Here is a 67,554-nt window from a genome sequence, read left to right as displayed (position 1 = left end):
GACAGCAAATTTCCAAGCTGAATTTGACAGGACAAAGGGGAATGGCCTCAAACTGACAGAGGGCAGGGGTAGATGGGGTATTAGGAAGAAGTTTTTTTCCTGTGAGGGTGGGGTGAAAAGCTGTGGGTGCCCCTCGGTCTGTGAAAGTGCCCAAGGCCAGGCTGGATGGGATTTGGACCAACCTGGGACAGTGGAAGGTGTCCCTGCCCATGGCAGGGTGGCACTGGATGAGCTTTAGGTCCCTTCCAACCCAAACCATTCGGAATCTGTGAAGAGGAGGTGGAAATACCTGTGTGAAGGAGCCTCTCCTGCAGGGCTCACCCCATTCCCTGTCTCTATGGATTATTTCAGCTTTTCCCTCAGCTCCATCCCTGTGCTCAGCTGCAGTGGGAAGGAATCAGGGAGCAGTGGGACGCAGCCACATCCTCAGCACTGCTGCAGTGGCCCCACAAATGCTCATTTGTGCCTCCACTCCTCCACCTGCACAGGCAGCAGAGCCCCAGGGGAGTGACCAAGGGCAGCACCTGAACCCAAATCCTGGGATGCAGCTCAGTGCTGTGCCATTAATTATCATTAATGGTAGGAATGACCTGCAGAGCTCCATTCCAAGGCTGACTCTGGGGTAAGATTAAATAGGGAAATCAGCTTTTAATTTCTAACTGGAGAAAAAGATTCTCTGGCACTGCTTTGAGAATGATCAAAACCCTGCAGTGTTCATTTGCACACCCCCTTCCCTCGAGGTGAGTTCAGTGAGAGGGGCTTAATGATCCTTCCTCAAAGTGCAGGAATTTATCTTACACATCCCATGGAGCTGGAAGGCAGAGGAGCTCACACTGTGGGGGCTCAAAGGGGCTGGGAGACAAGCTGGGGAGGGACAGCCCTTCCAATCTGTTCCAGCTCTTGGGAATGTGGGATCTCCTGGAGCCCAGAGTGTCAGAGTGGCTCTAAATGAGCAATTCTGCAACTGCAAATATTCAGTGGTGAGAAGCAGCTGGTGAACTCACAGCCCTGCTCCCCACGGCCCAGGGGAGGCTGGGCAGGACAGAACGTTCATTTATTGGCACAGCCCCGCTGTTTGCCTTTCATTCCATCCCACTTTCACAAGCAGCTCTGTCTGTGGGTCACTGGGGGTGCCACATGCCCCTAAAATGCCACCACACTTCATTAAAACCTGAGTGGAAGAGGGAGAAGCCAGCTGCCAACTCCCTTGGGGTGAGAGGGCTCTCGTTTGCACGGAGCCAAATGCTCTCAATTTGCACAGAGTGAAAATTCAATATTGGGCTCTTGGGATCGTTTATTTTGTGGCTTGGGAGGTGCCAATAAAGTCTCCTGCTTTCAGCAAGGGATGTCAGGGGACAGAGAGATGAAGGAGGTGCAGTGCTCTGACCCTGGCTCTCTTGGGGTAGCACATTCTCCCTCTGGGAATAAAGCTGGGCTCCCAAATTCAATACCAGCAGAGAAATAAAGCTTAATTTCACAAGAAGAGGTGCAAATAGGCACACGTGAAGCTGTGCTCTGCTGGGGTTACGTCCAGGCACTGCACAGCAGGACTCTGCACTTCTGGGCTTGGCTCTGGTGTTAATTTGCCACTAATCAGCAGCTCCTGCCCATTTCCCAGCAGCAGCAAAATAACAGCCCAGAGCACTGAGAGCTTCTTTGTTGAGTTACAGGCTTTTCTGGGATGCAGTTTTATTGCCTGTTTATCCCAGAATGATGGAATGACCCGGGTTGGAAGGGATCCCCCAGTGCCACCTCCCACTGTCCCAGCCTGGCCTTGGGCACTGCCAGGGATCCAGGGGCAGCTGTGGGGAAGGGATGGAAAGGAACCCAAAGGCAAGCCTGGAATGCTGCCAAGGTGTTTCAGGGTATTCTAAGGAGGATTTTCTTCCCAGAAGGGTTTCCAGGGAAGGGAACCCATCCTGCAAACCACTCTGGCAGGAATCTGCTCAGTTTCACTGTCAGGACCCAGCACATCCCTCTGGCTGTCCTGAGCAGCCAAGATCCCTGCCAGGGGGCTCAGAGACCCTGGCACAGAGCCCAGGATGCCCCTGTGGCTTTGATTATGACCCATGGAGCAAGTTACCAACCTTAGATGAAGATCTGCAAGCCACGACAAATTAAGTAGAATGATGGTGAATTTATCACAAGGTGAAAAAGTAGATTTTAGGGTTTTTAGAATGGGGGTTCAAGGGGCAAGATGGAGGAATCTGAGTGTGTCCAGCCTTTCTCCTTCTGCTTCCTGGCCTCCATCTCCTGCTGTGATGGTGGCACTTTTGGATTGGTTTAGAGTAGAAGCTCAGTGTCTAACATAGGTGATAGGTGTTGGGCAGTAATTGTAAATATTGCACAGGTGGTTTTTAGTATAAAAAGATAACCCTGCCCTGGGGCAGGCAGAGTGCCTCTGTCTGTCCTGCTGAGTGGACCTGGGCTGGACAGGAGAAAGAATTTTATAGATAAGGAACAATAAACAACCTTGAGACCAAGAAATGGAGAGCTCTGACTCCTTCTTTGAGTACCAGGCTGGGAAAAGAGACTTTGTGACACATCTTGGGTCACTGTGAGCAGCAGAGATGCTGACATTTCACCAGCCCAGCCCATCTGTAACCACCCCTGCACTGACAAGTGTATTTATCCCACAAATTCCCTGTAAAATAAACATTCCAGAGCCTGGGCTGTGCAGGGAGTCACTGATGTCCCCAAACCCAGCTCAGCCTGGCACAGAGGGGTCCCCCCTTGTCCTCTGTCCTTGTTTCTGCAGGAGGATCACTGGGAACGCTCTAAGAGCTCCAACTGCACAGCAGGAAAAACCCCAGAGAGAGGAGGAGGAGGAGGAAGGAACAGAGAGAGCCCATCAGTGGAGAGCACAGAGAGGACAATGCTGACCAGATAAATAAAATCATTTCCAGCTCATTTCAAGAAGCAGCAAAGAGGGAGAAATTACAGGAGGGGTTGGGAGGTTTCCACCTCTGTCCTGCAGGGAATGAGGAGAGGATAAACAGAGGATAAACCTGACCCCTCATCACAGTTATCTGCAGGAGAAGGTGAGATCAGGTCCATAATGGGATGGGTGCCCTCTGAAGCTTTGCATTTCTGCCATGTCCAGGAGGTTCCTGACCCCAATCCCTGAGAATTTATTGAATTGCCATAATAAAAATCCCTTCTCTGCTGAAAACACTGAGAGGAACTGAATAAACCTCTTGACTGAAGGGGATTTATTGAGTCAGGGGATCCAGAGGAACCTTCACTCCTCCTTTATCCTTTTTCCTTTTTCCTTTTTCCTTCCCATTTTTTCCTGGCAGAGCTGCCCCATCCCAGACCCCTGGAGGGACCAAGGCTGGGAACCAGCCCTTGCTGATGCTTTTGAATCTTTTTTTTTTTGCCCTTTTGGAAGGAACTTTCTGATGGTTGAATTTTTTCCCCCAACAATTTCTGAGCCTCTCATCAGCCACGTGGCCCTGGCAGGTTTGGTATCCTGGGAGCTCCTGGCAGTTATTGACAGAAAATGCTGCTCCAGCAGAGGCTGCTGATAAAGCACAGATGGGAGCAGGTAGAAGCTGTCTGTAAACAATTATTGGGTGAAAAGCCTGTGATTACAGCACAATCTGAGACTGAGGCAGCTGAGAATTGTGAAAGATTTAGGAACTGCAAGAGGATGCTGTGGGAATTGTTTCTCAGGAATCCACTTCTCCCAAAAAGGCTGAATTCTTCAAATCCTTCTACTCACTCAAGTTGAGGTAGGGAAAAAAAAAAAAGCATTTTGATAAGGTCAAACCTCACATTGTTTCAATATTTTTAAAAGCAGATAGTCTGTTTAGGAGCTAAAACCAAAGCAATTTTAAATTTGATATGGTAAATTTTAAATATTTAAATATAATTTGTTTTTGCAGTCGACCTGTTCTTTAAAAAATACAAAGCAAAATCAGAGTTTGTATTTTTTTTTAAAAAGAGATTTGAAGGTGTTAAATCATCCAAAATTTGAAATCAGGTCTATAATGGGATGGGTGCCCTCTGAAGCTTTGCATTTCTGCCATGTCCAGGAGGTTCCCAACCCCAATCCCTGAGAATTTATTGAATTGCCATAATAAAAATCCCTTCTCTGCTGAAAACACTGAAAGGAACTGAACAAACCTCTTAACTGAAGGGGATTTATTGAGTCAGGGGATCCAGAGGAAGGTGTTTGAAGGTGTTAAATGATCAAAATTTGAAGGTGTTAAATGATCAAAATTTGAAGGTGTCAAATTATCCAAAACTGAAGCACAATGAGAGGTTTTGAGCTGAACTAGAACAATCCTCTTCTTCAAGCTGAGCCCCTGGAGCTGTTTGGACCATTCCTGGGTGGGGTTTGGCCAGCTCTTCTCCATGGCCCCAGAATGGTTTGGGCTTTGGGGTTTGGGGTTTGGGTTTGGGTTGGCAGGGCCTTTAAAGCTCATCCCATTCCCCTCCTGCTGTGTCAGGGCCCCTTCCCCAGCCCAGGTGCCTCAGGCTCCATCCAAGCCTGCTGGATCTTGGCCTCTTTTCTGCCTCTGTCAAGGTCAGGATTGAAGCACCAGAGATGGTATTTCATGTTCAGGCTCAAATGTTTATTATTTCTTATCCAGATTACAGTTTTACAAGTCATGAGTTCTGCAGCATTCTACTAACAAGCTACAAAATGTCCAATTATCTTCTCTACAAAGTCTTTTAAACTATCCAATTAAGAAATGACACCCAGATTCTTTTTACTTTTAACTCAATAATTAATCTCTCATGTCCCAAAATTCTGTCCAACTACACAACACCAGCCAAACCCATGAAGAAGAAGGTGAAGAAGAGCAACCAGCACCACCCTCAAACCTCCATCTTGCCCCATATTTATTGCTATGTTCTAAAACATTAAACTCTCTTTTTTTTTTTGCCTCAGGTCAAATGCAGTGTTCTCCTGTGGGTTTGTGCCTTTCAGCACAGAAAGTTGAACATTCTCAAAGTGGAAAATTCTCAACATCCAGGGCTCCAACATCAGCACGTGCAGGAGATGGAGCCCAGCCTGACAGCCCCAGGGTGCTGGACACAAACCCAGACCCCTCCTTGGCCTGAAATCAGCCCTGAGCTCTCCACAGCTTGGATAAGGAGCTTTTTTTCTTTTTTTTTTTTTAACTTTTAACCCAATAATTAATTACTCATATCCCACAGTTCTGTCCAATTACAAAACACCACCCAAACCCATGAAGAAGAAGGTGAAGAAGAACAACCAGCACCGCCCTCAAACCTCCATCTTGCCCCATACTGGGAATACTGGGGACATCCTGAGCTGGCTTTGGGGGCTTTGGCTCTGCTGGGGATTGGGTTTTTCTCAACATCTCTCCCTAGAAATATCCCAGGACCTCAATTCCCCAGAAAATCAATTTTTTTGTGGCTTCTTGAGCAGCAGGGCTGGGCTCAGGAGGAATCTTGGTCAGGATCTCCCAGGCTGAGCTATTCCCTCCCCACTGTCAGCCTGCAGACCTGGAGAGACTCATGGCTGTGTGCTGTGGGCTCCCTGCACTCCCTGCCCTGGGATGCTCCATCCCCAGCAAAGCTGAGCTTTTCCCACTCTGGGAGCTGCAGGATGGAGCTCTGCTCCCTGGGAAACCACATGGATTTAATGGGTGAAAATAAAATTGGATGACTGGGACAGGACCCACTTTGGGCTCTTCGCTTTCATCCCCTCAGCCAAACCCTAGGGCAGAAATCTGCTTTTCTTGTAGCTTTTTTGGGGGTTTTTTTGCAATTGTTTTCCCTGGCCACTAAGCCAGGCAAGGGAAATGCTCTGCAGGCTGACACAAAGTCACTCCCTCCTGCTTTTAAACACAATGTCAGCAGTGAATAAACAGGAAAAAAGCTCTCCTGCTCGGCAGAGCCCTTCCCAGGGAACGTCTCCTCTGGAGCTGCTCTTGGGAGCTTGGAAACTCTTAAGGTGTAAAAATAGCACCTGCAGAGTCAGCAGCCAGCCCTGCTCCTGCAGGGGTTCTATGATTTTTTTTCTGGGCTTTGTTTATTTTCCAAAACCTGTTCCAAACTCTCTGGAAGGAAGTGGGGGCTCTCCCTGGCCACCTCAGCCTGGGAGATCCTGAATAAGATTCCACCTGAGCCAGCCCTGCTGCTCAAGAACCCACAAAAAAATTGATTTTCTGGGGAATTGTGGTCCTGGGATATTTCTAGGGAGAGATGTTGAGAAAAACCCAATCCTCAGCAGAGCCAAAGCCCCCAAAGCCAGCTCAGGATGTCCCCAAAATCCCCTCCCATCCCTGCTCTGCCTGGAATGCTCCAAAGTTACCCCATTCTCTTTTTTAGGTTTCTTTTCTTGAAAAATTTTCTTGAAAAAATTTCTGAAAATTCTCAGAAACAGAGGTGGAAAGGAGGATTTTGCCCTCATGGAAAACACATCCAGGTTTCCCAGTGATCCTTTTTGCTCCCTGCAGGGCACTGAGGAAAATGAAGAGAGTGCTGGGCAGCAGGGAAGGCTAAAATCCAATTTGGGATGGATTAAATCAGCAAATCCCTCAGAGAATCCTGTCCCTGGGCATTCCCAGCTCCAAACCTGAGGTTTAACAATGCTTCTGGGAATCTCTTGGGAACTTCTCCCACAAAAAGTTCTGTCTGAGTAAATGGACCTGTTCTGGCATAGAAAATAGTGATATTGCTGAGGAATTTCCAAAAATTCTGTGTTATCTCTGGCTCTGACATCCTGAGGGCCCCCAGGACATTGTCCTGTGTTATGTCTCCGGATTCACTTGGGAATTTCTTGCCCAGCTCTGCCTCAAACACATCAGGGGGGATTTTTCCTACTGCAGCAGAGGGAAAGGAGTGGAGAGTCCTTTCCTGCTCTCCAGGCCTTCAACCAGAACACCATGAGGACAAAATGGCATTTTTGGCTGTTCTCTAGGAGTTGTTGGTGGATAACCAAGCCCAAAGGCCATTCCTTATGAAGCTGCTCCATCCCTCTGCTCACCTTGGCTGGGTTTTTCCCCCTGGCATAGCTGGTATGATATTAGAGAGCTCCCTAGCCACAGAAAATCACCTTGGAATTGAAAAGGGACACCAGCTGGATGTGCCAGCTCCTGTTTTCCTGGGGCACAGAGCAGGAACACAAAGGGGAGCAGGCACAGAGATCACCCAGGGCATCCTGAGTGTAGCCATGATATTTTCTGAACAATCCCTTTGCCAGGATTTTTTCTCCTGAGAAGCTGAGAGGCCTCAGAAATGAAATGTAAACAATGATTATCTGCTGCTGTGGAATGGAACAGGTGCATCTGGGATTGGTCTCATGTGGTTGTTTCTAATTAGTGGCCAATCACAGCCCAGCTGTCTCGGACTCTCTGGTCAGTCACAAGATTTTATTATCATTCCATTCCTTTCCTTTCCTTTCAAGCCTTCTGATGGAATCCTTTCTTCTATTATTTTAGTATAGTTTTAATATATCATTTTCTTTTAATATAACATATATGATAAAATAATAAACCAACCTTCTGAAGCATGGAGTCAAGATTCTCATCTCTCCCCTTTGAACCCCACCACACTGAGCACTTCCTCCAGGCTGATTTGGGGCTCAGCACTGCAAATTCCCTGCTGCTGTCAGAGAGGGGCCATGCCTGGGATGAGCTCCCATTGCCATCCAACACCCCCAGCAGCACACAGGCCATTCCCTCTCCTGGCCAGGTTTTAGCAGTGCCTTGCTAAGCCCTGGGGTTGGTTCTGGGGACAGCCAGCGCTCCTGAAGAGTGGGGGAGGCTGGAATCTGGGACACAAAGACACAAAGACACAAAGACAGGCTGAAACAAGCCCAGCTGAAGTGGCACAGTCTGTCAGTCCCTTATCTAAGGCAGCCCTTCTATTTTTGGCTCTTTGCTGTACCATGTTTAGTCTGTGCCTATTGTACTTTTTGGCTGCAGTTTCCCAGCACCAACTCCAGCTCCTTTCCTAAAGATGCTGGAGCAGATGACATCCCCCATCTCTGCCACCTGGCTGGATTGGGTGCTCCCAAATCCAGCAATAACATGCTGAGAGGACGGAATGCAAAGCCCTGTGCTCAGGAGGGGAGGCAGTGGCGAGTTTTGAAGCCTCAATTCGAGTTTTGAAGCCTCAATTCAAGTTTTGAAGCCTCAGTTCTCTGCCACAAGGTCTGGAGCAGGCAGTGCCACAAAGTGCTCAGAAAATAAGACAAAATCTGACCAGAACATGCTCAGAAAATCAGACAAAAATCTGTCCTGGTATCCCCATCATGTCCATCAACTCCTCTCCTGAAGATACTGGAGCAGAACACATTCCCCATCCCTGCCACCTGGGCAGGCTGGGTGCTCCTAAATCCAGGAATAACGTGCTGAGAGGATGGAATGCAAAGTCCTGTGCTCAGTGGTGAGTTTTGGCATCTCAGTTCTCCTCCACAAGGAGACTCTTTCAGTTTGAATCCATTCCCCCTGGTCCTGGCACTCCATCCCTTGTCAAGCCTCTCCCCATCTTTCCTGCAGCTCCTTCTCCTCCTCCTCAATTCTCCTCTGGCACAGGCAGCACCAGAACAGGCTCAGAAAACCAGACAAAATCTGTCCTTGCATCCCTTCTTCCCAGAGCCATCCCTTCCTGGTGACACAGGGATCTGCAAGGGCTCCCACAGCCCCAGACATGAGGAGAGAATCATTATTCCTGTTTAAACCAACGTGGTTTTACCATAGCAACTCCCCAAGAAGGAATCAACAGCTTCTGAGCAAACAAACACTGATTAAAGCACCCTTCTGAAATATTTATGCTTTGTTCCACAAAGCCCACTAAGTGCAGGGCCCTGCCTGGCTCCAGGAGTGGCAGGAGAGCCTTTTTTCCGCTGCCTGGCAAAGTGGAAAAACCATTCTTCAGCAGAGTGTTTGTCAGGGACAGAGGCAGCTCCTCAGTGTGGCTGCAAGGAGCTGCAGGAGAGGGAATAGCGTGGCCTGGGGCCTTCCCCAGCAGGGCAGAAATGCAGGAGCTTGTGGGGGGCTCGGGAGAGGAAACACAAATTTACACAGGGTTAGGAAGGCCAGTGTGGTTGTTGGGTTTTGCTGTTATAGATTGGCTTTTTATATATATATATATATATATATATATATATATAATTAATATTATTAATATTAATATATATAAATGATAATTTTGGCAAATTATTATTAATCACAACAATGTTAATGTCATATAGATATAGAAATATTAATATAATAGAAATATTAACATAAAATTAATATAATAAAGAAATAATGTAAATATCTATAAATAGTATAAATAAAATAATATATAAATAATATAAATCATATATAAATAATATATAAATAATATATAAATAATATATAAATAATATAAAATAATATAAAAATAATATATTAATATTATAAAAATATAAAAATAAAATACTATACAGATATAACTATAATATAAAAATAAAAATACTATATAAATATTATAAATAATATATCAAAATAATATAAATAAATCATAAGTAATATAACCTAATAAATAATAAATATAAAAATATAATAAAATAAATAATAATCGAATAAATTAAAAGTAAATTAAATAATATAAATATAAAGTTTATAATCACTTTTTAACTGTTTTTAATATAGTATATATAGTATATATTGTATATATTGTATATATATACTATATATAGTATACTGTGTAGTATATATAGTATATAGTATACATATATTGTATATTATATTTGATATAGTATATTTTGATATCATTTTCTGGGCTTGGAAGAGCATGAAGAGGGAGAAACCTGGGAATGTTTAATGGCTGTGTGAGCCCCAGAGCCCTGTTTGTTTATGTGCTGATGCTGCACACAAATATTTGCCAGGCTGGTTTCAGACGGTTTCAGGAAGTTTTTCCTTAAACAAGGGAGCCCCACTGCTCTGTGCCACGTTTTTGCTGCAAACACTCAGAGATTTTCTGCTCTGAGAGTCTCTGCAGATCACCGGGATGGAAAAGTGAGGAGGAACTGGCACTGGTGTGCTTCATTTTGTTTTAAAGACTTTGGAAATCGTTTCCTTCCACTCCCTGCCATGGCAGGGACACCTCCCACTGTCCCAGTGTCCAGCCTGGCCGTGGGCACTGCCAGGGATCAGGGGCAGCCCCAGCTGCTCTGGGCACCTGTGCCAGGGCCTCACACCCTCCCAGGGGGGGATTTATTCCCAATATCCCATCTAAACCCACTCTCTGCCAGTTTGAAGCCATTCCCCCTTGTCCTGTCCCTCCATCCCTTGTAAATCCTCTCTCTCTCCATTTTCCTGCAGCTCCTGCAGGCACTGTGAGGCCACAGCTGTGTCACCCCAAAGCTTCTCCTGTCCAGGTGAACAATCCCAGCTCTGCCAGCAGAGCTGCTCCAGCCCTCTGATCACATTTTGGTTTTTTGGGTTTTTTCGGTGCTTTTTTTTGGTGGGGGGGGGATTTTTCTCCCCCTGGCATAGCTAATATGATATTAGAGAGCTCCCTAACTACAGAAAATCACCTTGGAAAAAAAAAGAAATAAAATATTGTAATAATAATTATAAATAAATAAATAAATAAATAAATAAATAAAAATTTATATAAATAAATAAATAAATAAAAATTTAGCTCCTTGAGAGCCCCAGGACAAGAACTGGGTGATGCTGGAACCTCAGAAGGGCAGAATTCCCAAAGCATTTACAGGCTCCAGCACAGATGGATCCAGATTTCCAAGGCAGAGAAGCCACCCTTGACCTGTTGGGTGGAGCATCTCAGCCCTGAGCCCCCAGGCAGGAGCTCTGAGCACAAATTTGGATCCAAATTTTGATTGATTTGCTCTGAATCTCCTGATCTGAGCTGTGGCTCCCATTTCAGGCTGCACAAGTGAGCATTGACTTTAGTCTGGCTCTCTCTAGTGGTCTGAAGCTTAATGAGATGGAAGCCCTGCTCTGTAATTACTTTGAGTGATTTAAGTATGAACAAAAAGACATCCAGTCACTTTTGGGCCGTTAAATTAAAAGCAAACTGGATTGAGCTACCTGGGGTGTGTTTCCAGGTGATAAATGCTTTCTCACAAATCTCATAAACCTTCCTTTTTCTGCTGCACTGAACTGGGATTTTTATGGATCTTTTTAATAGTGCCTCAAATAATTTCATCAGCATAAAGTCTCCTCCTGGATGGAAATTTAATAAAAAGCTGAATTGTTCAGAAAGGGATGAGCTCGATCTCATCTTGCCCTTGTAAATGTATTCCTGACAGGGTGGCAGTTAATAATTAATAAATGAAATAAACTACTTGGAAATTGCAAGCTGACACGGGGTTCTCCCCTCCTGCCTGCCCAGTGATAATTCACACTTTGTTTTTTTCAGTCAGTTGCTCTGTGATCCAGATTAAGCACCCAAATTAAGATGTGGAGCATCCCAGCTCAGGGTTCAGAGTCAGCATCTCTCATTTCACATTTCAGTGTGTTTGCTGGGTTCAAACCAGCAAAAGTGAGCCCAAATAAAGATTCAGGGAATTCCTGCTCTTTTTTGAAGGTTGTGGCTTCAAGCAGGAATTATCCCCTGAACCAGTGGGTCCCCAGCCCAGCTCTGTGCTTGGATTCTCCAGCTCCTTCTCCAAGTCCCACCTGTGAGCTCCAAGCTGCCAGAAATCCTTGGCTGCAGCTCCAAATCCTTCTGTGGCTCCCAGGCATCCCCTTGATGCCTTGGGCAGGCTGAGATGGAGCAGAGACCAGACAGAGTCACAGAATAAAGCAGGGATTTATTCAAACCATCTCCTCTATGGACCCACCTTGGGCAGCACCAGAGCCCAGCCAGGGCTGCACCCAAGATGAACCAAAATGGCCCCAAAATGCACGGCCAGGCACGGGCTCTGTCCCTTGGATCAGTTCTGCTCCATTTGCACCTTGCAGTTCATTGTCCCATTCCAGCTTTAGCCCCTGCAGTCCCACCCTGCTTGTTTTTCTCTCTCCAGCCCACGGGGTTTGTGCTCTGGGGCTGAGATTTGGATCATTTGTCCTTGGTGCCCAGCTGGAGCGGGAATTGTTTTGTCTCCCTGCTCTGTGCACAGAGCTCACCATGCCCTGATGTGAGCCCAGACCCACACACTAAAGCAGCACAGAATGTGAAAAATAGAAAAGCCAAACCCTGAGGCATCACCCTCAGGCCAGTTTGGGTCCATAACCAACATCTCAGGGAGCTTCTGGAGCCCCCTGTCCCCTCAGCAGCCAGACAAGGGTGGTTTGGAGCTCAGAGGAGCACCAGGAAATCATCCCTGTCCCAGAGACCATTCCTGCAAAACCCCAGCCCCGTTTTCCCTGCAGATCTGTGGGAGAGGCACCGTTCCTGTGATGTGGAGGCCAAGATTTCCCAGCTCCTTGCATGGGCACTCTCTGGTCTTTGTGTGGGCTCTGTTTTGGAGAAAATCTGCTTTGTTCCATCGTTTTCCCTCACCTGGTGCTAGAAAGGAGCTGAAGCCAGGCTGGAATACACCCATGGAAATGTGTGGGTGTCCTGAAATCAGCAGAGCTGATGGAATTCATCCCAGAGCACTTGGGGACCATCCAAGGGGATTTCTGAGGCATTAGTGAGCATCTCTGAGAAGGTGGTGGCAGGAGGGATAAACAGGATAAACACTGCCCTGGCTTTGAAAAAGGAGGAAAAGAAACCCCAGGAGTGATCCCTCAGCCTGCCCAACTCCAATTCTTCAAAAGATCCTGGGACAAATGATGAAATAATCAATACAAACACCTAGAAGGTAATAAAATTACAGGGGAAATAAAAATAAAATAACCAGCATGGATTTCTCAGGAGCAAATCACATCAAATCAGTCTGATTTCCTCCCCTGACAGAGTAACAGCATGATGGACAGGGGAGAAGCAGATGTGAGATATCCTGACTGTAAAAATCTGTGTACTCAGGATTGCCTGGCAGCCTCATAAGCAAATCAGGGCCATGGGAGCAAAATAGAAACATGAAAAAAGCTCTGTAATTTCAGTGCCTGGGCAGGAGAAAATGCAGCTCCCAATTCAGGTGGGGCCAGAGCTGCTTGTTCTGTTCATGCCCATTAATAAGTGATTTGTCTGATAGCAGAGATAATGCAGCTTTATGAGCTGGGAGGTGTTGGAACAAGACAGAGAGCAGCTCCTGAATTCAGATTGATCTGGATAATGGGATGAGATCCGTGGGCTGAAACTCGCCGAGGACAAAGGCAGAATCCCAGGCTCAGGCAGGAAAAATCAAATGTACAGATGCAAAAGGAGAGATAAGGAACAAAGGCTCGCTGGGAGGATGGGGACACAAATGACTTCATCTCCTCTGCCTGAGCTCAGAGGGTTTCTTTTCTGATTTCAACGTGTGCAGATACTTTTGACATTGACAGATGGTGGAAGTCCTGAGATTATTTCTTCCCATTATTATTTTTGACAAAGAACATGTATTTTTCCAGGGTTTATGCATTAAGAAGTAATGTTTTGGGTAGAGGTGGAGTGGTGAGGTCACACCTTGAGTGCTGTGTCCAGTTCTGGGCCCCCAGGGCAAGATGGGCATGGAGGGGCTGGAGCATGCCCAGGGAAGGGAATGGAGCTGGGAAGGGGCTGGAGAATCCCTGAGAGAGCTGGGAAGGGGCTCAGCCAGGAGAAAAGGAGGCTCAGGGGGGCCCTTGTGGCTCTGCACAACTCCTGACAGGAGGGGACAGCCAGGTGGGCATCCAGGATGAGAGGGAACGGCCTCAGGCTGGGCCAGGGCAGGCTCAGGGTGGGCACCAGCAGGAATTTCCCCATGGAAAGGGGGCTCAGGGCAGGCTCAGGGTGGGCACAGCAGGAATTTCCCCATGGAAAGGGGGCTCAGGCACTGGCACTGCCCAGGGAGGGTTGGATCCCCATCCCTGGAGGTGGCACTGGGGGCTCTGGGCTGGGGACAGGGTGGGGATGGGGCACGGAGGGGACTCAGTGCTCTGGGAGAAGTTTTCCAGCCTCAGTGATGCTGGGATCCTGTGACACCAGCCAGGCTCAGGACATGGCATGGAACCCTGGTGACACCAAATGATAAAGGACACCTCAGAAATGGCCACTCACAGCTCCCATCCCCAAAAATTGGGGTGTTTTAGAGCCAGCAGCAAGGGCTGAAGCAGTGATTTAAGAAGTCTTTAATTTTTCCATAGGCAGGACTAGGATGCCCTCATGTTATAGATGCCAATATTTAAACCATTTTCCCATCTCTTCAGGTGTTTCCTGCCATGGGTTTCTCTGACCAGCTCATTGCAGGTGGGATGGGAGCTGTCCCAAATCCAGGCTTCCTTGGCAATCACAGAGGGGAATTTTCCTGTAGGAGCACTGGAGATCCCTCCTTAGCACCACTTCTGAACTATCTCCCTTTGGGGTTCCCAGCCCTGCAGAATCACTCCAATCCCTGCACCCCTTCAGTTTAGATTGCTGGGGGTATTTTGCAGAGTGTTAAAACTGAAATTCAAGCGCTGTTTATGCTGTGAATCCCTGGATTCCCAGACTTGGCTCTGTCCCCCTCCCACGCCCTGGAGGTCACGTCCCCAGCAGGGCTGGCCCAGGAGGATCCCTCACACCAAGCTCTGTCTCTCACAGATTTTATTTTCCTCCCCTCACACAAAGACCATCTAATCAGGCACGGGGAGAATCTGCCTCTTTGTTTATTGGGAACACAACAATAGGATCCTATTCCACACCCCAGGGACAAACAATGCTGCTCACAGCCAGGATCTCTCCTTGTCATTATTGGTTTTGATGTTTAATATCACAATCCAAAGTTCCAAAGAGATTTTGATCCAAGTTTAGCATCCCTGATGCAATTCCACCACTCAGTAGAGGCACAGCCCACGTGAGATGAGCTCCTCAGAGACAACAGTGATAAGAAGAGATAAGATTTTGATGTCCAGCCAGGTGAAATCACCCAACAGCTCCATGTGAATGTGTCCTGCCATGCTGGGGGTTGTTCAGGTTGGGATTTTGGGGTGTTTCCCCCATTTCCATGCAAAGCTCAGTCCTATAAAAGTGAATCATTCACAAAATAATTCAGCTCTGAGCACTGCCTGTCAGGGTTAGGAACTAAGAGCTGAGAAGAATTCCTGGTTTTCTCTTTCTAGGTGGAAAGGAGCTGCTGCAGGGACAGTGTGGCAGGTCCTGGTCCCTGACAGTGCCTCTGCTTGGGAGTCCCACAAATGCAGGGAGCAGGGAGCACCTGGGAGTGACAGTGGCCCTGCCCTGCCTGTGCAGCCAGACCTTGCTCCTTTCCCTGCCTCCATATCCATTTCTGTTCCTTTCCCTGGCTCCATTTCTGATCCTGCTCCTTTCCCTGGCTCCATTTCCATTTCTGTTCCTTTCTCATTTCCATTTCTGTTCCTTTCCCTGCCTCCATTTTCCTTCCTGCTCCTTTTCCCATCTCCATTTCAGTTCCTGCACCTTTTCCCGTCTCCATTTCCCTTCCTGGTCCTTTTCCCTATCTCCATTTCTATCCCTGTTCCTTTCCCTGTCCCTGCTCCTTTTCCCATCTCCATTTCTGTTCCTGCTCCTTTTCCCATCTCCGTTTCCCTTCCTGCTCTTTTTCCCTGTCCCCATTTCTGTCCCTGATCCTTTCCCTGTCTCTGTTTCCCTTCCTGTTCCTTTCCCTATCTCCATTTCTGTTCCTGCTCCTTTTCCCATCTCCATTTCCCTTCCTGCTCCTTTTCCCACCTCCATTTCCCTTCCTAGTCCTTTCCCATCTCCATTTCCCTTCCTGCTCCTTTTCCCATCTCCATTTCCCTTCCTGCTCCTTTTCCCATCTCCATTTCCCTTCCTGCTCCTTTTCCTATCTCCGTTTCCCCTCTGGCTGAGCCCCTGCCCTCAGCACCCAGCAGGGAGCCCAGAGGAGCTCATCCAGCTGGGGACAGAGGGAAGGGATGAATATCCCACCAAAGCACAACTGCTGTCCAGGCAAACCCTTCCTGAGCACAGGAATCTCCTGCCAGCTCCCCAGCCTGGGAGAATGCTCAAGATCCAAAGCTAAAATATTTGGAATATTAGCATCTATCAGTTTCACACGTCTCTTAAAGCAGCATATTCCTTGCCTGATTGATCCTGCCATATGGGAACATTAGCCTGTACCATCACCATCTGCTGCAGCTTTAATTTTATCAAAACCATTATGACAGGAGGGAGAATGTTTCTTTTTCCACCCTTCCTTCTCCTCCCGCCAAAACCTGGCTGATTTCTCCTCAGATGAACCCAATTTCCAGTCCTGAGTGAGAAGGCTGTCTGGATACTCTGTCTAGGAATAGCTCTTTGATTTCAAACACTTCACTTTTGGGAAGCCGAGCTAAAAATCCAGGAGCGAGGCAACTCACAAACTTCTCTCCCTGAGAAATTTTTGGTATTCATGAGCTCAAAGATGAAATAGAAGCGTGGCTTGGGTGTTGCACATTTCTACCACTCTCTGCTCAGAATCCCAGAATTATTCAGGCTGGAAAAGCCCTCCCAGGTCATGGAGTCCAACCTGATCCCCACCTTGTCCCCAGCCCAGAGCACCCAGTGCCACCTCCAGGGATGGGGATCCAACCCTCCCTGGGCAGTGCCAGTGCCTGAGCCCCCTTTCCATGGGGAAATTCCTGCTGTGCCCACCCTGAGCCTGCCCTGAGCCCCCTTTCCATGGGGAAATTCCTGCTGATGTCCACCCTGAGCCTGCCCTGAGCCCCCTTTCCATGGGGAAATTCCTGCTGTGCCCACCCTGAGCCTGCCCTGAGCCCCCTTTCCATGGGGAAATTCCTGCTGTGCCCACCCTGAGCCTGCCCTGAGCCCCCTTTCCATGGGGAAATTCCTGCTGTGCCCACCCTGAGCCTGCCCTGGCCCAGCCTGAGGCTGTTCCCTCTCCTTCTGTTTTTGGTTGTCTCAGAGAATAAAAATTATTGTACTTTAATCATCCCTGACTTATGTTGTCACCACTGATTGTGCATCCTTTCATAAGGGGATAAAAAGGAATTCCAAATCTCTTGCCTTATTTCTTCTCCCTTATTCATGACCACAGATATTTTTAAGATGTCCCTGCTGTGTTCCTTCCCTACAGCAAACCATAAACTAAACACAAACTTCAGTATCGTAGAAACAGAGAATGGTTTGGGTTGGAAAGGACCTTAAGGATCATCCAACTCCAGCCCCCTGCCATGAGCAGGGACAGCTTCCACTACCTCAGCTTGCTCAGAGCTCCATCCAGCCTGGCCTTGGGCACCCCAGGTGGAGATGTGAGCTCCCAAATGAGCCTCCAGACATTGATAAAATATTTATACCACACAGAATGAATACAATAATAGAAGGAAAAGCAGAAATGGCATCACTGCAGGCCAGGTGTGGCCGTGCCCTGTGCTGGCTCAGTGACCCAGCTCCAGGTGGAGATGTGAGCTCCCAGATGAGCCTCCAGACATTAATAAAATATTCATACAACACAAAAGGAATACAGGAAAGGCAGAAATGGCATCCCCACAGGCCAGGTGTGCTGTGCCCTGTGCTGCCTCAGTGACCCAGCTCTAAAGCAGCTCCTGCTGCGATGGGAACGTGCAAAGGCACAAGGGGAGCCCCGTGCTCGTGTGCTCCCCTTGTGCCACTCGGCCCCTGCATTATTTAGAGACACAGAACACTCCTGCAGCCAGCCAGGCAGAGAATCCACTCCCAGGCAGCTGAAAGGGGAGAACGTGGCCGCAAAGAGCAGCTCAGGAGGGGAGGAGGCTCCCAGGGCTCCCAGCCTGGCTGAGCAGCAGGGGCTGGGCTGGGTGTTGGAAATGCCAGCCCGGGGCTGTGACAGTGACAGCGGGGTGTGAGCGACTGCCTGGCTGCAAGTGCATCAGAATAATGACGATAATTTTTTAAAAATCACGTTAAAAGCGCCGTTTCTTGCAGCGTCTCGCTGTGCAATCAGGGAGGTCACCACAGGAGGGAAGCAGCGTTTCACTTTTGTTGCTTTAGCAGCCAAGGTTCTTTTTTTTTAATTTTTTTTTTTTAATGTACATTTTGATTAGCAAAACCTGCCTGATGCGACAAAGCAATAGATCATAGAATCATGGGATGGTTTGGGTGGGAAGGGACCTTAAAGATCACCTCATTCCACCCCCTGCCATGGGCAGGGACACCTTCCACTAGCCCAGGTCGCTCCAAGCCCCATCCAGCCTGGCTCTTGCAGTGGAATCCACCCCTTCCAGAGATTCCTACCACTATTGCTGATGCTGCACATTAAAAGTGATTTTTAGCCTTTTCAGTGACCCCTTTTCTCCAGCAATTGAAATCAGAACTTCAGAGCTTTGCAGAAGCATTTAAAGCCAATGGAATCATGACTTTTCCTTGTTATTGGCAGAGAGATAAAGAACCCAAGCAGTCCCCAGGAGTGGGTGTGGGGCTTTGCAGAGATCAGGAGAGAAACTCAACATTGCTCTTCACAGGGATAATCTGAGGGTGGAAATTCCCTCAGAGGCTCCAGATTCCCATCCTGGCATCCCTGCAGCAGAGGCGTGTGCCAGGGCTCCAGGAGTGGGGTTTGTGCTCCTGCAGGACACCCAGAGCCCTCACTCTGTTCATTCCTGGCCAGTTTGGGATGTTCTGGTGTCTGGTGGGGCTCCTCAGCCACAGGAATTGCTCAGTGCAGTTTTCTCTCCTTGGCCATCCCAGGGAAACAAACCCTGCCTGGTTTCACATCATTTTGACTCAGCTTTGCTGCCTCTGGGTGGTGGAGGTTGCTACCAGCCCCTTTGGGAAGGGATGGATTAGATGGGGTTGGAATCAGCCTAAAGAGCTGCTGGTGGAAAGTTTGGCATGGGAGCCAGCATTCCTAAAAACCACATCTGAACAGAAATGCTGTGCAAGGAAAGCTCCAGCCTGTGGAAATGAGGCTACAGCCTCAGCAGCTTCCAGGAAGAGCCATGGGGAAATCAATCTGAAAATAGCAAATTGCTGAATCTCTTTAGAGCCCCTGAGGAGGAAGATGAGCAGTTGGACCCCACGGTTCTTTCCTGCTCCTGCTTCCTGTGGGACCTTTGGTTGATAAACTCATCAGCCCCGTCTCCCCTTCCCATCTGTCAAGAGCAGGATGGCAGAAATCTGGGAAGACTTTCACTTACAATGTGGAGACTTTGATAGTGCTGTCCTGAGCAACGCTGCTAAAAATCAAACTGTGGATGCCTGAGAGAGAAGTTTCAGTGCTGATGCAATTTGTCAGCATCTCATCCTTGCTCCCACACAGAGCTGAATCATCAGAGCACAGGGATTTGTCACTCTGGATCATCATGTGATGGCAAAGCCCACCACCACCACCACCAGCACTGAGAGCAAACAGAGAGAGCCCAGCTGGGAGAAAAACTGGCCAAGTGCAGAAAATATTTCATTATTGAGGGTTATACAGGATTACAGAGTGTTATATAGGGAATAACCTGACAATCACAGAGCCATGGATGGCCTGGGTTGGAAGGGACTTTAAAGCTCATCCAGTTCCAATCCCTTGGCCATGGCAGGGACACCTCCCACTGTCCCAGGTGCTCCAAGTCCTGTCCAGCCTGGCCTTGGGCACTTCCAGGGATCCAGGGGCAGCCCCAGCTGCTCTGGGCACCTGTGCCAGGGCCTGCCCACCCTCCAATTTCTTCCCAATATCCCATCCATCTCTGCCCTCTGTCAGTTTGAAGCCATTGCCCCCTGTCCTGTCCCTCCATCCCTTGTAAAATTCTCTCTCCATCTTTCCTGCAGCCCCTTCAGGCACTGGGAGGCCACAATTGTACCACCCCAAAGCTTCTCCTGTCCAGGTGAGCAGCCCCAGCTCTCCCAGCAGAGCTGCTCCATCCCTCTGCTCCAACACAGGACATGTGGAGATCTCCTCAGGGACTTCTACACAAATCCCCTCCCTCTGGTGCTCCCAGGACAGCACAGTCCAGCAGGATTTGTGCCACAATAAAATCCTCCAGCTGTTGGCACTGTAGGGTTTGTGACCTCCCAGATAATCCCAACCACACAGGGCAGTGGTACCTCCATGGCACAGTGCATCTGTGACACCCTTTAACAGTGAAAAGTCACTTTTGATGTTCAAAGTTTTACATCCTACGCATTGCAGGCAGTTGGGAAGTCATAAAGAGCAAGAATTAATTAATCCTGGCCATACCCCCAAGAGATGTGCAGGCAAACACAGCAGCCAAGGTTACTGACTTCCCCAAGCCACAGTGGGTGTTGGAGCAGAGCTGAGATTGAGGTGCAGAAACTGATGGCAAAGCTCAGAGAAACTGATTTCGAGGAGGAATAACTTTCAAAAGAAACAAACATTTAGAAAAATGTTTGGTTTTAATTCAGTGCTTTGTTGGTACAATGCAAGTACATCTTGATCTGTGGGGTCAGGCTGTAAATATTCGCTTTGGCCCATCCTGAGGGTTTGGGTGCACACAAAAATGTATATATGTGCTCCATACCCTGTGGGAGAGAACAACGAGGTGTCCAGTGAAAGGGATCAGTCCCAAACAGGCAGAATAACAAGCTCTGCTGTGTTTTTCCAAGGCTTCCCCAGCAGACTTTCCCACGCCAGCCCACAGCCACCCTGGTCTGGAACAGGGTCACGTTGGGCTCCACCAGCTTTGGGACTTCACTGGGCAGCAGATACCCAGATACCCTCCCAAGGGAGTGTGCATCCCAAGGGCCTCCCCACAACCCATGATTTCCTGCAGAGTTGTGTGTTCTGATGAAAAATACTCGCAGCAACACCTACTTCTAGGGAAATTTGCAACTGCCTTCCAAGTTTCTTACAGTTTTGAATTAATAATATTGAATTCCTCCCCCTCAGCTTGGCATATCTCAGGAATGGGATGCTCAGGGAGATTTGGAGTGCCCATCCCTGGAGGTGGCACCTGGGGGTGGCACTCAGTGCTCTGGGCTGGGGACAAGGTGGGCATCAGGCAGAGGTGGCACTCTGAGGTCCTGGAGCTCTTTTCCAACCTAAGTGATTTTGTGGTTCTGCAATATCTCTGATCATACAGTGGATATATGGGCAAACTCCCTCGTGGCCCTCAGATAAAATCTGAAAGTAAAACAACCGAGCTCTGTGGGGCTCCTTGATCTGGTTTAAATGTCTGCACAGACAAGGAGTTTTTGCTTTTGTTGTAATTAGTGGGCATGTGCTCAGACTCTAATCATTGTTCTTTAGGCTTTCTTACCAGGCCTGACCTTCCCATTTGGACCCAATAAAGCAGATGAGCTCTGTGCCTTTTTGTTCTCAGATGACAAAGTGCTCGGCATTTGGCACTCAGCTTATCTCATCCGTTTGGGATTTTAATTATCAACACAAGAGCCTTCCCAAAGGCTGGCTGGGCTTTGGGCACGAAGATTATGTAGGGAAACTAATGGCAGAAAAACGCCTTTGTCCATCAGTTCTTTTCACTGTGGCGACTAGAAACTCTACAAACAGCTATGCTATTTTAATTCCAAAAAACACATTTGCAATGTCATCTCTATGGAGGAAAAATATGCTCAGCTTGAGTTTTGTTTTGTGCTGCTCCGTGTACAAGAACATGGAGCTGCCGTGTTTGCAGAGCGTGTGGGGAACCCAGAGCACAGTCTGTTACCAGGCTTTATTTTTTGCACTGTCTGCTCCCATTTTTTCAGTGTTCTGACTTATTGCTGATTACTCCAAGGCGCTCCAGTGCATCTGATAGTGCAGGAACTGTGACTCCTCAATCCCAGGCTGGGATGGCTGCTGAAATGAGATAACCCAGCCAGGCATTGAGAGCATAAGTGTTGAACTTTTCTTCTCAGAGAACTGAAGCCTGCTTGGTCAGATTGACCAAAAAGCACTGAGTTTGCTTAGTTTTTATTTCAAACTGGCAGTGTGATAACACAGGGGTGGGTGGCTGGGTGGTGGGGCAGGGATTTATCTGAGTGTGGCCTTTCTCTTCATGTGCAAAGAAAAATCACGGAACCACAGAACGGTTTGGGTTGGGAGGGACCTTGTGGATCCTCTCGTTCCCTGGGCAGAGCCACCTTTCACTACCGGGATGCTCAGAGCTCCATCCTTGAACACCTCGGGGATGGGGCAGAGCTCAGCAGGGCAGGCAGAACAGTGAGAGGGGAATAAACACCGCGAGAGGGGAATAAACACAGCGAGAGGGGAATAAACACAGCCCGGCACCCGGGGCCGCGGGACCCGCCCGGGCTGGGGTCTCGGGGCTGGCCCCGCATCCCGGTGCCGGTGCCGGTGCTGGGCTGGTCCCAGGGGCAGGGTCGGGGCGGTCCCGATGTCGGTATCGGGGTGGTCCCGATCCTGGTACGAGGGTCGGTGTTGGTGCTGGGGCAGTCCCACGGGCCGCAGGCGGGCCCGGTGCCGGTCCCTGTGCCGGTGTTGGTACCGGGACAGTCTCGCGGGCCGCAGGTGGTCCCGGTGCCGGTGCCGGTCCCTGTGCCGGTATTGGGGCGGTCCCGCGGGTCAGAGGCGGTGCCGGTGCCGGTGCGGTGCCGGTGCGGTCCCGGTGCCGGTGTCGGTGCAGGTCTCGGTCCCATGCCGGTGCCGGGCGGTCCCGCGGGCGATGCCGGTCTCGGTCCTAGTCCCGGTCTCATGCTGGTGTCGGTGTCGGTCCCAGTCCTGGTGCCGGTCCATGCCGGTGCCGGTACTGGTATCGGAGCCGGTCCCAGACCCGGTGCCGGTGCCGGGGCGGTCCCGGGGCGGTGCCGATGTCGGTGCCGGTGCCAGTCCCAGTCCCGGTGCCGGTGCCAGTCCCAGTGCCAGTCCCAGTCCCGGTGCGGTGCCGGTGCCGGGGCGGTGCCGGTGCCAGTCCCAGTCCCAGTCCCGGTGCGGTGCCAGTGCCAGTGCCGGTGCCAGTCCCGGTCCCAGTCCCGGTGCCGGGGCGGTCCCGGGGCGGTGCCAGGGCCGGGCGCAGGCCGCGCCCCGGGGGCGGCGTTGCGGAGCGGGGAGGCGGCTCCGGAGCCATCGCGCCTGCCCGGCCGGCGGCGGAGCTCGGTGCAGGGGAGGGGGGCGGGGGGCGGCTCGGCGCGGGTCTGCGGGCCCCATGGGCGGGTGTGTGGGCTCCCACCACGACTCCTCGGGCAGCCTCAACGAGAACTCGGACGGCACCGGAGGTGAGCGCTGCGGGCCGGGCCGGGGGGCCCGCGGGGGGACCCCGGGGCGGGCGCTGCGGGCCGGGGCCTGCGGCGGGCGGGGGAGCCGCGTCCGGCCGCCGGCCCGGATCGTGCCCGGGGCCATCCCCCGGCTTCTCTCCCTCGTTCGCCCGAAGTTTGCCGGGGCGGCGGGGCCGGCGGCGCTCGGCGGGCGCTGCCCCAAGGCGCAGCCCCCGCCCCGCTCCGCGGCCCCGGCGTGCGGGGCTGTACCGGGGGATGGCCCGGGCTGTGCCCACCGGGGCCGCACCGGGGCCGCACCGGGGCTGTACCGGGCTGTGTCCACCGGGGGCTGTGCGGGGGCTCCGTGGCCGGGCCGTACCGGGAGCGGTGTCGGGGCTGTCTCGCCGGGCAGTGCCGGAGGGCTCGGGGACGCGGCCCCTGCTGAAATAAAGCCCGGCTGGGGAAAGGGCCTGCCCGGGGCTCCCGAAGTTTGTTTTCCTCGGGCTCCGCTCCTTGCGGTGTGCGGGCAATGATTCCTCGGCTCGCTGAGATCCTGGCGCTGCTGCGGGGCCCGGGTTTATTTTCCAGCCGGGAGAGGTGCCTGGCTCCAGCCTTAGCCGCCCGTGGGACCGGAGCGGTCGGCGGCGGCTGGAGATGCTGCATGGATGGATGGATGGATGGACGGATGGATGGAGCAGCGTGGTCCCTGCGAGCGCAGCCCGACCTGGGGAGCAAAGCCAGCGTGCAAACGCTGCTGCAGTGTCAGCAGCCTTTCACCGGCGGGTTCCTCTCCAGCTAAATGCCTGAATGATTGCTTTTTCAACCCTCTCAGGTTCGTGGACCCCTGATGTTCTCCAGCCGAGCTGTGTGTGTTTTATAGTCATTTAAAGTCAGCCTGCCAACAGGACACTTGACTTATAGGTAGTCCTCACACATGCAGGGTCCACAGATTTCAGGAGGAGAATTGCTGATCTAGGTCTGTGTTTTACCTGTGTTTTACAGAATGTTATTTATCAGTCTGGTTTTTATTTCGGATGTCCCAGCTGATGGGTGTTCTTTCCATCAGTGGCTTTGCTGTCATTCCATAATGTAAAAATATGCAGCACTTGGAGTTGTATCTGAACCAACCATCTGCTGGTTCATGCCAGATACAGAGTTCATGGAAACACCAGAATTCCAGCTGCTGAGAGCTGTGTGGGATTTCACAGAATCCCAGAATAATTGGGGTTGAGGACTCCTGTAGTTGGGGAGTGACCTCTGGAGATCATCCAGTCCAGCCTCCCTACTGAGGCAGGGTCATCCAGAGCAGGTGACACAGGGACACATCCAGGTGGGTTTGGAATGTCTGCAGAGAGGGAGGCTCCACAACCTCCTGTGGATTTAATCACATTAGTGTCATTGAAAGGAATTTTATAGCTTTGAGTATTGTGAGTCTTCCTTACTCTGTTAGTAAAAAGGGAAGGAGTGGGTTACCTGAAATGCATCTGTACTAAGCAGATTTACCAGCCAGTAAAACCCTGCAGGTGTGCTGAGCAGAATGGACCAGTCAAAGGAAAAGAACAGCAGGAATCATCTCATACCCTGAAATCTTGACCAAAAAATAGCATTAAAAGCTCCACTGGTGCTTGTCCTGAGATGTGCTTTGGTATTATGAGGTGAGATCATGTCACAGAAATAGGCTGGGTTTAATTTCCTTGCTCTTATCTCACCTGTGATATCGAATGAATGAGATAGGAGGAGAACACGATCGGGTTTTGGGTGATATTGCAGAACAGATTCCACGCCCCAGAGCAGCGTGTGAGGTGGGCAGGCTCCATCCAGGCTCTCTGTGTCCCTGCCTGGTGCTCCCAGGGCATGGCACTCTGCTGCTCGGGGGTTAAATAACCCATTGTGCCTGCTGCATTACAACAGCAGCTGGGCTTTCAAGATGTAAGAGATGTGAAATTCGTGTCAGCTGGCTCGTGTTGATTCATGCTCTCAGGGTAATGTTCCTTAAGGTTGTCTCGCCGAAGTGAGAAGCGCTGAAATTTCACTTGAATTATGAGCTTCTTAGGACTGTCTTAAACAATCAGCTCCAGTGTGCAATAGCTTGTTTTGTAATGCTACAGATCTGTTCCTGCCTCTCCACAAGGAGGAAAGGGGGGGTAGGTTGAGCTGGGGGAAGCTCTGAGTATGTCCCCTAAATGTGACTCCCCAGGTGCCAAAGTCCAGCCCGCGCCGATTCCGAGCTTTACCAATTCTCCTAACGTGCCCTTAGCAAGCCTCAAACCCAGCTTGCTCTCTCGAGGGAGCTTCTGTCTGGAGGCATCAGCCAGAGAACCAGCTGAAGCAGAAGTGAACACGGTTTGGAGCTGAGACCTGTGCAGAGAGATGACTTTTTCCTGTTCCCCAAGTGAGGCTCATTTCCTCCAGCTCCGGGGTTGTGACCTCACCCGCTGCATTCGCTCTCGGATCACTGTCGGTGAGCGGGGCCAGAACGTTTCGAAATGCTGGGAAGGTGTTTTGGAACATGATGATTCTAACTTGCCAGTGATGGGCTTGTTTTGGAGAGGCTTTGTCTTTTCCCCAGAATGGAAAAGTTTCCTGGAGAATTGTGAGCGCCCGAGAGCTTGCTCAGCCAGCAGTGGCTGTGTGCGATGCTGGGTGAGAGCAGAGCCAGCTCTCGAGTCTGATTCATCCCAGTTTCAATTTATTCCAGGGCAGTGGGGAGTGGCAAAATCGTGCTCAATTGTGTTATTGGAGTTGAGAGGAGGATTTGTCACATCCCTGTATTCTCCTCAGTGTTTTTGTCCATGGCCAGCACTTCCCGTTGCTCGTGTGCAGCTTGGCAGAGCTGACGGCATGTCCTGGCCACGTGTGCTGCTTTTGTCTCTTACTGTGGGCATTTTTCAAGGTCAGGATGCCTGTGTGTGTGTCAGGAGAGCTGGTGTGGATCCTCAGGTGTGCCTGCATGTGTGAGATGGAGCTAATCAAAAGCCCAGCTTATTGCACAGCTCTGTTTGCAGTGACCGGAGCAGGAGGAGGCTGCTCCTCACCAAGAATTTAACAGATGCTGCTCTGCCCATCGGGCTGGAAATGAAATGGGCTCTGCAGATTGGTACCAGCTGTTTCATTAGCACTGCTCTTTTTAGCAAGTTCTCATTTCACCAGGACATTGGCATAGACAGGAAAAGTTCCTGCCTCGATGCTGGGTGTGTTGTAGCCCAGCAGCACCGAACTGTGGTGGGTGTCCTGGGTGGATTTACTGGGGAGTCATTAAAGGACATCATGAATTGGGTTATAGACACAGGTTGTGCCCAGTTCATCCCTTTAGCTCAGCTGTCTCCCACCTAACAGCCCAAGGTGGTTTCAGGAGCTGAGCACTGCATCCCTTCCAGCTGTGCCCTGCCTAAGGTGCCCGAGTTCCTGCAGGATGGTGAGAGCAGGGGAGGAATTCCTGTTCTGCAGCCACTCCCCAGGCTGTGTGACCTCTTCACTTGTGCTTCTGGCGTTGCTTTGGGCTTGGAATGCACTGCTGGAAAACTCTGTCCTTGTGCCTGTCCATCAGGTATGTTCAGTTGAGCAAAACCAGCAGAGCTGTGCCAGCTGCCATCCGCACGGGCAAGTCCTTCCTGGAGGGCTCCTCAATTTCTCTTTGAGAAGGAAAAGGAGGAACCTGTTCATTGCCTCGTGGCAGCTCTCACCCCTCTCAGAAGCTGCACGTGGTGAAGTTCAGTGAGACAGTTACTTGTGTGGGGTGAGGGAAAAGCAGGGAATCCAGTGGCTGGAAGCAGGAGTCATTCCAGATTAGGGGTTTTGGCTGCAGCTGTCTGATTGCTGCTGAGCTCTCCTTGACATGATGCTCTCCTGCCTGCTGCAGTTCTTGTCACCCTTCCTTGGGAGCAAAGATGCTGATTCTGTTTGAAATTTGTCTTCTTTCCTGCTGCCCCCATCACCCAGCAATGAGAACAGGGCCAAGTGGAAATAAGGCTGCCAGAATGGGAGATTATTCAAACCCTCCATTCCTCCCGTGGAGTTTGATGCAGTGCTGGAGCTTCATTAACTCACAGAAAGGCAAATATTGTGCTCCACCTCTGCTCTCAGCAACTGGACAACAGTTTCTTAAATATTTTCCTTGAGTGCTGTGCAGGGCTGCGTATCACATGGCTAATTGGAAGTCACAATAACTGCTTTCATGGTGCTTCTCTGCAAGACTGACCAGGGGAATTTGCATGTTAAGCAGTGAGATTTGTGGCTCACAATTGCACTAACACAGCCAGGCTCTGCTTGGCTGGCACGGGGGGGTTAAACAAGCAGCTCATGACTGCTTGGAGAGCATTTGGTGCCTCCCTTTTGTGCTGGAGCACACAAAGAGTCTCCCAGAGGGATTTTTCAGTGGGTTGGAGCTGTTGGGTGCAGGCTGGGATGGTTTTTCACTGCCACCTGAAAGAGGCACCTCTGGATTTCAGGTAGTTCCTGCTGGTCTGGAATACAGGGCTGGCAAAAAATAGTCAGAAATCAGAGCTGGCTTTTGCTGTTAGGTCCTGCTGGGGGGTGTTTTGTACGGTTTGTTTTCATTTTGGAGGGGTTTTTTTAATGGAATAACGAAAAAAGCTTAGCATGGCTGAAATTTGCTCCAAATCCTTCCTGCTCCATGCCTGGGTGTGTTTAAAGGATGTGTAGATGGAGCACTTGGGGATGTGGTTCAGAGGTGGCAGTGATGGGTTGATGATGACCCTAAAGGTCTTTTCCAACCTCAACGAGTCTCTGATTTTCCAAGGGGTTTTATCATGGCTTTGGAATGGAAGTAGCCTTTAATAAATTGTATTTCCCAAGGGCTGGGCACCCTCAGCCTCCTGCAGGTTATTGGGATGTGGGAATGGGTGCTGCCAACTCCTGATAATTCAGTCCCAAGGGTTCCTCTCGTGGCTGTCACTCTGCTGCTGTGACACCTTTCCTTTGTAAAATACAGGACTCGGTTCTGTTTTCCAGGTGATAACAAGGAGCTCTCAGAAACCCAAATAAAGTGTTATTTTTGCTGTTAATAAGGGCTGGCAAACAAAGCTGTTTGGTTTCCTTTTTGGCTGGTTCCCCCATGTAATTGTTTGTTTGGCTTCTAGATGAAGTGATTTATTTTAATTTCTCTGTTTGGGATTGCAGTGTTGAAAACGACAACATCCTCCTTCACTGAATGTTAAATACAATAAATTGAACAGTCATTGTGCTTTGGAGACTTTTGATAAATGGAAAATATTATTAGTTGCCAGTTTGAATAAACTCTACAAAGCAGCCATGCGCTCTCATTGCAGCAAGTAATGTGATAGCTATTATTTTTCATGTGAATGTTGAATAATATAATTTATGAGTCACAAATTATAATACAGTTGAAGCCTGAAATACAGATTTGCCTCGTGGTGAAGTTGTAAATTCCTGTGAGTCTTCTTGCAGGTACAAGGAAGGGTCAAGTTGGCCTTAATTGCTTTGGTTACCTCTTAAAAAAAAAGAATATAAAGATCTGGAAATTCATGCAAATTACCATGAGAACTGAATATAACTCCTCCTTGTAATTTAGAGTGTGATGTTTAACAATCTTCATCCTCTTTTCTAGGCAGACACGGTGTATAAATGTGTGATACATTTTTAAACAAATTATGCTGTTCTGTGGAGGAATAACAGAGCTGGAATCAGTACCTGACTGTAGAATAAAACACTTTTCTTGCACTCTGAGGTTTTTAGTTAGTTTCATCTGCTGCTTCTGTGTTGTCTGGCAGTTTAGAGTTGACAGAACAGAAATGTGCAACTACTTAGGAAATAAATGAACTTGTCAGTTTTGTTAGGGATTTTTTTAAAATTTGGTTTGTTTTCTTGTTTTTTTTAAGGAAACAAAGAAGTTTCCCCTCACGTGGGGGTCGTGTCTGCAGTGTAATTCAGTGTTTCAGACTGAGTTTTCCGTAGCAGAGAGGGGATGGATCCAGAGCCTCCTCCTGCATCCCAAAGCAGCAGGAATGCTGGTAGAGCTGGGTGTGGAAAACACCTCCAGCAGCACAGGATGTCAGCTGGCACTGCTCTGTTTGACCTGTGTGCAGGGAAAGCTCCTCTTGTGCTTTATTTAAGGCTCAGCTGGAGCCTGAATTTTACATTTGCTGCCTTGTGCTGGCCCTGGCACTCTCAGATTTAATGTGAGTGAGAGCTGGACAAAAGATGGGGCACAGCAAACTGCAGGAGGTGCTTTTGTTCTGGTGCCCATTGTAGGAGTAAATTAAAAACTGTCTCAAATGCTGAATGAGGCTTTCTTAGACTACCTTAAATATTTAAAATGCCATCAGTCTCATCCTGAGGCTCCCCAGCACTGGGAAATGCAAGGGCACTGCAGGTTCTGCAGGTAACAAATGCAGGAGCAATTATTGGATGCTATCAATTTGCAGGAGCTGCTCCACATCCACTTGACCTCTCAGGCCTGATGGAAACCATTTGGAAATTGTCCTTCCCAAAGCAGAAACGCTGCTGGGGTTGTGGATTAGAGCAGTTTTAGCAGCTCCTCCCTCCAGCCTTTTCTCAGTGTCCTTTTCCCTGCCCATCTCCCCCTCTCCTCAGTGAAGAGGATTTAAAAAGGAAAATTCAAAGCCCTGCTTGAAAGCCATTTGTGGGAGGAGATGGGCACAGCTCTGAAGCGCTGATTTTTTATTTTTATTTTATTTTTTTTGCTCCTGGAGAATCTCAGATGTGCTGGAGGATTTTCTGTGTGCCTGTCTATCTGTGTGTGTATAAAGACATCCTTGTGCTGCTGATGAGGTGGAAGGGAGGGGATTTGGGGAGTTTCTGCATGATCTGTCATGTGGGTTTTTTCCCCCACATTCTCAACCATGAAAGCAGAGCCACTTCACAAATGGGAGTGGAAAATGCTTCAGTAGTTTGCAGCAAGAACAGGTAGTGCCCAGGGGGAAAAGATTAGAGGCTAAAATGGGAAAATGTGTCACACAGAGCATGGTAGCTCTGCACATGTTTAACGGGGAAAGTTTACTCTTAAAACATATATATTCAGTCTAGCATTAACCACCACTTTTCTAGAAATAAATTACTTTTCATCCCCTGAAATGATAAACATTTTATAGCTCGTAACAGCTTCCAGTTTACAATAATGTATAATAAATGTAGCAACTATAAATAATTCTCTTTAGTGCAGACAACAGATTCTGGAGGGAGGCATTTTTCACCTTTTCCCAGAGGAGCTGTGTGCTCTTTGAGAGCACTCCCAGGGCCTGAAATGGCATCGGAAGCAGAGCACAGCACTTTGGGATTGGAAGCTTGTTACCTTGCTATTTTTAAAACCCAGTCATGGAGCTGCAGCTCTGCTCCCATGCTGTGATGAAGGGCACTGTGGATTCAGCAGAAGAATCTCTCCGTGGCATTTACTTTGGTGCTTCATTTCCCTGCCACAGAGCTCTCATCTCCTGTGATTCCTGCCTGGCTGGGTAAATACAGACTCTGTAAAAGAGCACCTACAGAACAGCACAGGGTACCTGCAGCTGCCAAATGCCATTTTCTCCTCTCTGCCAATTGTTGGGTTTTTTTTGGGAGCACCTGAGCCTGCAGCAGAGCATCAGCAAGCACAGGATAATGGCTGGACGGAGAATTTAAGGAAAAAATTGTTAATTCCTCTGCACGAAGCATTTCCTGGGGAAGCTGTCACCAAGCCCTGCCTGTGTCACACGTGCTGGATTTGTGCCTTTAGAGTGGGTCTGGGTGTGTTTTTCTCCCTCTCAGGTGCACACAGAAGCTGGGTATGTTCAAAAGAGTGTCTTTAATGCAGAATATTGAGCTTTCAAATGCTCCTGAGCCATTGCCCTGCATCCCTGTCCCTCAGAGGGGACATGCCCCGAGTGGGAAGGGGACACCCAAATCTTGGAATGTGCAAATGGATTTTAGATGTTTCTTTAGTGCAGGTACAAATCCCATTCCTGCCTGGCATGGCTGTGGCTGCTCCCAGCTTGTTACCCCTCCCCAGGGTGAGAAGACAGGGGAAGGAGCAGCTGGGAAGTTTTTTGGGAAGCACAGTTTGGAAAGCACCACGGTCACCCAAAGGTTGGGTGCAGTTTCCCTGGCTGGAGGAATTCCCAGGTGGGATAAATTTGGTGGCAGTGATGCCTTGGGAAGGCTGAGCTAGAACAGAGGCTGGACAGAGCTAAAGAATAAAGCAGGGATTTATTAAAACATCTCCTCCATGGATGCACCTTGGGCAGCACAAGAGCCCAGCCAGGGCTGCACCCAAGATGAACCAAAATGGCCCCAAAATGCACGGCCGGGCACGGGCTCTGTCCCTGGGATCAGTTCTGCTCCATTTGCACCTTGCAGTTCATTGTCCCATTCCAGCTTTAGCCCCTGCAGTCCCATCCTTGTTTTTCTCTCTCCAGCCCACGGGGTTTGTGCTCTGGGGCTGAGATTTGGATCATTTGTCCTTGGTGCCCAGCTGGAGCAGGAATTGTTTTGTGTCCCTGCTCTGTGCACAGAGCTCACCATTCTAAAATGTGAACCCAGACCCACACACTAAAGCAGCACAGAATCTGCTGCTGATGCCTCAGGTTTTAGCTTTTCTGTTTTTCAGACTCAGACACGTTCAGCTGAGCACTCCAGTGCTTCCCACTTCCAAGGTGCAGCATTCCCAGATTTGCCAGTGCCCCCATGGCTGAGGCTGAGCCAAAATCTCCCTTTCCCTTGGCATTTCCATCCTCCCAGTGCCTGGAATGACCAAACCTGCTCTGGAAACTGGGAAGTCACAGCTCCCAGCTGAGGGAGAGCACTGGGAGGGCTGAGGGAGAGGAAAGCTGTCACAGAGCTATTTAAACTTTATTTTTTTTTGAGAGTTAGATTTCACTCGTGAGTTGCATGCTGATGACTTGGCTCAGTGAAACACGTAGCAGACTTGATTTTTCTTTTTGTGATTTTTTTTTTTTGCTCTCTGCCCACATAAGTTCGTTAAAAGCACATGGGTTGCTATAAATATGAGTGCTTTTAGAACAAAAATACCTTCTGTGAAGTGCTGATCAATATTGGATATTATCCTGAGACAGGTTGAAATGCTCATTTGAGATGGGTTCTCACTCTTTTGTGTGTTTTTCACATCCACAGATCTCCATTGTCTGTTTATGCAGATCTAAAAGTAGTTCTGGTGCCAAAAAAGCTCGAGTTTCAACAGAAAACCACATGATTATTGCTTGACTGAAGTCACACACTTCCAGTCACTCACAGATTGGATGGCCCCACGTGGATGTTACAGCAAAATCCCATTTTTTGCTGCTTTCGTGCAGCCCAACAAATCACATTCTTTGTGTGTATCCAGGGCTCTCCTTTTAATACAGCACTAAAATAGCTCCAAAAATCCTCCAGGCACGGGTTTGGCTTTATCTGAAACTCCTGCAAAATAGAGCAGGGAATACAAGATTTTAGTCTGGCAGCTGGGAATAGAAAAGGAGCAGCAGCATTGTCAGGTTGTTGTGGTTTGGTGTTACAAGGCAGGACCAGAAGAAAAATCCTTTAGTTGTAAATAAGCTTTTAGTTCTTGAGCTCTGCCTCATAATGGAGACTTTCTAATTGAGTCAGAGTAGACAGAGATTATTTTCTGTAAACCTCTGAAAACACTTGGATTTGGGGTTTTTATTCTCCTAAATAACACAAACCTTCAGAAAATCCAACAGGTTCTTCTCAGCTGTTGTTAGAGGTGAATCTCAAGGGCTCTGTGGGCCCTGCCTCCCTGGGAAGTTTTGTGCCAATTCTCCTAAATATTGGTGTCATTTTGTGCCAATTCTCCTAAATATTGGTGTCATTTTGTGCCCTTCCCAGTTCTCCTGAATATTGGTGTTGTAGGAATTAGGTTTAAGTTGAGGAGGAGAAGTCATGGCTTTTGATTAAATTATCCCTCTGGCAGCTTGAAAATTGAAATTTTAGCTTGAAAATTGAAATAATCTGCTGGGTTTTGGAGTGTTGGAGTGCTCAGCAGTGGGGAAAACACAATCACCTACTTAAACAGGAACCCAAAATTCTCTTTTTTATCTTGAACATGACAGGAGTGGGAGGGCTCCAAACACTCCCCAGTCCCAGCCTTCCTCCATCCCAGGATCAGTCACAATCACTTCTCAGGGAGCAAATTTCCCCGAGAATTTTTAATTTAAACTGATTGAAATTGATGCTTACCACAGCTTCTTCACAATATTGCTCTGGGAAATCAATAGGTTCCTTTATAAATTATTTTTTTCTGCTTTATCCATCCCAAATCAAGTGTTTTATCTTAGGAATGCCACTGCAATTCTTCATGACTCTGATCATGTTTTTCCTGATGATTGGTGTGCTGCAGGACTGGGGAAGGAACTGCATTAGCATTTTATCTTATTGTGCTGGGAATCTTATTACCAAGAGTTAATAATTTGCATTGAGCTCACATTAGTTAGGAAAATATTGCAGATATTTCGGGGTGGGGGAGGAAGTGTTTTGGTTGCTGCCAGTGTCCTGCTTGAGCATCTCTTGGCAGCTCTGTCCAGAGGGATGCTGAGCTGCTGATCTGATAATTGAGCCTGTTCAAAATCCATTTTATTAACTAAAAAATCCATTTGATTAAGTATTAAGTAGTGACAATTCAGCTTAAAGTTCTGCAAAGTCCAAGATGGCAAAGGCTTCTGTATCTCTGCTTCAGCGCTGTGTCAAACACAATATTCTGCCTTAGAAATTCTACCAACTGATCTCATCTTGTCTTGAAACTCTTTCCAGGTTTGCCTGCTCAAGGATTCTGTCGCTATCTGATTGCTCTGCCTGCCAAATTTCCAGGCTGAGTTCATCTGCCATTGATGAAGTGCATTTCTCTCTGCTCCCTGCATTCACCCTTCCTTCTTTCACACGTCTCCTTTGATTATTATGAATTAATCAGGGCATTTTTTCCAGCTGAGGGGACTCTTGCCATGCAATTCAGCTTTAGGGATCTGCACCATTTCTTTCCTTGTGTTTTGAAACTTTCCAACTTTTGCTGGTTTCTGTTGAAGGTTCATAAATTAGGAGCCCTTTTTCTCACAGAGCATTTTTCTATCAAGATATTTCAGGGATTAATGTTTGTTAAAGGCAGTTTTGATGCTAATAACAGGGAGCTGTGTGGGTGCTGCTCAGTTTTTAATGCATTTTTCTCCTGCTCATCCTCAGGTCTGAAAGTGGCCCCAGTTCTGCTGCTCTGGGCCTTGAGATGCCTTTGTTCAGAGCTGTGGAATCAGCACTTCCTGGGCATGGTTTGCTCATTAGAGCACAGTAATTAGTGAGTTTGCCATGGACTTGCATGCAGCCATTCTTAGGGATCCTTTCCTGGATGCAGTGAAATCAGCAGGTTTGGGTGCTGGGGTTTGATTTCTCCAACACTTTCAGGAGTTCCTTTCCCTAAACCAAATGATCCCACCTGCCCTGAGAAACCATGGGAGAGAGGGGTGGGCTCCTGCTTTCAGATGGCTGAAATAAGAATCTCTTTTTAATAATGCATTCTCATTGCCAAGCAAACTTCTCATCCTTAATTTGAAACTATTTTCCCTTGCAGAAAGGGCAGCAGGGGTGAAGAGAGGACCTGTGTAATAATGGAGAGTTCTGCTTGAACTCAGAACTTTTCTTGCAGACACTTGAGGGCCCAGCACCTTCACACATTTATTTAATCTGTTATTACATCAATTATGCCTTAAATAATGGGGAAAAGTAGGCAAAGTGCATCTGTCCTGACAAAGAGCTCTGCTCTTGCTTTGCAGTGATGCCACAGGAGAAATGAGCTCCTGGAGCATTATGGTGAGGAGCTTTTCAGAAAGGACAAGCACAGCCCATGGCCGAGCCCTGCTTCAGCTCTTGCTGGCTGTGGAACAACTGAGAGCATTGCCAGCACCATCCCTGGGCTGCCAGCTTGGAGCCTGCCCTGAGCTGTGGAGAATTAAAGGCATTTTCAATCCAATTCTGTGATCCCTGCCTTTGAAAGGAAGTTCCTCAAGGGCTGTGTGTCCGTAGGAAGCACTGAGCAAGCACCACTCAGGCCATTAATAGAGCTAAAGCCTGGTGTGCTCAGGGACTTCTGAGGGAGATCAGATTAATTTGCTAAAGGTGGAAAGGCTCTGGCTGCTTTAATCTCGCTCCATTTCAGCAATTGAAATGAAGAGGGCAAGTTCCTGTGCCTCCTCCAAGGTGCTCCCTGTGCTTGGCATCGCTGAGAGGAGGAGGAGGAGGCCTTGATTCGTTTCCTAACCTTGGGGGATTTTATGTGCTCAGGGTTGGATTCCCTGGGTGCCCAGAGGAGCTGTGGCTGCTCCTGGGTCCCTGGCCAGGCTGGGTGAAGCACCTGGGATGGTGGCAGTGTCCTTGTCATGGCAGGGGGGTGGCACTGGGTGTCCCCTCAAGGCTCCTTCCAGCCCAAACCATTCTCTGGTTACATCAATCATCCTTGAGGCTCTAACAGGGCTGTTTGTCACCCAAGAACATCCACAGGGGGATAAAAAGGCCTTGAAAGGATGGGGTTTGAAGGCTGCTTTGTTCACGTGCTCCCATTCACAGGATTGGGTTGGTTTGGGGTTTTTTTCCCCCTGGATGTACAAGGCATCCAGGTATTTATACAAGTTGCAACAAAGGCTTGCACGTATTTCATTTTAGCTTAGATTGCTTTCTAATTATCTGAGCAATCCACTGATGTCCTTATCTGTTATTACTTGCCTCTAACTCAGGGATGAATGTGGATTTCTTAACAAAATGTGTACTTGAAGAGTAGGAATTCCTTATGGCCAAGAGGTTGCTCGTGTGTTCTACACTAAATTCTGAGCTTTATCCAGCATGGGTGCTGGAGTTTCCTTTGGGGTGACTGCCCAGGACAACCGAGAGGAATTGAGTTTCAAAATTGAAGGTGAAATATTAACTTTACTATGAAAAAGTACCCTGTAAAATAGGGCTGAGTAAAGCACCAAGTATCATCCTGAGAAATTCAATTTCTCAGATGAAACCTACAAATGTTTATGTGACTTTCACTGTTTTTGAAACCAAGCAATCACCTTTCAGTTTTCCTCAGGCACCTGAGGAACATTATATGGGAGTGTAAAATGAAATCATTAAGATAATGTATGTTTGGGATGTGTGTCAGGTAAGATTCCTATTTTCAGCTTACACTGAGCTCTTAATTAACTGATGAGCTTAAGCAGCTGAGATACAGTAATAGTGCATTTAGTTAATTGGCTCATGTGAAACTTTATCCCTGCCAATAACTGTGACACTGGAATAAATTCAAGACATGGTGTTAGATCCTTTAACTAAGCTAATTTAATCGTTGGTCATTGTAAAAACAGCCACCAACTTGGAGGCTTTTTTTTTTTTTTTTTTGTCATTTCCTGCTGGAATTTGTGACTGCTGTGCTGGCAGCAGTGACATGGCAAGCATGGCATGTTCAGCCAAAAAATCCTTGGGAAATGCAGTTGGCCATCTGTCCTGAGCATTATACCTTGAATTACCCAGATTTCAGGCTGTGCTGGAAGGGTTTAATGCAGCAAAGCCAAATTTTGGCTGTGCTGAGATGGGGTCTGAGCACTCTGCTGCCTCCTGGGCAGTTTTACCTGAGGGAAAAACCTGAGAAAGATGGAGAGGGAATTCTACAAGAGCCTGGAGGGACAGGACAGGGGGAATGGGTTCACACTGACAGAGATGGATATTGGGGAGGAATTTTTCCCTGTGAGGGTGGGGAGGCCCTGGAATGGCTTTCCCAGAGAAGCTGTGGCTGCCCCATCCCTGGAAATGTCCAAGGCTGGGGCTTGGAGCAGTCTGGGCTGGTGGAAACTCTCCTTGCCCATGGCAAAGGCTGGCACTGGATGAGATTTAAGATCCCCTCAAACCCAAACCATCCAATGACTTTATCAACTTTGGGTTTACTTGTAGTAAATGCAATTCCCTGGTGGCACCATCCACAAGGTCTCCAGAAGGTTCAGGCCCACATTTAAACACCAGCAAAGGCTGGCACTGGATGAGAGTTAAGATCCCTTCAAACCCAAACCATCCAATGACTTTATCAACTTTGGGTTTCCTTGTAGTAAATGCAATTCCCTGGTGGCACCATCCAGAAGGTTCAGGCCCACATTTACACACCCTCTGCACAAGGCCCTGCTGAGCAGGGTGTCCTGGCTGCTTTCAGCACCATCACACCTCATCAGGGACTGAAGAAATCCCCAGCCAAATATTTTTTTGTCATTCTGGCAGGGTGAAAGATAAGGCTGCCTTTGATTATTTTATTTTTTTTTTCCCTTGAAAATGTTGCTGATGCTGGAAGCACTGGTGGTGTGTTAAACACAGCCCAGGTGTCCAGCAGATGGTCCTGTGTCACTTGTCCAGCTCAGAATTCCTGGTGGCCTCGTGTGGCTGGGCCGTGTCTGGGTGACAGAGGCCACACCACAGCCCTGGCTCAGCCCAGAGAAAAGCCAGGCTTTGTTTTAAACCCTGCTGAGCCAAACCCCGCCTTGGCCTTGCTCAAAGCACCCAGAACTCAGCTGGGTGAAGGTTTACGAGCCACGAGAGTTTGAGTAGAATGATGGTGAATTTGTCACAGGGTGAAAAAGTAGAAGTTTGGGGTTTTAGAATGGGGGTTCAAGAGGCAAGATGGAGGAATCTGGGCATGTCCTGTCCTCCTTCTCCTCCTCCTTCTCCTCCATCTTCTGCTGTGATGGTGACACTTCTGGATTGGTTTAGAACAGAGACAGACTGTCTAACATAGGTGATAGGTATTGGGAAATTATTGTAAATAAAGTACACTTAGTTTTAAATATCAAAAGGGCAGTCCCTGTGCCACTGTCAGTATGTGGGGAGGCACTTGGCACTGGGGGAGTTTTGGTGCTGCTCCTTTTCCCAAGGAAGGGCTGGAGGTGGCACTCAGGGCTCTGGGCTGCTGTCAGGGTGGGCATTGGGCACAGCTTGGTGATCTTGGAGGGCTTCTCCAACCTCAGTGGTTCTGTGGGGTCAGCCCCCAGTGAACTCTAAATCACTTTTTTAGCAGTTGGTGCTTGTTGTGCAGAGGTCAGAGGGAGGACAGGCTCAAGGAGGAAGGGGATTTGTGGGCCTGAGCTGTTCCTTTGCAGCTGGACCTGGACATTTCCTGCTGCTCAGTCCATGCTGCCATGAGCCTGGAGCAGTGGGCAGTGCCCTGTCCCAGCAGGGCACCAGCACAGGTTGTCCTGGCAGGAATTTGCACTTTTATCTGATGTGTCTAAAGTTTCCCTGGGAACTGAAGGGACAGGAGACACAAAAGGCTTTTAGTGCTTTAAAAGTAAAGTTGCTGAGTTGCATTCTTCCTCATGCTGAGATACACAAAGCTCTGGGGTGGGGGTTTTTTGGGTTTTTTTTTGCAGATAAGCTCTGTTCAGCTTCTCAGTGCATTCCCAGAGTTCTGCCTGCTCTGTGCTGCTCTTGTTTTGGGTGTGGGGCTGCCCTGGTGCCCAGCTCAGCTGCAATTGAGCTGCAGCTGAAGCCACACGCTGCAGAAGTCACAATAAACAGTGTGCTCTGTGCAGCCTGGCTCAGACAGAATATTTTTCATGTTGCTGACAGCTTCCTTAATGGTCCTTGTCACAGCTTTTAAAAAAGGTGGCCCAGCTGTGCACTGTAGATGGTGCAGATTGAAGCTCTTGGTGCTTGCACACTGTGGGCATGGGGAAATCTTTCTCCTCTGCTGTATCCAGCTGAAGACATTCATCTGCCAGAGATAGGAGCAGTTTAAATTCCAGTGTAAACAGTGCTGACAGGTAATTGTGTTGATAATGTCTGTCCCCTGGAGCTGTTTCACCTCAGTGAACTTCCCTGCCAGGCTGGGGCTGACTCTGAGCCGGGTTTTACAGCTCCTGCTGTTGGACCTGAGTTTGGGCAAGCTGAGTTTGGGGCTCCAGATGAGCATCCCCTGGGCTGTGCCCTGCCTGGCTGCCTGCCCTCCTCAGCCCTGCTCAGCCCTGAGCCAGGCTCTGAGCATGTGGGGACTCCACAGAGGTGTTCCCAACCTGAGACATTTGTCCACAGGAGCTGTTGTGTCATGAGCTTAATCAAGGTGATTGAGAATGGAGAATCAAGATGATTGAGAATTGAGAATCAATGTGATTGAGAATGAGACTGAGAATTGAGAGTCGAGAATCAAGGTGATTGAGAATTGAGAATGAGATTGAGAATTGAGAATCAAAATGATTGAGAATTGAGAATCAAAATGATTGAGAATTGATAATGAGACTGAGAATTTAGAATCAAGGTGATTGAGAATTGAGAGTCAAAATGATTGAGAATTGAGAATCAAGGTGATTGAGAATTGAGAATCAAGGTGATTGAGAATTGAGAATCAAGGTGATTGAGAATTGAAAATCAAGATGATTGAGAATTGAGAATGAGACTGAGAATTGAGAGTTGAGAATCAAGGTGATTGAGAATCCTCTGTTTGTGCTTCCAGCAGGAGGCTGGGTGGGCAGGCAGGACTCAGGAGTACCCACAGAGCTTTTGGAAATAACAATCATGGAAACAAAGGATGGTTTGGGTTGGAAGAGACCTTAAAAATCATCTTGTTGAGGGCAGGGACACCTTCCACTGTCCCAGGGTGCTCCAAGCCCATCCAGCCTGGCACTGCCAGGGATCCAGGGGCAGCCACAGCTCCTCTGTGCCAGGGCCTGCCACCCTCACAGGGGAGAATTTATTCCCAATATCCAGTCTCAATTCCCCCTTGCCAGCTGGCTCTGGGCTGGGAATGCCCCTCAGGTCAGATAAAATGCACTGCCCTAGTTCCAGTTGTTCAGGATATCCCAGGGCTGTGGCCACCTGAGCAGATCCTGCCTGGGCTGGGATGAGCTGGGGTCTCTGGAATACCACAGAGGGAGCAGCAAAGATTCAGATTTCCAAAGCTGAAGCTTTTATTTCTTGCTGTAACACTGCTGACTCCTTTGAGGGGTGATGAGTGATGAGCTGCCTGGAAATCTCCTGATTTCTGCTGAAAATGATGGGAGAAATTGAGAATACAGTGGAATAGCTGCTAATTAGAGTCAGTTTTTCTCTTTGTCCAGCTCATTCATACACCTCATCCTCTCATGCTGAGGAGCCTCTGTATTGACCCAGGGAAGGTTTAACGTGTAGACAGAGGCAGGGGTAAGCTGTCCAGAGCTGCCTGGAATGACCAGAGGAACTGCTAATTGCATTTTAAACTGCATTTTGCTCCCTGCAGCCTCTTCTGGGCAGCTTTTGGTGTTGAGCAGGAACTGAGGAGGAGCAGGGAGGGATTCCCTGCCCAGCCCTGTGTGCCAGGCTGGGGGCACCGGGTGGCACCAGCGATGGATTGTCCCCCCTGTCCCCAGAGGCAGCAGCACATGGTGCCTGGCACAGCACAACCTGCCTTTAGTGCCTGCTGCTCTTTCCCCTCTCCATCTGATCTTCTGTTGGTCTTCATTTCCTTCCTTTCCTCACCTCCTTTCAGGTGGGGAAAGGGGAAATGGCTCAGGGCTTGGCTGGGGGGGTTCTTTCTGTGTCTCTGCTGGGTTTGCTGCCCTGAAAAGCTTCACAGTTTGTGACTTGGCTCAGAATTAATACCTTTGGCTCAAAATTAATGCCTTTGCCTACACTTCTATAATGTTGCTTTGAGTCTGCAGCCTGGTGTTTTAGTACACAACTATTTCAAGATATAACCTGAATTTCTACCAGGGAAGTAGTGTTCATTTTACCCTCATAAGAAACCATAAAGCTTGACTTAGTTTCAAGCATTATCTGTCTATCTGTATTTATTTGGAAAGTTCACACAGGCTCCCTAGAAATGTTAATTCCTTTCCTTGTTAGGAAAGCTTAATTGTCCTAATACTTCACTTCTAAGTCTTTGCCACTGTCCAGTGCCACTTCTGTTCCAAAATCCTCTTCTTGCCTTGGGAAAATGTAACCACCTTAAGAAGAAAATTGCTGAAAATCAGCAATAAACAGATAAAATTCTGCCATTTTCCTGTTGTTGGGTACGCCTGTGCTATTTAATGCAATTTAAATTGTGTAAGCCTGTGTTGCTTAATGTAATTCAAATTGTCTGCTGCTTAAGTGCAATGAATTTTCCCTTTCTCCCTCCCTGTTTTCCCTGGGTTTTTGCACTTTTCCTTTGTCCTGGCTCTTCCGAGCACTGTTGTAATTCAGGATTACACTGGAGAACAATGCAAAGAAAATGTTTAGGATGAACTGTGTGATAGTGATGCCAAATTACAAGGTACCTCATGAGGAAATTGGAACAAAATGGGTTTCAAATGGGACTCATTTGATGAAGTAGAGAAGTGCTGGGTGATTGTGGGGAGGGGAGCCCTTCGGGGACTATTCCTGACAGAAACTTTCTGGGTAGCAAACTGTTATTTGCATTTCATTTCTGATAGAAAAATACTTTGTTAGCAGCTGAGCCTCAACAGGGAAGCAATCTGGTAAAGAAAATCGTTTTGATCATTGGTTCCACTTGTAAAACATTTCCTCAGCTTCTCCTGGCTGCCTTCAGGTCCCTGCTGAGGTTTCTGCTGGGTGGGCTGGGGGTGTTTGCAGCCCCAGGGCAGCCTGGCTCTTCTCCCCCTGGCTCTGCAGCCCTGGGGCTGTGCTGGTCCCTGTTCATCATTTCATGGCCAGGCCCCCAATCCCATCTTTCCCACCCACAGCAGCTCCTGAACGTGGCATTCCCATCCAGACACCTGTGGTGATCTTTTGTCCTTCTCTTGGATGTTCCTGCTCCTCTCCTCACAGGGCACTCCAAACCTTTTTCATCTCTCACCACTTAAGCAGTTGGCTTCATCTCCTGCATATTTTCTTAATCAAGACAAAGGAAAAAAAAGAAAAGACTATATTTTCTTTTATTTATTATATATTCTAATAAATAAATGATATAAAATAAATAATACTATAAAATAAACAATATTATAAATAATATAGTCATTTTATATATAAAATATAATAATATAAATAATACAAAATAAATAATACTATAAAATAAACAATATTATAAATAATGTATTTATTATTATATTTTATAATATAATAATATAATATAATATAATTATATATGATAATATAATACATAATATAATTTTATATAAATATAATAATATAAATAATATAAAATAAACAGTATTATAACTAATATATCTATTATTATATTTTATAATATATAATTAATATAATATAATTATATACAATAATAGAATATATAATTTTATATACAATATAATAATAATATAAAATAAACAATATTAAAGATAATGTATTTATTATTATATTTTATATAATAATATATATAATATAATGATAATATAATTTTATATATAAAAATATAATATAAATAATATAAAATAAACAATATTATAAATAATATATTTATTATTATATTTTATATATAAAATAAATCTTGCCAGATTCTCCTATTGCAACATTTCACCATTTTGATCTTGGCACGTTTGCCTGTATCTGCTCCTAACTTGTGTTCCCTGGTGGCCTGTCCCTCCCTGGTGCTTTCTGGCTGTGTGTCCATCCTCCCCCCAGTCTGCAGGGATTGGGAAGCACAGCCAGGCCCTGTTCTTGTAACTGGACCAGTTTCCTCTGCTTTTTACAAAAGCTGTAAAAGACTAATGCTGCAAGCAACATATGCTTGTGTTTCCAAGGCAAAGGAGGAAATTCACTGTGGAGCGCTTGCAGGGATGGAACAGCCAAATTTGGTCCTAATTTTAGTTTTAGAAATAGGTGAAAGATGTTTGAAGGATGGGGTGGGAGGGAAAACTCACGGAAGGATGATGGCAGCAGAGGTGTTTCCACAGATAAATTCAAATTTGAGCTCAGCTGCTTCAGGGCTGTTTCAGGTCTCATCCAGGGTTACCTGGCAGGGCAGGGAGTGGGGAGGAGGAAGATCCAGGTCACACTTGAAGCAGAGATCAGTCCTGAAGAAATATTCATTATCAGTTCTGCCCTTCTCCAGAGCTCTGAGCTGTCCCCTGGCTCAGCTTGGCCGCGTTTGATTTGACACAAAACCCTCTGGGGCTGAGATACTCCCAGTTTGATGATGGAGTGCTGTAATTCAGGTGGTATAAATTAGGAATTATAGACTTTGTAGCTGGATATTGGCTTTTAATACAAGAATCCTGTGGTAGCAGCTGCTCCTGCTCATCTGGTCCCCCTCAGAAGAGGCACCAGTGATATCCACAGTGATATCCACAGTGATAGCGACATAACAAACACACCAGCTGCTCCAAAGAGCTTCCACTGAGACATTTCTTGACATCCTGTTAAGAAACTGATTTAAATATCTGGGTTTATCTGCATAAGGAGCAGAGATAACCTTCCAGATTCATTGCTTTGATGGGAAGCTGCGGGGAAGGGAAATAAATTTACAATTCAGGTGATGAAGCAGTCTGCAAGGATTGGAGAAATACATTTTCTCCTTCTGAAAAATAAGACTTTGCAGCCTGCCTGGAGTTCAGTGGGGCAGGCAGGAGCAGCTGCCTCAGGGATGCCAGGGTAGCAAGGGCAAGCAGGGAATGCTGCTAAATCCCCCAGGAACAGTCCATGTGTGCCACTGCTTTGGGGCACTTTGAGGCATTCAACAGAATCATTGGGATTGGAAAACAGAACCATTAGGGCAAACAGGGAATGCTGCAAAATCCCACAGGAACAGTCCATGTGTGCCACCGGTTTGGGTGCTTTGAGGCATTAAACAGAATTATTAGGATTGGAAAAGAACTTTGAGAAGAGTTTGTGGCCAGTCTTTGATCCATCACCTTTCCAAGCAGACACGAAGGGAGGTTTGGATTCCCCCAGCCCCAGGGAATTCCTGGAGGTGGCCCTGGGTGCTCTGGGCTGGGGACAAGCTGGGGATGTGGCACAGGCTGCATTTGATGGTCTGGGAGGGCTTTTCCAGCCTAAACTCGGTGCATTTCTTACCCTCTTTGGGATGCACAGCCCCACCCGCACACCTGAGCTGCTGGAACAGCAACCTAGCTCATTTTGGAGTGTGGCTGCTGATATTTCACTTTTTGAAAAGCAGACCACTGCTGATTCCCGTATTTCCTTCTAAATAAATCCCTTGCCAAAAATATCAACCATTGGTCTCTGCTGAGAGGGTGACCTGGAGCATTGCTTCAGACAGAACGTGCCTTCTTCTTGGCATTTGGAAAACAATTCCTGCTTTCCAGCAGGGTATTAATAATTTCTTACTCGTGTTGAAGTGATGTAAGATGAAAAATTAATGTGGATGCTGCTTTCTCTTCTGGATCCTGCAAGCTGCTGGTGCCTCTGATGGGTATGGTCTTAAATGAAGGCAACGTTTCCTTCCGAGCTCTAATTTCCTTCCAGAGCGAGGAACAGAAAACTGACACTGTAAATACTTTTAAGTGGTTCAGACTGTTGATGTTTGTTTCTTTATCAGCCTTGTTAACAGAAAAGGGAAAGTGCTTTGATGTGGTCCGAAAGTTTGGTTGTAGAAATTCGCATGTTTTGCTTTAGTGACTAAAACACGGGCTGGAAAGAGAAATATTTGGGCCTTTTTGCACATTATTTTTTTTACATGGCATAAGTTTCTCTCATCCTTTCTGCCCCATCTAGCCACAGAGCTAAATAATGAATATTTCTTCAGGGAAGGCATAAAGCTTTTTGGGGATCCTTGAAGCACTTCTATTAAATGATAAACACACCAAAGATCTTTTTAAATACTGGCTTGTGCTGAAGCCAAGTGGTGTTTAAAGGCTCAGTACTGGGATGGATGGCTTGTTAGAGTGGATTTGGCTTTGGAGCCATTTGGAGAGTCCCTTTCTTCCACCAGCCTTCCTTCCAACTTGGAAAAGAAAGAATTTATCGCTGGGTTTATGATCACTGCTGTGTGTGTGGGAAGGATGGGATCTCCAGGGAGGAGTTATTGGAGGCTGTGAGGATCTGAGCCTCTGCTGGAGTGAGGATAAATCAATTTTTAATAAATCTGGGTGCAGTCTGAGGCAGAGTGGGAAGCAGGGAGAGGAGTGGGCTGCTGGATTTGCAGTGGGGCTGCGGGAAGTGCCTTTAACCTGCTTCCATAATTGATGGCTGGGGACAAGGAGAGGGCCCTGTGGGACAAATCTGCATCCATTGAGTGGATGCAAGCAGATGTGAGCTAAAGTGGAATGGAAAAAAAAAGATATCCACTGACCCAAATTTCTTGCAGTGTGTCCTGTTCTGTCTGGCTGAAAATGTCATGCTCTGGCCGCTAATCCTTAATAAGGAAGCAATTCCTTGTTGGAGTGTTTTTCCCACATATGTTTTTAGAATTTTAGCATGTACAGGGTTTAATGCACAACCCCGTTGCTTGAGGCTGCCCCAGCATCATCCTCCAGGCTTGCTCAGCTGGGCCTTGGACTGGGAAAGGCTGGGCTCTGCCAGGAAACTTGGTGTTTTGTAAACACTGGGGCTTGCTGCTCTGCAATCTGCTAAATGGTCAGCACTGCTTTGAAAAGCAAATGGAAGCAGTCCCATGGAAGCAATCCCGTGGAAACAAAAAGCAATAAATGCTTGTGGTCACTTGAAAGCATTTAAAAGTTGATTATTGTTGTGTTCTGCGTGGGACACGAGGAGCAGCTGGAGTCGGTGGATGTGGGCCATGCAATTGTCATTTGCTACTTTTAATTAGGGGCTGACTTTGTTTCTGTGCAAATGTAGGAGGCCACCAGGATGGGAGGGATGGAGCAGCTCTGCTGGGAGAGCTGGGATTGTTCAGCTGCAGAGGAGAGGCCTTGGGGTGACACAATTGTCTGAAGGAGCTGCAGATGGAGAGAAAGGAAAAGATGGAGAGAGAGGCTTCCCAGGGGATGGAGGGACAGGACACTGGGAATGGCTTCACACTGACAGGGAACAGGTTTAGATTGGATATTGGGAAGAATGACCCCATCCCTGGCAGTGTTCAGGGGCAGTTTGGATGGGGTTGGAGCACCCTGGGGTAGTGGGAGGTGTCCCTGCCCATGGCAGGGGGTGGAATTAAATGATTTTTAAGGTTCCTTCCAACCCAAGCCATTCTCCCATGTTTTTTAATCCACAGAAAGCTCATTCCTCTGCATAGTTGGCAATGTTGGCTCACCAGCAGGAATCCTTTTCAAACTCCTCTTCTCCATGCCTTACACTTCAGGTTCATGGACGTGTCTGTCAGCCTGAGCTAGCAAAGGAACCTGATCATTCTTTGCTCGTATGGGGTCAGATTGGATAAAGGCTTAACCTCCTGTTAGGGCTTTTGGTCTCCTTAAAACCTCTGTGAACTTGGAATCTCCTGCTGCAGCACCAGGCACTGATGGGGATGAGAGCAGGGAGTTTTAATCTGTCAACTTTTATACCTGTGATAACCTCAAAAAGGCTATTACACAAAAATAGCTGTAGTTAAAGGGGAACAAATGGGGTTTTGTTTATTGAGAAGGAGGAAAATGCTCTTTAAACCTTGATGGATTCCTGGATTTCCAGGGGAAATCAGCAAGCAGGAGGATGCATTTGCACAGAAACAAAGTCAGCTCCTAATTAAAAGTAGCAAATAACAATTGCATGGCCCACATCCATATCACCTCCCTTCTCCTGAGCTCCATGATGCTTTGACCTCTTGGGGAAATTGAGGAGACTCAGAGTCTGGTTTTGACCATGCAAGACCAGTAAAACCATAATTCTCTCAAGAAATGAGGATCTGAACCATGAGCAGTATATGAATAACACCCCTCTCACTGCATCACCTGGGAGGTGAGGAACAATAAGGACCAGGCTTGAAAATTCAGCTCTGGGGGTGCCTTGGGAAGGCTGAGCCAGAGCAGAGAGTGGACAGAGCTAAAGAATAAAGCAGGGATTTATTCAAAGCATCTCCTCCATGGACCCACCTTGGGCAGCACAAGAGCCCAGCCAGGGCTGCACCCAAGATGAACCAAAATGGCCCCAAAATGCACGGCCGGGCACGGGCTCTGTCCCTGGGATCAGTTCTGCTCCATTTGCATCTTGCAGTTCATTGTCCCATTCCAGCTTTAGCCCCTGCAGTCCCATCCTTGTTTTTCTCTCTCCAGCCCACGGGGTTTGTGCTCCTGGGCTGAGATTTGGATCATTTGTCCTTGGTGCCCAGCTGGAGCAGGAATTGTTTTGTCTCCCTGCTCTGTGCACAGAGCTCACCATGCCCTGATGTGAAGCCCAAACCCACACACTAAAGCAGCACAGAATCTGAAAATTACAAAAGCTAAACCTGAGGCATCACTGTAAATCCAAAACAAAGCAACCAAAGGGAATTTTGTGGTGTTCTTTTGATGATTTCCCTTTTTTCTTTGTCCCCCACAGTGGCCCTTGGTCGTAACCAGCCCCTGAAGAAGGAGAAGCCCAAATGGAAGAGCGATTACCCCATGACGGACGGGCAGCTCCGCAGTAAGAGGGATGAATTTTGGGACACAGCCCCAGCCTTTGAGGGCAGGAAGGAGATTTGGGATGCCCTCAAGGCTGCTGCCCACGCCTTTGAGAGCAACGACCACGAACTGGCACAAGCAATCATTGATGGTGCAAACATAACACTACCCCATGGTAGGTGCAGCTCTCAGGATGTGGCCTCTCCAGAGGGGTTAAAATCATGATGGTTTTGCCCCAAAAATCAGTGATGGAATGGTTTAAAATATCTGGGTTTCAGTGTGGGTGTGCTCCTGTTCAGAGTTTCCAAGCAAAGTGGTGTTAATATGCAGAGGGACCAAGAAAATCTGCTTTTTGTGGTAGTTCCTGCAGTGGAATGGATGATGTGGTCCAAGGGAATACTCAGCTTGAGTCTGATCTTTGCAGGCAGCACTTGGGACTTTCTGTAATCTCTTGGAGCACCTGGATGCTCCAAGGCACCATTTTCATAACTTTTTCCCCAGCTTCTCTTTGTGAGGAAGTAGATTATTTTTCCCTCCTGATTTTATGAGTTTCTTTGGCACTTGAACTGTTGGGGTTTTTTTTTAACTTTCTCTTCTGAAGAGCCTTAAAAAAATTCCCAAAACTTTGGGGTTGGCAATCTGCTGTTAGATCCTGTGTGAGATAAAGTGCAAGCTCTTATTTTGGGTACTTTCCCCTTTGTTTTGTTATTCTGAATCCTGCTGGGTGGGATTTTTTTTTTTTTTTCCAAGAAATATTTCCCTTACTCCACAATTCTGAAATAAATCACTTCCCTCTATTCCTAACAGAAATACACTGAGAGGGGGCTGGCAAGAAATTACTGATCAAGTCACCATTCGGATAAATGGAAATAATAACTCAGAAATTGCATTTTTGCAGACCTAAGGGAGTTGCTGCGTTGTTTTTAGTTGCTAAAATATCAATTGCAGGTGCCAGGAAAACTCAATTTATACGTGAGGAAGGTGGAATAAAATCCAGGTTACCTCTCACTGTGGTGTGTCCCTCACATCAGGCTGCAGCCCTCAGAAATTGTCTTTAATGTGGGAAAGTTCCTCTCTGTGAGGGTCTGAGTCTGTTTGACCACACCAAAGCCTGGTAAAAACATAATTCTCTCAACAAATGGAAATCTGGAGGCAGGAGCAGCGAGGGGGATATTATTTCTGCCATGAATTTGATGAGCCCCCATGAATGAGCTGTTTTGGCAGCGTTGGGCTGTTCGTTCAGCAGCACTTCAGGGCAAAACACTCAATTTATGGCACCAAACCCTGCAGAGAAGGTGCTTGGCACCTTGGGGCTGTGCTGCCCCTTGTTAGAGTGGCATAAGAGCTGGTGGCTGGGAGGGAGGAGGTGGAGAAATCCCAAGTTGGAGCAGTTCCATCCTGCCTGCAAGGCTCAGTCTGGCTCTGGGGGCTCAGGGCAGTCCCTGGGCTGGCTCAGGAAACAGAGGATGTCTCATGGGCAGGTACAAGGCTCCCAGATTTGGGAAAAAGAAATGGATGTGAGCTCTTAAATCTGTTTTTCCAGCAGTTTGCTTCGAGTCCTGCCTGCTGCTGGCAGGTTATAATCTGCTTTTTAAGGCCCACATACAGAATATTCAGAGTATCTGAGAAATAACTCAGAAATCAAAGCTGTACCAGGGGCTCTGCTGCCCAAGGCAGGCCTGGCTTGAGGCTGAATTCCAAACACAGAGAATATTTACAATTTTTATCCAGGATGTGGAGCCTACTGGGGATTTTTCTACCCACAGAATTGCATTATTTGTATTTATTCAGCTTTCTGACACGTTTGGGCATCGGCTGTTGGCAAAGTTCTCCCTTCAGTGTGACCTCCCCAGTCCAGAGACAGCTGCTGCTCCTAGAAATCCAAATATTCCATGGTCAGTGCCATGGGTGAGGGGATGATGGAGCAAATCCTCTCATTATTTTGGGCAAAACTGGGGAACAGGGGGAATGGCTGTGGGGAAATGCAGCTGTGGTGTCTGCAGCAGGATCCTGGGGTCTCGTGGAGCTTCCCTCAGATTCCCCATGGAGCTGCTGGGCTCTGCCCTCATGGCCACCACTGGCACTGCTGAAATTCATCTTTTAGCCCTTTTTTTTTGCTTTTTTTGGGGTTTTTTTGGGACGGGTTTGGGGGTTTTTTTTGTTTGTTTTTTTTTTTTGGTTTTTTTGTTTTTGGTTGTTTTTTTTGTTTTGTTTTGGTTTTTTTTGGTTTTTTTTTTTTTTGTTGTTGTTGTTGTTTTTTGGTTGTTTTTTTGGGTTTTTTTTGTTTGGTTTTTGGGTTTTTTTTTTTTGTTTTTTTTTTTGTTTGTTTGTTTGGTTTTTGGTTTTTTGTTTTTTGTTTTGTTTTCCTGTTATTTTTGGGGTTTTTTTTTGGTTTTTTTTTTTTTTGTGTGTGTTTTTTGTTTTGGTTTTTTGTTTGGTTGGTTTTTTAGTTGCATTTTTTTTGTTTGCTTGTTTGTTGGGTTTGGGGGTTTTTTGTTTTGTGTTTTTGTTTGGTTTCTTTGTTGTTTTTGTTTTATTTTGTTCTGTTTAGTTTTGTCCTTTTTTTTTTTGGTTTTTGGGTTTTTTCTTCTAGATCTCTTTACCTGCCCACGCTCTGTCTTTTATAGAATAGTTTGGATGAAAATTAAGCCTCAGGCTGGGCCAGGGCAGGCTCAGGGTGGACACCAGCAGGAATTTCCCCATGGAAAGGGGGCTCAGGCACTGGAACTGCCCAGGGAGGGTTGGATCCCCATCCCTGGAGATGCCCCTCTGTATTCCTGGTGGGAATCTTAAATATTTCCCCAAGAAAACCCAACATTTGTTAGATAAATTCCTTTAAATCTATGAAAAAAAATGAAAGATTTCTAAAAATTATTATTATATATATATAATATATTATATATATTAATAATTTTAATAATATATATTAAATAATATATAATATAATAACAATTATATATAATAATATATAATATTAATATATACAATGTATATGTATTTCTATATAAAAATATATAATAATATACAATATTATATAATAATAATTTTTGATAATAAATAATATTAGATAATATTAATAATTAATAATTTATAAATAATAATAAAATTTAGATAATGATTTTATATAATTTAATTATATATATATAAAAATATTATATATTATTATATTATAATTTCTTCTTCTGCAAAATGCTGCAATGCCAGGGGCTGTGGTGTTTCATTTATTATCTGTGTGTACAAGAAGAGGCTTTTAAAAATGAAAACCCAGGGCAAGCCCCACATCCACATCTGCCTGTCCCTGTGTTCAGGCCAGGGGCTCCTGAGAAAATGAAACCTTGCAGAAAGGGGAGGAGGGAGAGGAGGAGGCTGGGCAGTGAGGAAGGGCTGAAAAATCCACATTTTGCACCCAGGGACACTCGGCCTGAGCCGATGCTGCAAAAACAAAATTGCTTTTTTTATGCCAGAATCCTACAGGATTCTGATCCTACAGGAAAGGGAGGGGAAAAAATAATAAAAAAAAATCTCCTGTGAGGCTGCTTTCAGGCAGATGTGTCACTCCTGTGCTGTGAGGAAGACTCTCCCCGTGTAATTTTTCTAATGGATGCCTTTCCTGGCTGCTGCTGTTAAAAATAGCGTGTAAGAAGTATTAAATAAATAAATAAGCTTGTGAGATGGGCTTAGCACTTCTCATCTATCTTGGGTGACTCTGTGGGATGGGTTTAAAAATAGAAATAACGTTATCACCAATTTATACTTCTTTTTTTCTCCTCCTCCTGCTTTAAGGTAGCGCATCCTCCATATTTTATTAATGAGTCCATTTCAGTTTCATGCAGAAGAGTTTCCCATGCTTCTCAGCTATCAAACAGGAAATCTTGGATTTAAAAAGTAGTAGTATTTTAAAATAATCTTAATGTTGGGCTGAACTTGTCCTGTAAGTCATTAATATTAATTGCAATCTGGCTGGGGTTAAGTGGAGGTTTTGAATTCCAACCTGGACACTTCATGAGCTGCAGCAGAGTTCCCAGGATATTGGGGTTAAATATCTCAGAGATTGCATCTTTGCAGCCCTTGCATTGCTTTTGCTTTATTGCTAAAATATAAATTGGAGATGGCAGAAAACCACAATTTATACAGGGGGAAGTTGTAATGAAATGCAGGTTACCTTTGACAGGGAATAAATACAGGTTACCTTTAATAGGTTAGAAAATAAAAGGCATAAAATTTACCAAAATAATTTACAAAAAAAAAATACAATTAAAAATTTACAAAAAAATAAATACAATAAAATAAAATTTACTCTTAAAGCCACTCCACCATGAGCTTTGGGTTGGGCTGTTTTTAACCCTTCTTAGGCAGTCAGTTCCAGGATGGACTTTTCACCTCAGGATGTTGGGGTTTAGCTCCTTCCATGCTGTTGGAGTGGTAAAAGGGCCTCTCTGCTGAGTTTTCAGCTTTCCTGGGCCTCCAGACACAGCTCCTCTGGCCCCAGCTGCCTTTTCCTGGCTCTTCATTTACTGAGATCCCCAAAAGTGGGATGGGAATATTTCCCTGAAATGCTGGGGAGAAGTAAAGAACATCACTGAGATATCCCCACTCTGAATAGAAAATTTTCTTCTCCTTTGGGTGAAATCTGGATTAGAAAAGCCTAAAAAAAGTCCTAAATAACAACAAGGAAAGCCCTCAAAGCCAAGAGCAGCAGTGTGGGGAAGGCATGGGGGGTTTCCCACGAATTCCCAATTCCAGCAAAACTCTGCTAATTCAATCACACACAATCCCAGAATTATTTAGGTTGGAAAAGGTTTCCAGGGTGCAATCCGGCTTGTGGCCAGCCCCACCCTGTCCCCTGCAGATCTCTCAATCCCAGATTGATCAATGCCACAGAATTATCAGGTGGGTCCAACATTGCCTTCAAGCAAAAAGCAGAAATGCAGAATTGCAGCTCTGGAGCTGCCTGATTTCCAGGAGGAACACACAGCTCTGGAATCTGCTCCCTGGACACCTCCAGGGATGGGCACTCCCCCAGCAGCTTTGGGGTTTGGGTGTTTTTAGCATTTATCACTGGTACTCAATATAAAAAATTGCCCTCTGCTGTGTTGAAAACTGCCTTTTTATTTATGTTGATGAAAATCTCCATTTATTGAGCCCATTTATTTTATTTTATGTTGATGGCAAACTGAGCTGTCAGTGTGTGCTCACAGCCCAGCAAGCCGAGCGTTAGGATTGAAATTTGCACAGCAATTCAGAAATACCTGACACAAAATGCTATAAAGTGTAGGAGGCTTTACCACTGACCATTCCATGGATGGCTCCTGGAAATTAAAGAGCTCCAAAAGTGGAACTCTGTCCTTCTGCAGAGCTTTTTGTGTGGTGGCAGTATTAGAGTTACCTGCTGTACTGATGAATTTGTGATGGAGTGAATCTGTACAGTGAGTTTTGCTGTGGAACCTTTAGCATTTAAATTGAATCCCCTGTGAACTGCTGCCCTTAAAACCACCGGCTCTTTGTGGTTTTTCTTCCTCTTGTCCTTGAAAATTTCTGTATCCATTGCTGGGAGTTAAAGCTGCAGGAATTGCTTGCTTGTCTGAAGAGGCTTTTTAATTATCATTCAAAATCCTACTTTTGATGGATTGCATTCTCTCTACACATGTCAAACATTGCTGGACAATGTGTTTTTTCTGTGAGGATACCAAATACTCGCTCAGGTTTCTCTAATGCCCCTTTAAAATGGTATTTTGGTGACTGTGGCTGTCTAATTTTAGATTCCAGCAGAGTTATGAAAGCTTTGGGAGGTCTGACTATCAAAGCCTGTCTGTCAATATGATCAGCAGTAGCACTGAGAGCAAAATGCAGCCCATGAAAGTTAAGCAAACTCTAAAATCTGCAGTGAATATCATAAAATTTACAGCTGAGCCTCCTGGTTTGTTGCTTTGGGGTTTTTGGTTTTTTTTTTTGACTAAACTCTGCTCAGGAGACAGCAGTTATTAGTTCCAGGGAAGCTTTTTCTGGTTTGTTTTTACTTCAGTTTAAAAAAAAAACAACCCAAAAGGCAAGGGATTAAAACCCAAAATTGCTGCTGCCTTGTGAGGAAGCAGACAAGCTGCTGCTGGCACTGAGGCTGTGTGTGCATTAGGAGAGTGCTTTTATTTTGCTTTTTCCTCTACACATCCACGTCTATTTTTAAGGGTTCTTGACGTCAGGCCCCCTCTGTAGGCTGGGAGGCTGAAATGGGGAGGGAATGCATTGGGAATTTCATAAATCCTGAGTCCCTCCTGCCTCCCAGCACCCAGGCATCCTCTGGGCAGGGGCTGGGAGCTGCATCCCAATTTTGGGTGTTCCAGCCCCTGTCCCTGCCTGGTCAGCAGCACAGGGCAGGGCCAGGGGTGACAGAAATGGCTCTGCTGGCTCTGCTCCTGCTCCTCTGGGCTCCTGCTGAGCTGTGGGGGAGCCCAGACCACCCCAAAATCCAATACCCTGAGTGGGGTAGCCCAACTTGCCCCAAAATCCATTTCCCGGAGTTGGGGAGCCCCAAAATCCATTTCCCAGATTACCCCAAAATTCAATTCCCAGCTCATCCCAAAATCCATTACCCAGAGCAGGGGATCCCAGCTAATCCAAAAATTCAATTCCCAGCTCATCCCAAAATCCACTTCCCGGAGTTGGGGAGCCCAGATCACCCCAAAATCCATTTCCAAGCTCATCCCAAAATCCAATTCCCAGCTCATCCAAAAATTCAATTCCCAGTTTATCCCAAAATGCATTTCCCAAAGTAGGGCAGCCCAGCTCATCCCAAAATCCATTTCCCAGCTCATCCCAAAATCCATTACCCAGAGCAGGGGATCCCAGCTCATCCAAAAATTCAATTGCCAGCTCATCCCAAAGTCCAATTCCCAGAGCTGGGGAGCTCCTCCCCAAACCCCATTTTCTGGCATGTGGGATCCCAGCTCATCCCCAAATCCATTTCCCAGCTCATGCCCAAATCCATTTCCCAGCTCCTCCCCAAACCCCATTTCCTGGGGCAGCTCTGGCTGCTCACCAAGTGCCTCCTGCAGAGGAGCAATCCCCCAGATCTCTGCCTCTTTCAGTGCCCAGGCCCAGGAGTTGCTTTTTCATCCAAAGGAGGGATCTCAGCTCCAGGCTGAGTGCCTGGATTTGGGATTTCCCTGCTCCAGCTTCCCTCAGCCTGCTCAGGCCACAGTGGCGGCTCATCCTCCTCTGCTGCCCCTTATTTTGGTGATTTTTGGCATTTTCTGTGTCCATCCCAGCTGGAAAAATGGCTTTTTCCCCTTGGGAATGGCCATAGTTCTGGTCAAGGATGTGCTTTGTTGTTGTGTCTCCAAATTCCTCCTGACCTTGAGAAAGAATCACTTTGCTCACAACCTCCTGCAATGAAGATGCTGCTTTCCATCATTTCTGCAGTGATTAATACTTTTAAAATAGATCACAACATCCTTTCTGAGGGATGCTTAATTCCCAATGTTTTCTTCAAGTGGAAGGAAAATGAATCAAACCCTCAGGATGTAAAGCAATTGTGGCTGGCTGGAATATTTATTTATATATCTAAGTGCAGGTTAGAAACTCTCAGCCCTTCAAATAAAAACCCCACTTAGGGCTCCATCCTACAGTTGTTTTCCTTAAATTTCCTTAAATATCTTTAACTTCTGCTCTTGTGTTTTGAAAGGTTTTTTGAGGAGCTTTGTCAACAGAATTCTTGGGCTCTTCTGGAGTCTCTTTCCCTGCAGCCCTTGCCTCTCTATTTCCTGCCTTTGGTTTCAGTTTGTCTTTCTGCTGTGGGGAGGATGACTGAGCAACATTTTCAGAAATGCTCTTTAAGGGTTTTTTGGTTTTTTTTTTTTTTTAACCATTAATGTGTGACCAGAAAATTGCAGTTAATTCCTTTAAGGGAAAAAAAAAAAAAACCAACAAAAAAACCCCAAACCAACAAAGAAAAAAAACCAACAAAAAAAACCCACCAAAAAACAAGCACAAAACCCAAAAACAAACAAACAAAACAAAACAAAACCAAAAATAAAAAAAGAAAACCCTAAGAAACCCCAAAATCCATATTTGTGCCAAAAGAACTTCTCAAATTCCTCATGGAGGAAGCTGCTGGTTGTTCTGGGTGTTGCAGGAGTGTCTGCTTCAGGTAAATAAGAGTCCTGTGCTATCTGATGGTGGTCAGGACATGATGCCTGCTTTATTAAATATTCCCTAATAATATTCAGGGCATGCTGCTTTATTAAATATTCCCCAATAGCATTCAGGACATGCTGCTTTATTAAATATTCCCCAGGAGTGGACATTTCCTCCGTGATTGGCTGCTTCCAGTGGAGGGGCTGAGGATCAGCCTCACCTGCCTTGCTGGCTGCTTGGGGAATGAGAAAAAGAAAGATGAACTGTTTAAAATGGGAGTGGGAAATGAAGTTTAAAATGGGTTTTCCCCCTGGAGATTCCAGTGAGAGCTGTGGTGGTCTCCAGGGGTGGCTCTGCTGCCTTTGGAGTTGTGGGTTTGGAGTTCCTGGAGGGATGGGTGCCCTCAGTTTGGTAAATGGGGGGCTCAGCCTGACCTAAGGGTATTTTATTTTGATATTTTAGTAATTTATTTTGATATTTTAGTTGCTAGAATATCAACTGTACGTGCCAGGAAAACTCAGGAAACGTGGAATAAAATCCAGGTTACCTCTCACTGTGGTGTGTCCCTCACATCAGGCTGCAGCCCTCAGAAATTGTCTTTAATGTGGGAAGGTTCCTCTCTGTGAGGGTCTGAGTCTGTTTGACCACACCAAAGCCTGGTAAAAACATAATTCTCTCAACAAATGGAAATTTGGAGGCAGGAGCAGCGAGGGGGATATTATTTCTGCCATGAATTTGATGAGCCCCCATGAATGAGCTGTTTTGGCAGCGTTGGGCTGTTCATTCAGCACAGATGAGCAGCACTTCAGGGCAAAACACTCAATTTATGGCACCAAACCCTGCAGAGAAGGTGCTTGGCACGTTGCTAAAATATCAATTGCTTGGGTGTCCCACCTGCTTCTGGCTCATCCCACTCCTCCTCCATCACCTCCGCTTGATTGTGGCCAAAACTTTTGGCATCTTCTGCTGGTTTGGCTTCAGGAATTTAAATAATTATAATAGGATGGTGACTTTTCTCCAAAACCAAGGCAGAAGTGGGTGAGCCCCAGAAAATTTCTCCCTTTAACCTTTTAGGCGCAGGTAATGGTGAGGAAATCCTGCCTGAGGTGTCACAGAGAACAGGGGCTGCACTCATGAGGTATTTCAGCATTTTTAAATATTCCACAACCTCCTCCAACAAATACTCGGGCTGATAACTTGGAGTCACTCAGAGTGTGTTACAGACAGCTTGACCTCTGGGAAAATCCGAATTTCAAAGGATTTTATGCACCTAGAGCTGGGAGCTGCTTTTTGCTGACTGTTAGCATGGAGAAAAATCTTTCCTTTTTTGCTGAGCCCAGCCCAGAGCAAGCAATGCTTGGTTTGTTGCTTTTTTGCAAAGAAAACCTGCAGCAGAATGAACTCTGTGTTTCCACCTGTGTTTTGACTCCTTGAAACTGCACAGGAACAATGAAACCTCCGAGCTGCTTTTAATAATTCCTGAGTGATCAAGGAAGGTTTTTATAGAAGGTCACAGGTACAGCAAGGCCTTGGATTTTTAACCTTCTTGGGCTCTCACCATCTGTGCAGCCTCTGCTCAGGGCACATTCAGGGCAGGAGGCAGCACCAACATTCACTCTTCCACCTTTGTGCTTAATCAATAATTTTTCCTCTTTTTTAAATTTTAAATAAGGGCCACTTATTTTATTTTATTTTAATTTTTTTTATTATTTTTTAATTTTTATTTTATTTTATTTTTTATTTTTTAATTTTTATTTTATTTTAATTTTTATGTATTTTATTTTATTTTAAATTTTATTGTTTATTTTATTTTTATTTTATTTTTTAAAATTTTCTTTTATTTTAATTTTTATGTATTTTATTTTAATTTTTATGAATTTTGTTTTAATTTTATTTTTAATTTTATTTTTAATTTTATTTTTATTTTTTTATTTTTATTTTATTTATTTTATTATTTTATTTTATACGTTATTTTATGTTATGTTTTTCTTAATTTTATTTTTTATTTATTTTAATTTTATTTTCATTTTCTTTTATTTTAATTTTTATTTTTTAATTTAATTTAATTTAATTTTTATTTTTATTTAAATTTATTTTATTTTACCATAATTTAATTTAATTTTTTTTTTTTTTAATTTATTTTAAAGAAGGGCCTCTGCTCTGAAAGAGCAGCACCGTGGAGGTGAGGAGCAAATAAAGAACACTCAGATCTTCTGTAACCTCCTTTAATCCCCTCCACCCCCACAGCCTGAGCCAGCCTTGTGCTGCAGTTTTATTTTCGGATGTGGGCACTGCTGTGGGATCCTGTCAGGCTGCTTGACCTCCCTGGAGCCTTGCACATTTTTGCTGGTGATCCTTGGAGACTGAGCATGCAAATGAGCGAGTGCCAGGCTCAGGGCAGGTCCTGGAAGGGCAGCAGGTCCTGGAAGGGCAGCAGGGGCTGCAGGGAGGTGGGAGCAGGAGGAACCTTGGTCTTTGTCTGGGTCATTCTGGGCTCGTGCTGCCTTCAGAGGCTGGGCAGTGTTAGAGGAATAAAGGATTATTGTGACACCCTCATTGAAAGGATTCACCTCATGGCTCCATCCTACAGTTGTTTTCCTTAAATATCTTTAACTTCTGCTCTTGTGTTTTGAAAGGTTTTTTGAGGAGCTTTGTCAACAGAATTCTTGGGCTCTTCTGAGTCTCTTCCCCTGCCGCCCTTGCCTCTCTATTTCCTGCCTTTGGTTTCAGTTTGTCTTTCTGCTGTGGGGAGGATGACTGAGCAGCACTTTTCAGAAATGCCTTTGTGCTGCCTTCAGAGGCTGCCTGGAGCAGAGGCTGGGCAGAGTTACAGCAATAAATTGGTTTTTATTAAAAGCCCTTCACAGGATCCACCTTGGGCAGTGCCAGAGCCCGGCCGTGGCTCCACCCCAGATGGATCCTGGCCACGAGTTCTCACACTTTGATAAGTTTGGGTCCATTTCCATGCTGGCTTCATTGTCCAATTCCAGCTCCAGGTGATGCAGTCCCACCCTCCCAGGTTGCTCCCCTCCATTCCCTGTTGTTTGCACTTTGGGGCTGAAGCTGCAGCGGTGTCCTTGGTTCTGGGGCTGGAAAAGGATTGTTCTGTGGGACTGAGCTGTGAGGAGAACCTGCTGACATTGATATGGAGTGCAGAGTTCTGTAGCAATGCAGTGCAGAGGCTGGGAAACAGGAAAGCTCAAACTGAAGGCATGGCTTGCCTTCTCTCCCTGTTGCACCCAGCTGAGGGAGTTGTTCAGTTTGAGGACTTTTCCACTCTGGGAGACCACCCCACACTCCATCGGAGCCAACGTTTGTTGGGTGTTCAATCTGAGAGGTTCTCACTGCTGCTGCTTTACCTGGAGCTTTAACAAGAGCTGTATCAGCCCTAATTTCCCTCCAGATCCATTTGGAGCTCAGATTAAACTCCATGAAATCTCATTTTGGGCAGGGGATTGTTTGGAGGCTGAACTCCCTGCCTGGAGTGCACAGGAGGTGGAGCAGCTCGAGTGCTGTGCTCAGCAGTTGCTGATTGAACATCCCAACAAGTCATGGTCAGTCTGTGCCTCCTCTCTCTCTGCAATTCCCTGGAATGAGGTTGGAGCTGGGGAAATTTGGTCTCTGCTCCAGGGCACAGGGACAGGAGCAGAGGGAACGGCCTCAGGCTGGGCCAGGGCAGGCTCAGGGTGGGCACAGCAGGAATTTCCCCATGGAAAGGGGGCTCAGGGCAGGCTCAGGGTGGGATCAGCAGGAATTTCCCCATGGAAAGGGGGCTCAGGCACTGGAACTGCCCAGGGAGGTTTGGATCCTCGTCCCTGGAGTGCCCAAGGAATTCCTGGTTGTGGCACTTTGTGCACTTCCAGGGACACAATCTGTCAGTGTCAGTGGTTGGCAAGAAAAAGGAAATTTCTGCCACGTGTATAATGTGAGCCTCCCCTTTGGTTTCCATTTGAACCATGCCAGTTCTGGGGTTTGGGATGCTGAGTGCCAGCTGTTCACTCTGGATTTACAGGAACAGCAGACTGAAAAAATCAATGGTAACCAAGGCAGTGACAACTTGTGTAAATCCGAGTTCAGCCTCACCCTGAGCAGGTGACCTGGGGACTTTCAACACTGCCAGGGCAGCTGTGCTTGCAGGGATGCAGTGCAGCCTCAGCTGGTGAGGATATTCTGCTTTATTCTTCTCCTCCAAAACCCTCCAGCCCCTTGAAGAAGCTGGATAATGCAGAACAGCAAATGTAAATGAAGAGGGTACACAGAGAAGCTCTTTTACCAACCATTTTATTTTTAAATTTTTATCTAAGAAGCCTGTCTAGACAGGCATTTATTTTCATGACATGCAAAGCAGAGTAGTAGATGAATACTTCATTAGTAAAATGACTTGTCATCTTTGAACCCTGATGGAATATCTCTTGGAAGCTGTTCCTTCCATGCAATGTTAGATCCAAGTTTTACAGGGATATGGAAGTAGCAGTACATATGGTGTTGTTAACATGACAACTACTGAGCATTAGTGCATAATTACTTTATTTATCAAAGCCACTGATGGAAAGCCAGTGAAGTGCACAGCCTGGAGGAATGTGAGCTCTGGTGGAGCTGTTTTAGGGAAGGATGAGGTCGTTTCTGGAAGTTTGTTACACTGCTGGGAAATTTGGAGCTTTCTGGTGTAGGTCCCTTCTTCCCTGGTCTCCATCAGGTGAGTGAGGTGGGGTGACAGATCCCAGCTCCTCTGCAGAGCAATTCCTCCTCTAAGAGGAATTTTGGGGGCTTTGGTTCCCTGAGCACCCCTTTCCCCCATGTTCCATCCCTGTCCCTCTGCTCTCCCCTCTCCAGCACATCAAGCACCACGAGGGAGGCACAGCTGGGGCTAAAACCTGAACAAAAGTGCCTCATTTAGCTAGGGCAGAAATTCCTCTGCTTCAGAAGACTGTTAATTATCTTTCACCTTCAGCCTAGTTAATTAGTGCTAATGAGTGAAGTGATGCTGGTGCTGTGCTGTGATAAAGGGAGAGGATCAGCAAAGTGATGCACATGGCACACGTGCAGCAGGCTTTGCCCAAAATTTGGCTTTGTGGGGACCTTAAAGCTCATCCACTGCCATCCCCTGCCATAGCAGGGACACCTTCACTGTCCTGGCTTTTTCCAGCCTGGCCCTGGACACTTCCAGGGATGGGGCAGCCACAATTTCTCAGAACAGGCTGTTCAGTGAGGAGCCTGCCCTGTGTTCAGGTGAGCTGTGCTTAGTTTGGGGCAGGAGGGCTTGGATACACCTGAGGGATCTTTGGTTCATTCTCCAACTGGGATTTGCTCTTTAAAAGTGTTATTTTGGTATTACAGCATGAGGAAAAACTTTGTTCTGTGGAGAGTGGCCGAGCCCTGGAGCAGCTGCCCAGGGAGTTGTGGAATTCCCTCTGGGGACATCCCAGACCCACCTGGATGTGTCCCTGTGTCACCTGGGAAGGGTTGGACTGAAGGTGATCTCCAGAGATCCCTTCTAACCCCAACCATTGTGTGACTGCTGGGCAGGATCCTCGAGCTTGGGAAGGCTGTCAGAGTCTCTTTATCTCCCTCTCTTTCCAGTTTCAATCCCTGTGTGTCACAAGTGGGGATGAGCTGCTCCTGCTGGGCAGGATCCTCGAGGTTGGGAAGGCTGTCAGAGTCTCTTTACCTCCCTCTCTTTCCAGTTTCAATCCCTGTGTGTCACAAGTGGGGATGAGCTGCTCCTGCTCACCAGGCAGCTCCTGGAGCCCTGGCATCTCCTGCTGCCTCCTGGAGTTCTTCTCCAGCATGGAATGGAGCCAGACCAATAATGTTCCCATAATGGAAGAGCTGTTTGTCAGTGGATTGGAAATGAGAATTATTAAATGCTTAACACTCATTATGTGCAAAGCCATTCCTTGAGGAGCTGCAGTGCCAGAGGCAGGGTGGGGATGAGAGCAGAGCAGTCAGGATCCAAACTCAGGATCCAAACTGCACCTTTGTCTAGGAGCTTTCTGCCAGTTCAGATCTGCAGAACCCATGGAAACTGAGCGTGGAAGGAGCACAGGAGGGGGTTTGTGTGGGTGGTTTATTGTCAAGTGTTTCCCCCACACCATTAATTCTTTATTGTCCTCTCTACACCGTGCAAGGCACTGACTTGCACGAGCATTCCCACAAATTTCCCTCTGGAAAAGGGGAAAGCCACTCTGGTAACAGCAGCCTCGGACACTTGCAGGGATGAACTGAGCAGTTTCTGTTGGGGTTAAGTCAGGAAGAGCTTTTTGGTGTGAATTCCTCCCAGTGTGGGCTGCCTGCAGGTGAGTGGAGCACAGCACTGTGTGTGTGTGTGCTCCTGTCCCAGCCCTGCTCCCCTCTGCAGGAGCCCCCCTCCACCTCTCCCACGTGCTCCTGATGTCAGCACAGGGATTTTTTTCCTTATAAAAATCTTGTATTTCCCAGCTCAGACCTAGCATCAGCAGCTAATAAAGATGAAGAGATAATTCAGCTTTTCTGCCTCATCACTGCTCTCCAGGAGCTGCTCTGCTGTAAGACCCAGAGACTTCTTTGTTTTCCTTCTGAATTTCAGGCATCAGTGATTTATATTGGGTCCAAATCAATACTCCACAGGTGAGAGCTCTGCTTTCCTCAATTTATTCAGCAATCCAGGCTCAGCTTGGCTTTGGAATGGAGATTTTCAGTCAGAAAAACAACTGAACCAGCTGTTCCTTGGGCAAATGTGTTATACACAGACAGTCTCCTTAAATTAGCTGAGTCTCACTACACTGCTGCATTTTGGGTTGTGTTGTCTTCATTTCTCTTCCTGCAGCAAATCTGGTTGAGAGAAGGGGGAAAATAATATGGAAATCTGCTTAGTTGTTAAGTTTTGGGTGTTTCTGAGCAGTGCTCCTCAAAATTGCTCTGAAACTTGAAGGCATTTTATGAACAGAAAATAAGAATTTTCCTGAAGAGAATGGTGTGCAGCTTAAGGAAATGCCAAAATACCATTTCAAATGCGTTAAAACTTTTCATGTTTTCAGGTGAGTGTGACCATATTTTCTTGATTTAATAACTCCTGCAAAAGTTGCCCTTCCTGTCTTTGAGAGCTCTTAAATTGTTGGTCCTGCAGGAGGATGAGCCCAAACTCTGAACTGCCTAGGGCTGGAAGCAGTGCTTTAACCAGTCCTTTTTTCCTTCCAAATCCAGTGAAATATCCTCATAATCTTCATAAAACAAAGTTTTTGTGGCTGGCAAAGCAATTAATTTCAAAATGTTCCCGTTCCCTCGTGCTTGATGATCACATCTGCTTATTTTTCCCTCTGAAATTCTCAAGCTGTCTCCTACCTGGATAACAACCAACAAGAAGCTCTGCCTTGTAGCTCCTTCCAGAATCCCTCACTCTCCGAGCCCCTGTTAGCTCTGAAATATTAAAATAATCCCATCTGCTGTTGTTTTTTGCATTGTCTGCCACCCTTCCTTCCTTCCTGCTGCCTTCCTCCCAGATCCTGCCCCTTCCAGAGGTTTCTTGGGATGATGCAGCAGTGAAAACTCCAATCCTTGGGGCTTTGGCATCTGAGCCTCTGTGCTTTGGGGAAGGGGAGGGAAATGGGGCTCATCTGGGATGTGGGGTGGTTGTTCCCTGCAGCTCTGAGCATCTCTGTGCTGCCTTTTCCTCCCGTGCTGGAAGGACCCTGCTGCCTAAGGGACAGAAAAACCTGACAAATATTTCTTTCTCTCTTGTTTTCCACTCTCTCATAAAAACTTTATAGTCTTTCAGTGCCCCTTCCAGCTAAATGTAGTCCAAGCTGCTGTATCCTGCAGGAAGGATCAGAAATTTGATTTTCAGTTAGAAAAGCAATGTTGTGTTGAGATGTTTGATTTTTTTATTTGTGGGTGTGTGATTTTCAGTTAGGACAGCAATGTTAGGAAGTGTTCTCTAGTTGGGATGTTTGCTGTTCTAACTGAAAATCACAAAAAATTAATGTTAGGACATGCTCTCTAGTTGGGATATTTGATTTTTTTTTTTTTTTTTTTTTGTGATTTTCAGTTAGGACAGCAATGTTAGGAAGTGTTCTCTAGTTGGGATGTTTGCTGTTCTAACTGAAAATCACAAAAATTTAATGTTAGGACATGTTCTCTAGTTGGGATATTTGATTTTTTTTTTTTTGGTGATTTTCAGTTAGAACAGCAATGTTAGGAAGTGTTCTCTAGCTGGGATATTTGATTTTCTATGATTTTCAGTTAGAACAGCAATGTTGGGAAGTGTTCTCTAGTTGGGATATTTGTGATTTTCAGTTAGAACAGCAATGTTAGGAAGTGTTCTCTAGCAGGGATATTTGATTTTTTTGGTGATTTTCAGTTAGAACAGCAATGTTAGGACATGCTCTCTAGCAGGGATATTTGATTTTTTTGGTGATTTTCAGTTAGAACAGCAATGTTGGGATGTTTGGGGACTTGGGACAGGGGACATTTCCACCAGGGTGAATGGAAGACTGGCATTACTGGTGAGGTTCAATGACCTGTTCCACATTAAGAGTTTGGTAGAAACCATTTCTCAGCCTGGGGTGGGACTGTGGGGTTTTATTGGCAAGAGCTTTCCTCTGCTCTGTCTCTTCCTATTTATTTATTTTTATAGCTGCAGACCTCCAAGTTAGCTGCTGTTTGAGAGGATTTGTTTTAATATTGCTTATCTGATGATGATGAAGGAATCCAGTGTTTATAGCATCAGCTTTGACCTCCATGTTAGTTCAGCTGGGCAGCCAGATAAATGATGAAGGAATTCCTCAGCAAGCTCCCCCTGTTATTTAAAATTAACTCTTTGAGGAGCTCTTCTAAAGCTGATGCATTCTTTTTAAAAGAAATGGCTTTTGAGGAAATTTTAGCTTCTTTATCTACACTGAAAGGCTGTTGAGGTTTGGATTTTGGCTTGGTTTTAGCAGCAAATTTGTTTCTATGTCTGGAATTTAGTCCTGTGGCATTTAGCAAATAGATGAGGAGTGAAATGAGCGTTGTAAAACAAAACTGAAGTGTGGGAACTTTGGGATTGGGTCTGTAAAGGGCAAAGAATCATAAAAGGGTTTGGGTCCAGCACAGCTTTGATAAAAGTTGGTTTGCTCTGAAATTCATTAATGGTAAAACACTGTCATGAGTTGATGTAATTAGATCATTTTATTTCCTTTTGTTTTGTTCTCTGATAAATCTCAGATGCCTGTACAAACAGAAAGCCTAAACCATTGATCTTCTGAATGATTTCCTCTGTGTGTTTTTGCAAACACAAATTATCCTTTAAAAAAGAGGATTTCTATCCAAAAGACTTCCAGAAGAAGAAGTTGCTGTTACACTGGGCTGGGTGACACCACATATCCCTGAGTTATAATTTTATATTGTGGTCATTTTGCTGATCAAACAGCAAAGTTTAAGAGAACTCAGTGTCAGCAGGAAAAAGAAAACTCCAAATAAAACCCCCTTAGTTTGTAACAAGGAGCTCTTGGCTGTTGTGTGCAGAACAGACTCAAAGAGGTTTTTAATATTCTGTAGCTCAAGGACTTGGCTCCTCTTCAGGCATTCCCAGCTCCACAAGGATGGGGAACTTGGCAAGTGACTGTGCCCCTCTAGGGGCAGAAATGTGGGAATTGCTTCTGCAGGTAAATTCAGAGCAGGGCAGAGGGGCTTTAACCACAGTGAGAGAGGATTCCTTCTTTTGGGATGCAGCTGCCTCGGTGTCCCAGGCTCTGCTTTCAGCCTTCTCTGCCTTGAATTGTTAAAACAGCACTGAAAATGCGCTGCTGCTTTTCTAGGGCAGCACTTGAAATCTATTTTAGAAAGTAAAATCTTTATTTTATAAAGTTACACTGGGAAAAGCTCAGCCTGTATTTGATACTTCAGCATGTGGTAGAATTCCTGAGCACCCAGGTGATCCCAAGGGAGTTTAGGGAAATAAAAATCCCTCCTGGCACTCCAGGGTTTGAATGTGGGCTCAGAGATGCTGTGGAAATCCAAAATCCGTGCTGGGTGTTGTTCTGTGGTGGTGATGGAGCCACAGGCTTGGGTGGCCGTGTTTGTTTGTCCTGGCAGTGCTCACTGAAACACCAGGCCTGCAAGAACCATTCCAGCAATTTGGGGATGTTTGAGAAGTTACAAAATCCTCCTTTCACGGGGCCCTCCTGCATTTTCACAGCTCAGGCTCAGCCTGGTGGAATTGCTCCAAGGGGCATTTTTGTGTGCTGAGCCTTGGCCATGCAGCTGCTGACATGAGACATGGGAGCACATCCTCATCCCTCCTGCCTGCCTGGGGACTTTATCCTGGTTTAGCTGGGATTTTTGGCTTTTAGGGAGGTGCTTTTATCTCAACCCCGAGTTTCAAACAAGGTGGGGCATTGATGATTTTTGTCTTTATGCAAACAAGGTGGGGCATTGATGATTTTTGTCTTTATGCAGCCAAGGTGGGGCATTGATAATTTTTGTCTTTATGCAGACAAGGTGGGCATTGATGATTTTTGTCTGGTCCTTTAAAGCCTGAATTCCAACCTCACCTCTTGTGTGGTCAAAGAGCAGGGTAAAACTTCCCAGAGTGACCCCTGCAGTGTGAAATGTGCAGTGTGGAATTCCCACTCATTCCCAGAGTGACAGAGTGACCCCTGCAGTGTGAAATGTGTGCCAGCAATTCCCAGAGTGACCCCTGCAGTGTGGAATTCCCACTCATTCCCAGAGTGACCCCTGCAGTGTGAACTGTGCAATGTGGAATTCCCACTGATTCCCAGAGTGACAGAGTGACCCCTGCAGTGTGAAATGTGTGCCAGCGATTCCCAGAGTGACCCCTGCAGTGTGAAATGCACAATGTGGAATTCCCACTCATTCCCAGAGTGACCCCTGCAGTGTGAAATGTGCAGTGTGGAATTCCCACTCATTCCCAGAGTGACCCCTGCAGTGTGGCAGTGCCAGCAATTCCCAGAGTGACCCCTGCAGTGTGGAATTCCCACTCATTCCCACTCATTCCCAGAGTGACCCCTGCAGTGTGGCAGTGCCAGCGATTCCCCCTCACTTTCCCCTTCTCTCTCCTCCAGGTGCTCTTACCGAGTGTTACGATGAACTGGGCAACCGCTACCAGCTCCCTGTCTACTGCCTGGCCCCACCCATCAACATGATCGAGGAGAAGGGTGACCTGGAGACTCTGGACATCCCTGAGCCCCCTCCCAACTCCGGGCACGAGTGCCAGCTGCGCCTGCGCCTGTCCACGGGCAAGGACCTGCGGCTGCTGGTGCGCAGCATGGACACCGTGTACCACATGAAGCGGCGGCTGCACGCCGTGGAGGGAGTGGAGCCGGGCAGCCAGCGCTGGTTCTTCTCTGGGAGACCCCTGGCAGACAAAATGAAACTGGAGGAGCTGAAAATCCCAAAGGATTACGTGGTGCAAGTCATCGTGAGCCAGCCCTTAGCGAATCCCACCCCGGTGGAGAACTGAGCGCTGCTCTCGTTTGGTTCTTCTCTGCTGCGTCTCTGCTCTGGGGTTTGGTTTTGCTGCCCTCTCTTCTTTTTTGGGGTTGTCCTGCTCGTGGATGGGTTGAAAGGAATGACCAGCAAAAAAAAAAAAAAAAAAAAAAAAATTCCATCTGTGATGGAGATCTGCAAAAATGTACAAATGTGACCTGGCCTCTGGGGTTTGCCCCATCTCGTATTGAACACGACAGCAGCGGGGCAGGGCAAAGGAAGGGAAGGGAGAAGAGGGAGGGAAGAGATTGTTCTTCATTCATGCAGATATGTCATGGTCCTGGAACTGTCAGTGGTGTCCTGATCCATGAGGCTGGAGCAACAGAGAGCACTTTTATTTAAAAACCCAACTTGAGACGGAATCGATGTTTCCAGTTCGTATCAGCAGCACACACGGTTCCTGCAGGAAGGAGCCCGGTGCTCACAGGGATCCCTCGGGGTGTGCCCGGGCTCTGGTGAGGCACAGCCAGCCCTGGGCAGTGCAGCTGGGCTGGGCTGTGCTCTCTGGCAGCTCCTGGTGATGCTCAGACCCAGCATTTGTACATTCCAAGGTGGCGGCGCAGCCCTGTGCCGC

The 67,554-nt window shown here is 46.8% G+C and overlaps 1 protein-coding gene across 1 annotated transcript; it reads left to right on the top strand.

The window, feature by feature from the left end:
- Positions 1-22,919: 22,919 nt before the first annotated feature.
- Positions 22,920-67,093, top strand: UBTD2 (ubiquitin domain containing 2). The gene is made up of 3 exons (XM_071443600.1): positions 22,920-23,058; positions 47,326-47,562; positions 66,557-67,093. Exons 1-3 carry the CDS (start codon positions 22,989-22,991, stop codon positions 66,952-66,954), a joined length of 705 nt encoding a protein of 234 aa, XP_071299701.1. The 5' UTR covers positions 22,920-22,988; the 3' UTR covers positions 66,955-67,093.
- The last annotated feature ends 461 nt before the right edge of the window (positions 67,094-67,554 follow it).

The sequence above is a fragment of the Agelaius tricolor genome, unplaced genomic scaffold (genome assembly GCF_023055355.1).
Source record: "Agelaius tricolor isolate 1412-34295 unplaced genomic scaffold, bAgeTri1.0.p SCAF_18, whole genome shotgun sequence".
NCBI lineage: Eukaryota > Metazoa > Chordata > Aves > Passeriformes > Icteridae > Agelaius > Agelaius tricolor.
Note: the sequence above shows the minus strand (reverse complement) of the source record. Positions and strands in the feature narration are given on the sequence as shown.

Bases quoted from the DNA above. Each gene is read 5' to 3' on its own strand.
- UBTD2 (XM_071443600.1), top strand. From the start codon at position 22,989: ATGGGCGGGTGTGTGGGCTCCCACCACGACTCCTCGGGCAGCCTCAAC. The intron at 23,059-47,325 runs GTGAGCGCTGCG...TGTCCCCCACAG, and splicing joins GAACTCGGACGGCACCGGAG to TGGCCCTTGGTCGTAACCAG. The intron at 47,563-66,556 runs GTAGGTGCAGCT...TCTCTCCTCCAG, and splicing joins AAACATAACACTACCCCATG to GTGCTCTTACCGAGTGTTAC.